This window comes from Bidens hawaiensis, unplaced genomic scaffold, assembly GCF_021521415.1.
Source record: "Bidens hawaiensis isolate Kalapana, Puna unplaced genomic scaffold, B.hawaiensis_p1.1 tig00030565_1, whole genome shotgun sequence".
NCBI classification, from domain to species: Eukaryota; Viridiplantae; Streptophyta; class Magnoliopsida; order Asterales; family Asteraceae; genus Bidens; species Bidens hawaiensis.
In genome coordinates, this window is record NW_027495106.1 from 93,918 (window position 1) to 166,006 (window position 72,089).

Sequence of the window (72,089 nt, forward strand, 5' to 3'; positions counted from 1 at the left end):
AAAGCATGCCCCAAAGATTGTTATCCGTTACCTGAAATTGATCTTAAGGTGGACTCGTTGGCACCATTCCGCCTTAAATGCTTCCTGGACGCGTATAAGGGGTACCATCAGATCCACATGGCCGTTGATGATCAGGACAAAACCGCTTTTCGGACGCCCGATGGCACATTTTGTTACCAAATGATGCCATTCGGACTTAAGAATGCCGGGTCCACATACCAACGCCTGATGGATAACCAGTTTCATACCCAAATTGGGAGGAACTTGGAAGTCTACATGGATGACTTGGTCATCAAAAGCCCTGACCCAGAAGCGATGTTGAAACACATCGAAGAAACTTTCAACACGCTCAGGAAGATAAACATGAAGCTCAACCCGAGCAAGTGTGCCTTTGGAATGGAAGAAGGGAAGTTCTTGGGGGTCATCGTCACTAAAGATGGCTTCAGAGCGAACCCTGAAAAGGTCGAAGCCATTATCAAAATGGAATCACCTACTACCATCAAACAGGCTCAGACACTGAATGGACGACTAGTGGCACTTAATCGCTTTTTGGCAAACCACGCGGATAAGTCGTTTCCCTTCGTGTCAACGTTGAGAAACTGTTTGAAGAAAACGCACTTCCGCTGGACACCGGAAGCGGAAGCAGCTTTTCAGGAGATTCGGTCACGCTTGATCGAACTCCCAACACTCACAGCACCAGAAGCGGGAGAGGAGTTAATCCTATACCTTTCCGCAACTGATAGAGCAACCGGGGCAGTCCTGCTAGTAGAGCGAAAAGGCATCCAGATGCCAATCTATTATGTCAGCCGTATCCTAACAGACGTAGAAACCCGGTACTCTACCCTCGAAAAATTAGTCTTAGCACTTATACACGCTTCACGCAGGTTAAGACGATATTTCCAGGGTCACCCAATCACCATTCTCTCCAACTTCAAACTTGCAAACGTTCTAGGCAAACCCGAGTTATCGGGACGCCTAGCCAAATGGGCAATTGAGTTTGGAGAATACGCGATAAAGTATAAGCCAAGACCAGCCATAAAAGGCCAGGTTCTGGCCGACTTTATTGCAGAAGTGCCTGCATCGCGGGAAAAAGAGTGCCAGGAAGAGGCTCAACCCTCTCCAGCACAAGACATCAATGATGTCTGGCGACTCTACACTGATGGGGCAGCCAATAACGAGGGTTCAGGCGCAGGGCTAAAGCTAACCAACCCAGCGGGCCAAGAATACACTTACGCTATTCGACTGAATTTTCCAAGTACGAATAACGAAGCCGAGTATGAGGCATTCTTGGCTGGGCTGAGAATTGCGCGTAAGATGGGAGTGAAAAACTTGGAAGCCCACGTGGATTCCATGTTAGTAGCCAATCAAATCAACGGGGCGTACACGGCCGTGAACGACACAATGGCCCTGTACCTCGCACAAGCAAAATCCCTTATGCGCGATTTCAATGACTGCAAAGTCATACACGTCAAGCGAAGTGAAAACAAATCTGCGGATGCGTTAAGCAAGCTTGCATCATTAGCCTTCACCCACTTAGGAAAGGATATCCGCATTGAACTCCTCGAGACACCTTCGGTCCCGCACAAGGAAATTTGTGTCATCCAAACCGGCACGGAAACGTGGATGACACCAATAATAAAATACCTTGCGGCAGGTACACTACCGGAGTCCAAAACACAGGCAAGAAAACTACGCTGTAAAGCACTGAATTATCAACTGATCGATGACATCCTTTACAGAAGTAACTTTCTTGGCCCACTCTTAAGATGCGTGGACAACCAAGATGCTGACTACCTCCTAAGGGAAGTACACGAAGGCATCTGTGGAGTACACGCAGGTCCCCGCGCTGTTGTAGCTAAGCTAAACAACGCGGGATACTTTTGGCCGGGGATGCATACGGATGCACCGGCATACATCAGAAAATGCAGGTCTTGCCAGCTTTACGCACCCAACACGCACCGCCCGAAGAATGAACTTGTTCCAGTCACTTCTTCATGGCCATTTCAGAAGTGGGCCATCGATGTGACAGGCCCATTTCCTACAGCAGCAGGAAATGTTCAGTTCCTAGTGGTAGCCATCGACTACTTCACCAAGTGGATAGAAGCAAAACCTTTAGCCCAAACAACCGCGAAACATATCAAAAAATCTATTTGGGAATTTATTATTTGTCGTTTTGGACTTCCACAGAATTTGGTGAGCGATAACGGCACCAACTTTGCTGACAAGAAGCTACAACAGTGGCTGAAAGAACTTCAAATCACCCACACCTTTACCTCAGTGGCACACCCGCAAGGTAATGGTGAGGTGGAAAGAGCAAATAAGAGCATCGTCGAAGGCATAAAGAAAAGACTCTTGGAACACAGATCCGGCTGGGTGGACGAGCTTCCGCACGTCCTTTGGGCAAACAGAACGCTGAAGAAGGCCAGTACGGGAGAAACCCCGTTCAGCCTCACTTATGGCACTGAAGCCATGGTCCCGGTCGAAATTGGTTTACCCTCACCAAGGGTCTTGATTCAGCCAGAAGACAATGATGCGGAAAGACGGTTGGACCTTATGCTAACCGAGGAACGCAGAGACTTAGCCGCAGTGCGTGAAGAGAACTACAAGCGACAAATGCAAAAGTACTACAACACGCGGGTAAAACTCTGCAACTTCAATGTAGGAGACTACATACTGCGTAACAACGAGGCTTCGAACCAAGAACGCCTAGGAAAGCTGGCCCCGGTCTGGAAAGGGCCATACATTATCAAAGAAGTCCTGGGAAAGGGCGCATACCGGCTCGAAAGGCTCGATGGCACTCCCATCCCAAGAACATGGAACGGAGCTCAATTACGCAAATGTTATATGTAGATCAATTCCAAACTTGTAAAGAAAAGGCCTAGAGCCACTTCTAATGGAAATGATTCTCCTTTCACAATGTGTTGATAGCCTTACCTTTATACTTATGAACTTCCCACACTGGTGCCGGTATTCACCGCATAAATGGGGGAAGAAGTAAGTCGTTACGTGTGGAAGGCGGCAAAACCCGCATAAACACAACGCTAAAAATAAGGAAAACCTACACGCAGGTCAGATGTAAGTAAAGTTTAGCCATCCTTGTATGTGCAAGTGACGGTCTTACCCGCACAATCACGAGCAAGGAAGCAAAACTTCAACCTATCTACCACGTTCAAAGGTTAACTTATCCTAAACACTTAGAAATTTCAAAAAAGGATGAGGAAAACCTACACGCAGGTCAGATATGGGTAAAGTTTAGCCATCCTACTAAGTGCAAGTGACGGTCCTACCCGCACAATCACGAAAGAGGAAGCAAAACTTCACACCTATTATCTACCACGTTCAAAGGTTAACTTATCCTCAGAAAAGATGAGGAAAACTTCCACGCAGGTCAGATATAAGTAAAGTTAAGCCATCCTACTAAGTGTAAGTGACGGTCATACCCGCACAATCATGAAAGAGGAAGCGAAACAAACTTATAATTTACCACGTTAAAAAGTTAACTTATCTAAGTACTAAAGAAATTACTAAGTTAGATCAAAACATGCGTAAAATAAACAAGGCAAAGAACAAACACAATCTTTATTTCATCAAATTCAAATATTACAAAGCTATACAAAAGCAAAAATCTATGCTAATGGTGGAAAGGGATCTTCAGAATCAAGCTTCAGGACCACTTCCACTTGGACCCGCTCCATCAGTAGAGCGTGGTGGTTCAAGGAAGGCTTTAAGAATAGCTAGCCCATCATCAGCAGCAGCGACTTCGTTCACCTTCTCCACCACAGGATGCGAGAAGGCGGCATACTGGTTCACTGCTTGGTCGTAAATAGCTTCAGTATCCACATCGTACAAAGGGAAGTTGGAAGGCGGGATGCCTTTCTCAACGAACCCTAGACCAAGCAGGAAGCCGGCCTTTTCCCCATCCTCATGAGAAGCGTTGAGGGCTGCGCTCATAGCATCGTCATAAGACGTCTCTGAGAAGACCCGATGCACAACCTACAAAGAAAAAATACAAGTATCAGAACCTTTTCTATTTATAAAGAAAAGCGTGAAGACATGAAGCTAGACTTACCCGAGACAACGCTTCTCGAAGAAGCCATTCCTTGGCAACCAGAGCTTCTTGGAGGGCGGCTTGAGCTTGGGTACAGGCGCGTTCGGCTTCACTTTTATTAAGGTTGGCAAGCAACACTTCCTTTGCAGCAGCCTCTTCGACGCCCTTTAGCTTCCGCTCAGTGTGGTCAAGCACGCCCCTCTGGTCCAGGATCTCTTGAAGCTTCTTCGCGTCCTCCATCGCCAAAGCATCATGAGCCTGCTGGAGAGCCTCTAATTTGGCTTTAAGCTCTTCATTCTCCACGCGTAGAGGCTCGGCAACAGCTTCAGCCTTGGTGGCCCTTTCAGTCGCGTTCCTAGCAGTCTCCTTAGCCAGCCGAAGCTGTTCATTAACAGCTTGGGCAGCCTTGGAGCGAGCCTCGAGACGGGCCTGAACCTCGACTTCAAGGGCCTTGAACGCCTTCTCCTTCTCCGCCGCCGCGGCGGAAAGCCTCCTATTCTCCTCCCGGACAGCCCGCGCCTGACCTACTTCCTGAAGGCGAGCTGCTTTTAACTTGTCGTTTTCACGACAAAGCAGCTCGACGCGCGGCTGCATCCGGGCCAGGAGAACCCGAAGCTCATTGCTTAGCCTACCCTCCTGGTAGCTAGCCATGGCTTCCCCCAACGCACCACTAGGAGCAGCGTGACGAGCCCACTCCACGCACTCCACAGGGGTGCGAAGGGTTGTTCCTCGGCGAATGTTCCATCGTGGAACATACACTTCATTGGAATCCGACACTGCAAAAAACATAAAGCAGTTAGGAAAAGATGATAAATATATATATATATATATATATATATATATATATATATATATAAATGGGCCAAAAGAACCCTACGCACCTGTAGGGTCAATTACAGGCCGATAGCCGCCGAACCCATCACCTGAACCCAACGGAAATCCATCCAAGAGGTCAGGCAGATGGGAAGGTGGCAGAGATTGGCGAGAAGCCCCATGCGTACCTGATGGATCGGCCGTCGTTGCCGATGGCGGGGGCATGGTAGCAGCCGCCGCGGTCGCCGCCGCGGAATCCGCAGCAAAAGTTACCGCCGGCTCGGTGAAAGATGCTGTAAAAATAGCACTCACAGCCGGCGGTGACGTCATCACAACTGGAACAGTCGGCTCAACGGAGTGAGCAACTGAACCAGTGGAAGCAGGCGCAGGCGCAGCCGTCTGGGTCGTCGCCTCAGGTAGGCTGACCGGGCCTACCGTCATTGGCGGGGAGGTACTCCTCTGCGCTCCACCCTGGAATGCGTCAACATCCACGCCTGCACAAAGAAAAGTGAAATGATATTAAGCTATAAAGATAAAAGCTAAAGGAAATTTGTACTTACGGGTTTTCTTGAGCCTGAAAGTACGGACGGGCGGGGATGAACCCGATGGAGCCGGCCTCTTCACGCCGGTCACCGTTGTCATCCTGGGCTCTTCGGTGATAGTTGTCACAGCCTCCGGAATGGTGATCTTGTCACCACCGGGATTCCCCGCCACCTCTTCGCTCTCGGTCTCCGAGTCAAACCGAGGCGCTGGATCGGCTGTGGAGGCCACCTTCTCCTTCCCCTTCCCGCCGGCAGCCTTCTTCTTCTGCACCAACGGAGGACCATCTGCGGATTCCTCATCAGAACATACGATTAGAGGAATTCCCGCAGAGGTTTCAACATTGAGGGGTCGAGGGTCGAAGAGCGCTTTACCTGGCCGACGGGCGCTAAGGATCTCATGGCCTAGCGGATAGACCTCCACGAACCGATCCGCCGTTTGTTCTAGGATGGGCAACTCGTTCTCATCTAGAGCGCGAGTACCCATCCGTGCGGGACCGTCAGCCTCCCGCGGGTTCAGGAGCGACTGCAAGTCGTTCCCCTCTGAAATAAACAGGAAAAAAGTTAGAAGAAATTCTACATCAACAAAAAGAAAGAAAGCATACCGTAAGGAACAGAGTTCGAACCGTATTCGAGGACGATTGGGATCTTATGCGCATCCGCAGCCTTCCACACCCGGCTCATCCCCAGCATCACCATCCCAGACTCCGCAAACCGGTAAACCGGAGATTGGACCCAAGATATCTTCGCAAACCATTCCGCCTCCTGGTAGTTGGAGGCGTGAAGGCTGGGAAGTGCTTGCCCATTCTTGAATTTCATGGCAATGGGGATGGCGCGAGCGGATATGAAGAAGAACTCCCGCTTCCACGAGCGAAGACTGCGCTCGGTCGCGCAGATCTTTAAACCCTTGATTCGGGTTGTCAGGGTATACCACCCCTGGATGCACCTCCAAGTGTAGAAGGTCATCAGGCGGTCAACATAGGGCTCAACGCCCAAAATCCGGCACACCCACTCGAAGTGGCGAATCTTGGCGATCGCCATGGGGTGCAACTCGGTCAAATGAACACCGTGCCTCTCAAGGACACGGTAAACAAACTTTGTCAATGGGAACTTAAGATTCCCATAGACAAAGAATGCAGCATATACCCCGATCTTGCCTCTGGGGGCATCGTACACCGTCTGGTGGGGTTCAGGAAACTCAGGCTCGAGAGACTCGAGCATGAACTTCCTGACGACGTACCGGTACAGATCGTCAGGCAGAGCACACTGGCACTCGCCAGCAGTACTCTTGTCATCGACTGCAGATTCGAGATCACGAGACATCTTGTAAAAGAAGAAGAAAACGATTTCGGGAGAATGCTTGCCTGAAAAGGTGAGTATTCGCCGGAAATCGCAAAGAAGATGAAGAGAAGAGTGAAAGTGTGGATTACAAAGAACCCTCTCCCCCTTTATATACCAATCGCAATTAATGCGATGAAATTAATGCGGAAGAGAGAGAAAACGAAGGTGCAATGAAACTATGACACGTAGCAAAAAGCAAGCTGGCAACAGCTGTTGACAGGACGCATACCATTAATTTCGCGGCCACGCGCCCGAAAAATCGCGCCCACGCGCCTGAAAAAGCGTCTGGAATGACCATGTACTGTCACGTCACCATAACTTCCTGCACGTCCTGACACAGTCAGAAGAAACCGTCGCACGACGTGTCAGAGGTTTGGACTGTTCTTATCCTTCCACCAACTCTTCGAATTTCAAAATTCAAAATTCAAAAAGATTCAAAAGTAAGCGGGAAAATACCCCTTACCTTGGCAACCAAGTAACTGTAAGACAGGTGCGGGTACAGTGTTAAGGCAAAACCCTTCACAAACTTAGCACCTGCAAGGAATTGAAGCCAAGAATTCCTCGGCAACCAAGTAACCGTAAGACGGATGCGGGTACAGTGTTAAGGCAAAACCCTTCACATACTTAGCACCCGCAGGGAATTGACGCCAGGAATACCTTGGAAGTAAAGTAACCGTAAGACAAGTGCGGGTACAGTGTCAAGGCAAAACCCTTCACATACTTAGCACTCTGCAGGGAATTCAAACCAAGAAGGATCTTCTGGGCCATGCTGGCGGGAACGGGAATAACATCCCCGCATGACGGGAACGTCGAGAACTATATTGTTCGAAACTCCATGATGGGATTGGTGGTTTTAGCATAATTGATCAGTATGTTGAAAACTACCAAAACCCCACGGAGAATCCACACAAGTAGGACTCAACGCTCCTGACGTACGAGGAGGTTACAAACCTACCCGCTTCACACCCAAAGATCAAGCAGAAAAGTCGGGAATTTCTGCGTGACATCAGGAAAACCGCGGGAAGAATCACCACGGAAAACCAAAAAACTAAACCCTTTTCAAAAACTCCTTGCTAAGTCCAAAAGTTCACCTCACTTATTAATAATTCATGAGAAGAACATTGGACTGGGGGGACTTGAAGAGGTAGGTCCCAGCAGAGCCCAGTTGGACCCGCAAGACTCACCTTGAATAGGGACGTCTGCGCAATAACCAACTGCTCCAGCAGGGCCCACCATGCTCAGAGAACCTTACGCGCAGTACGCCAGCTGTACCCGCAGGGAAAGCCTCCCAATGGCGAAGTACCCCGCCTGTTCCCGCAGCTGCGGATACAAGCCATTAGGGAAGGCTACCCGCACTAACAGCAAGGCTACACGCACAAGGCATTCGCTACTTCAGTAGTCACATGAAGGAATGAGCAAGGCGGGAATACTCCCGCCTAAATGAGCCAGTCCGTATGCTTCTGGAAGGTCTTTCGTACTATACCTACTAAGGTATGGGCGGAACAGACAATTTGACCAGAGCAGCCCATGAACCAATCACAGGGTGACAGCTCACCGACAACAATACGAGGAGGAGCACCCTCTAGTACTGTTTGTCACTATTAGCCGCTGCCTACTCACCAACCCTTACGATGGGACGCGCGCAGCCTACAGTTGGTGGAACAGTGCGCAGCCGGCAGTAAAGGAACAGTATACAGCCGACCTTTACTGTTGGCCGTAGCCTATCCACCAACCAGCATGGCCTGTGCGTAGTCCACTGTTGGTAGAACAGGAATACTATTCAGCCGGCTGTACCTTCTAGGAAACCTACCTTCGGCTATAAATACTCCAACACCTTGGAATGGTGAGGACATCATCTGATATCTCAATCTTATCTAGCAATCTCTTAATATACACTTATATTCAGAGCAATCTAGTCTGATTCTCACGCCGGAGGGTGGTCACAAGGAGGAACCCCCCCTTCTCAGTGACGAGCTTACGGTGTCTGTTTTGCAGGTCCCCTGAAGAACAACCTTCTCTGCTGGACCTCATCCTCGAGGGAAACATTACTTAACCCCCAGATTATCTATAATCTGCTCGTGGGTTCACCTAGTGTTTCTTCAAGATGTCTATAAAGATGAGGCAAAATGCATAGCAACACAGACAGGGAATTAATGAGTGATTAAAGACCAAGGCCCCAACAAATATACACAGGGATTCCTTAGAGTAGCATTTAACATCATCATCATCATCCTCATCAATATTATCATTGCATCAAATTCATATCTTATATTATCATGGAGTGTGGCTCTAAGATCATTATCATCTTCCTCACCACACTCATTGTTTATGCATTATACACTACCCAAAATCTTCATGTTACACCATTAAAAGCTCTAATTGGATTCAAGAACACCAAAAAACCATATTTCAACCTCTCCCAGCGCCAGCACCAGCATTGTTGCAACTATCACCATCACCACCACCGCGACTTCATCATGTCCACAGGCGGAACCACCACCATTTGCCACCGCTTGTCCCACCATATGACGAAACAGATGATGAAAGGAGACTTGTGGTGGTGGCAACTCTGGTGTCTGCCTGTGTGGCCACATGTATGATCTTTCTCATTATTCTCTTTGCGTGCTTCAAAGCGTTGAGAGCACGAAGAAAAACAAACTCCTCATCAAAGAGCATGAGCATGAACATGAACACAAACAAGCAGGATCAGTTGAATGATCTGGCAAACAACGAGGCAAAACATAAAGTGATTACTTTGAGGAACATATTATCAAATTCTGAGAATCTTGATGAACAATTTGGATCAGATTCATATGATGATTCTTTCAATTATTTTTATAATTCACATGATTCGTCTAATTCAATAACTTCTAATGTTTCAGTCAGTTGTGACATGTTGTTACCTTCAACATCAACACTTCCTTCATCTTCTTACTCAGGATCAAACCAAACAGTTACTATTTTGCAGCCATTGCCACCGACCGTTACGGGTAAAGTTCGAGCTGCGCCAGACCGATCCATGGTTTGGGATCAGCTCAAATCAAGCTCATTCGAGTAAGCAAATTATTTTTATTTATGTTTTTTTTCTGTAAGATTTCTAGAAGAAAAATTCACACAAAAATATATTTCTATTATTTAGTATTTTTTTTGGTTTTGACAAATGGACAAGAACACACTTTCTCCGACTTTATTTAAAGCAAAATAACAAATTTCAATTTTTTTAATCCAATAACCTAGTGCGTAATACGCTAGCGATGGTAGTCTTTGACGGATTACACACTTGATTGTTAGATTTAAAAAAGAATTTTAACTTTTCTTTTGTTTTAAAATAAAACTTTTTGACGCACATTTTTGGCTGAAGATGTCACATGCCATATTTCTAAGTTGTCTACATGACCAGCGTAGTATGCACTCAGTGCTCAACTATGTCGATGCAATTTTTACTAGTGAAAAGGTGAAAGTCAATCTTTTTTTAGGATGTTTGACCAAGCAAATTCTATTTTGATGAATTTGCCTACTTTAGGATGCAATATAAAATTGGTTTTATTAGGGGTTAGGCTAAACGTACCTCCTCCTTCACTTGCCATATCCATCCCCTGAACTTTGAATTCCTTCACTAATTTTATTTGACAAATTACTATCGTCTAACATTTTCTAAATATTATGGTCTCACTTTAAAAGTTTTATTTATATTTTTTTAATTTCTATAGAGTTTTATTTTTATTCTTTTTGTTTCTCCGTTTTTGTGTTTATTATTCTTGATCACAATAATAATATTTATTATTATCGTTGTTGATGCGTTATTATATTTATGAAAATATATATGAATACATGTGTGTGTGAGAGAGAACGATAATAATATTAATACTATTAAAAATAAATATATATATTAATAATATTTGCAATGATAATAATAATAATAATTAATAACAAAATAGTTTTTAATTTTTATATATTTGGTGGAGACTATTAAGTGAAACAAAATGTTGGAGGGACTAATATTGATGTAAATAAATGTTAAGGAAAAATAGTAATTGATTTAATAAGTTGGGGGGGGGGGTTATATTTAGTAAAAATCGTATGGAGGGATGTACGTTTAGCAACACCCTTGATTAGGATCTGATTGAGTCATTTTTTAGTTACAATATGCACAATGCTAATGAATCGGAAAACCAAAGCATGTCTCCTGGTAAACATGTTCTTGAGCCAAAAAGAATTCAGAACCTAGCCATACTCTTAAAATCTCTAAACGCCACGGCCGAACAAGCTTGTTGTGCGCTAATACGAGGTAACGATCCAACAACAGCATGACATGAATGTAACATTCAACTACTAATTTTATGTTATCTTGGGTATAGGAAGTGGATTGAATCAACAACAACTAGAAGTACTTATAAAGATGGAACCAACAAAGGAAGAAGAAGCTAAAATAACCGGCTACAAAGGCGACTTGGGTTCAGCCGAGACTTTCATTGCAACAATCCTTACGGTCCCATATGCATTCCAAAGAATCCAAGCATTGCTATATCGAGAAACGTTTGAAGATGAAGTGACTCATCTCCGAACTACATTCTTAGTGCTTGAGGTATGTGGAATTCCTATAGACTATGTTCGTAATATTTGACCCTCATTCTGTCAGTAGAGACTGTTTTTTTTTCCTACAAGAAGCTCATAGATTCGTTTTTTTTTTGTTTTTTTTTTGGTATGAGATGCTGAATGTTACAATATATCTAACTCGAATTTGTGCTGTGTCAGGAAGCATGCAAAGAACTCCGATCAAGCCGACTATTCCTAAAACTACTAGAGGCGGTTTTCAAAACGGGAAACCGAATGAATGTAAATACATCAAGAGGAGGAGCAAAATCATTTAATCTCGAAACGTTGCTTACCCTCGCAAATCTAAAAGGAACCGATGGAAATACCACATTACTTCACTTTGTAGTCCAAGAAATCGTTCGATCCGAAGGTGTTCGAGCGTCTGAAAGCATTATAGGAAAGATTAATCAAAAGAACAAGCGCAGAACCATCCAAGATAAAGAAGATGAATATAGAAACATGGGTTTGGAACTTGTGGGTGGTCTTAGTACCGAGCTATGCAATGTGAAGAAAATTGCCACCATAGACTTCAATGTAATTGTGAGCACGGTTTCTAATCTATCTCAAGGGATGGCTAGAATGCAAACATTGGTGAAGCAAGATTTGAGCTTTGGTGAATCTATGCAATCCTTTTTAAATTATGGTGCGAAAAATCTGAAAGAGTTGCATGACGATGAACACAAAATGCTTGAACTTGTGAAGCAAATGACTGAATACTTTCATGGAGGTATGAGTAAAGATGATGAAAATCCACTTCGAATATTTGTGATTGTGAGAGATTTTTTGGTGATGTTAGATCGTGTTTGTAAGGAGTTGAGGAGATCAAAAGTTTTTGTTCACCAAAGCCCTGTTGTGGCCTTTCAGTAGATTAGAAGTGTGTGATTGTAATTAAGCAATATATATGTAGGGTGGAGTTAGGGTGAAAAAATAAATTGCACTGCCTAAAAATGTAAATACGACATTAAGGAAGAATTTTTTACCAAACTAGTGTTGATGGAAAAAGTATTTACCATTTTAGTGCCCTATGAAAATTATTTACAAAACTAGTGTTTTTTTATTTGTTTTATATTCATCTTTATTTTTAAATTCTTTTATTGGAGTCTTTTAATTTTTTTATTTAGTTAATCGATTATTTATAACATAATGCTTATGTATATTTTATCCATCAATCCAGTATTTTCTTTTTTTTTATATATTTTCTTATCAGTCAGCTTTTTTTTTCACTAATTGTTATAATTCTTTTCTTCTTATTTTATTTTTTATATACTATTGTCAAATATAAAAACAAATAAATCATCTAAATAAATTCAAAATAAAATAAGAAACATAAAAAGATAATCAAATATTAAAACTTAACCTGCTACAAGCCACGAGTCTCCATATCAAATATAAACGAAAATATGAAATTCAAAGAACACAAACAAAAAGGCAAAAATGCCAAATGAAGTTGAGTCGCTACCGATCTCTACAACTATAAACAAATTTAAAAAAAATGTGTAAAATAAACTGAATATGCTACACTGAACATATTTAAAACGAAAAGAATCCAGAACATCAGTACCAGTTAGGTTCGTTACCGTACCGGAACTTAACCCGGCCAAAAATAAATTCGTAAATGAACATATTTAAAACAAAAAAAAATAACATAATTTGGTAAAACCCAGACGTTGCGGTGATTATTCGACGTGGATTTGATCGGTATCGGTTATGTTCGTCAAAGTCTCGAAACTAAACCTAAAAAATAAAATTCGTAAAATGAATATATTTAAATAAAAACAAAAAATAAATACATTTGAAAACAATAAAAAAAAAAGAAATAAAAAGAATAGCAACGAGAGAAAAAAAAGATAAGAAAAGTTTTGTTGATAAAATCTAAAAAAGGTTAACTAATATAAAAATAATAAAAAAGAAACTCTAATATGATGATTTAATAATAAAAGGTGAATAGAAAATAAAGGAAAACACTAGTTTGGTAAATAGTTTTCATGCAACACCAAAATGGTAAATACTTTTTCTACCAACACTAGTTTGGTAAAAAATTCAATTAAGGAATGATCTTTTAACTTCCATAGTGTTTTAATTTTTCACGTGTGTGTTGTTGTACAACACAATGCCTAATAAATTTACAAAACCACGTCTAAAAATCTTTACTTTTTACACTTTTTAGGGGAAAATACAATGCGGTTTGGTGATAGAGTTGAACGAATAGATGAACGATTTCCTCTCTAGTTTCTCCATTGTTATTTATATGTTATTAAAACAAATGTGCTCTTCCCAAATTTCTTCATGCCTATCTTTGAACAGAACTTCAATGCAATTTACAAAGGAACCCTAGAATGGTTTACATTGGTTCGTGAAATTTTAGAGATGGAAATTAGAAATATGGATAGTCAAAAACAATTGTTACATATATTTCTCACCATTTTTGTTCGAAATGGAATGTAGTCATCATTGCATCTTGTCAACATTGCGACAAACCTACACACGAGTTAACCCAACACATGTTCGATAACAATTCTCCGGCTAATTAACATAGACGTAACCATGAATCACCACAAGCAATTATGATTCTTGATATTAAAGTAAAATGATTAGGGTTCCTACTCAAGATTAATGGATGACATAGATCACTTCTCAATGTAAAGAATAAATGTGTGTGCCTATTCCTCGTGTAGTTTTTGGGGGTCCGTTGGATTGTCATTTGTGCCACAATTGTCGGGACACTGAACAAAGAATTCTAGCGACATGAACACAACGCCAATGTTAACAACATGACTATTGTTGGTAGTAACTAAACAAACCTAAACAAAAATGGGGAAAATGATGTGCGAGTCCATGTGTTTGAATATGCGCTTGTGTTTGGTGATAGCCATTAAAGTACCAATAACAACATATCCTAGAATATCTGTTAATTTAGTTCCCGAAAATATAAACAACATTATCTAGTAATATAATGATTTTGCTCTCTGAATTCTCATATATAATAACAAAATAAAGTAAACCAAACCATAAGTAGGGGTGTTTGGTGATAGCCATTAGGACCATATCGGAAATTCGGATCATATCGGAAATTCGACCTGAATCCATATCGGAAATTCGACCATATTGAATCCATATCGGAAATTCATATCGGAAATTCGGACCATATTGAATATGCGAGATCAATTCGGAAATTCGATAGCCATTAGGACCATATCGGAAATTCGGACCATATTGAATATGCGCTTGTGTTTGGTGATAGCCATTAGGACCATATCGGAAATTCGACCTGAATCCATCTATCCGAGATCAATTCTGATTTGATTTAGATAAAATCCGAAATTAACTGAATAACAAAAGTTTTATAACTTTTGGTTCTTAAGATATTACTAGTTTAGAATTTCAACAACCATACAAAACCAATAATACAAACTAGTCTTAAACACAAATTCAAAGTCCAAACTTCAAACAACGGTCTAAATAAACATACATAATCAGAAAATACCACTAAAAACATGTTATTTATTCGGACTAAACAGATAACCGAATAGTTCGAACAACTCGGATTTTTTAAAATTCCTTATCCGAAACCAAATTAGTCATCCAGATTCAAATCAATCCAATTCACTTACTCAAATTTTATTAGATGCGGCTAAACTTACTTACCTAAATTTTGTTAGATGCGGCTAAACGTACCCATTCTACCTTTTTTTTACTAAACATACCATATACCTTAACTTTTTACATTAATACAATTCAAACATTTTTGGTTTCTTTTTTGTCATCTTTATCTTTTATATTATTGTTTTTATTTAAACTTTTTGTTATATTTCAAAAACGATTTTTTAAATAACCAAAAACATTTTTCTCCTTGTTTAAATAAACATTTTTTTATTTAAAAACACGTATTTTTTTTTCTTTAATTGCTTTTCAAGAGGGTGTTGTTTTTAATAGTTTTTAGAGATACTTTGCAATTTTTAAACAAATTCCATATTGTTTGTTGATAAATAGAAAAAAAAATGTATTTACGTAATAAACTGCACAAATTTTATGATTTGAGATTCAAATGCCCAAGGCTATATGCTAATTAGTATTTTAACATGGATATAGTGTTTGTATTTGAAGAGGTGGTTTAATCGGCAAAAAAAAATTCACAAATGTGATAACTTGTATTCTTAAGTCATAATCATAACACAAAAACAGTTTTTATATTTCAAAAGGTGAAACATTAAAGGGAAAAATAAAATAGAAAAAAAATATTGGATGAGAGTAATAAGTCAAATAAAATTATTAAAGGAACCGAAAATTTAGAGGATTAGATATGACGAGGAGAGAATGGATGCACATTTAGCCTATCCCTTCGGTTTTTCAAACACCGTGTCATATCTGCTTGTTTTTAAACAATTAATTAATTAAGTGGCAGCTAAACTAAACATAACCACCTAAGGGGTGTTTAGGATTGCTTATTTTCACAAGCTTATAACTTATAAACTTTTTAAAATATAATAAAATATTTAAGATTGTTTATATTACAAGGAAAAGTTTCGTAATTTACGCTTTTGTAATTCATTAAATTATTAAGAACAGAAGACACCCCTCTGTCATCTACATAACCGTTAAAGCCAAACCCTAGAATCCATTCAGTCAGTCAATGGCTGAAACCAACATGAATCCTGACAACTCATGTTCCTCTCCACCCACATCTTCTTCTTCTTCTTCTTCCACTTCCTGGTTTTCCGGCATTGTCCGCACCCGCAAGTCAAACACCTCCGCAATCGCCTCCAACTCCGCCGTCTCCGGCGCCGGCACCGGCGGTCCTATCAACCGGAAGAATCAGTTCCGTGGTGTCATGTTCAAGTACGGACCTAAATCTATTCAGGTATATATATGAATCTGTAACCTAATTAGTTACAACTTATTATTATTATTATTATTATACGTGATCTGTGTTAGCTTTTAATTGATTTTTGATTAATGTAAGAGATTAATGGTTGTTGCAGTGATGATTAGATTTGAAATTTATTCAAATTTTATGTAAATTTTTAGGTCTTATATTTAGGGTTTGATATTTAGATTTTGATATTAATCCGAACTAGGTAACAAAATCACAGTAACGTGAATTCGGTCGGTAATAGTTACATTTGTTATGCTAAACCTAAAATAATAAATTAGTAAATGGCCAGATTAGTATTGACACTCGTATAGCTTGTGATAAGAAAAATGAATTATGTAAAATTTTGGATCTTATACTTATGGTTTGATATTTGAATTTTTATATTAATCTGAACTAGGTAACAAAACCTGTCATATTCGGTTGGTATCGGTAGGTTCATTATGGTAACGACAATAAACCTAAAAGATAGGTAAGCGTCCAGAATAGTATTGGTACTCGTATAGCTTGTGATAAAAAAACATATTTAAACCGCACGCTGTGATTACGAGTCGACGTGAATTCGACTGAAATCAGATTACGGCGAATTTGGTTGGTATTGGTTAGGTTTGCTGTGGTAACGATAATAAACCTAAAAAATAAATTAGTAAACGCCCATATAATAATATTGGCACTCGTATAGCTTGTGATAAAAAAATATATCTTTAAAATGATGTGTAGTCGTTTGGTAAAATTCGCGCGCTATCGCTGCGAGTTGATGCGAATTTGGTCAAAATTGGGTTACGACACAGGAATGTAACAAAAAATAATTATATCAACACCAAAATACAACAAAATAACGTACTAAATTGTAAACATAAATTAGTAAGCCCCCAAAATATTGTTAATCGTTTTGATCTTGAGGTCTTAATCGTTTTTTGATTATTGTAAGAGATCAATGATTGTTTCCGGTGATGATTTTATTTAAAGTTTATTAAATTTTCTGTTAAATTATCATGGTTAGTTAGTTAGTTAGCAATTTTTAGATCTTGTATTTAGGGTTTGGTATTTGAATTTGATATTAATCGCAACTTGCTAGCACAATGACACGAATTCGGTCGGTATCGGTTAGGCTTGTTATGGTAATGACATAAACTTAAAAGATAAATTAGTGAACGCCCGGAATAGTATTGGCACTCGTATAGCTTGTGATAATCAATTAGAAGTTATCCCTCTGTTTGATCCGTGTTAGTTTTGGATCTTAAAATCGGTTTGATCTTGAGGTTTTAATCAATTTTTGATTATTATAAGAGATCAATGATTGTTGCCAGTGATGATTAGTTAATGTGCAATTTTTGGATCTTATGTTTAGGGTCTGGTATTTGAATTTTGATATTAATCTGAACTAGGTAACAAAACCGCACAGTGAATTCATTTGTTATCGGTTAGGTTTGTTATGGTAACAACAATAGATTGGAGAAACAAATTAGCAAACGCCCAAAATAATATTGTCACTTATAGCTTACAAAAAAAATCGCTGTGGCTGCGAGCCGACACTGATTTGGGTGACAACACCGAACGAAACAGAAAATAAATCCATCAACACCAAAATACAACAAAATAGCATAGTAAATCGTAAACATAAATTAGTAAGCCCCCAAAATATATATTTAAAGAAAGTAACATTGTTTTTGAAAAGAAAACGTATTCAAAATAAAAAAAACAAGAACAACTGAGTTACGTGGCATCACAACAGGCTATCACGTGGACTAATCAAGCTTGGTTCTTCATTAGTGGCACCAACATCTGAATTCTGAAATTATGCAGATATATAAATATCAGTTAAGGTTGAACAAAGTTTATCATCAGAAAGAGAACATTTTGACTGTATGTTGACTACGCGTGTACATCAATATGTTATTCCTTTAATTCTGTTTTATCTTGAGGTTTTAATTGATTTTTGATTATTGTAAGAGATCAGTGATTGTTGCCAGAGAGGATTAGATTTGAAGTTTATTCAAATTCTTCTGCAACTGTCCTGGTTAATTATGCAATTTGGATCTTATAGTTACGGTTTGGTATTTGAATTATGAATTTAATCTGAAATTCTGAATTATCAGTTTATGTTCACATAATACTAGTTATAAAATTTGCTTATGATCTTATTTGCTAAATAAACCTTTTATCATCAGAAATAGAACATGTTGAGACTGTATGTTGACTCTGCCATTATTACATCCTGTAGCCTGGAAATCGATATGTTTTGATCTTTGATGCAGGTCGCGTTTAACACAGGGGATTATAAACAACATGTTGTGTTTATTGGTGGATTGACGGATGGATTTTTGGCTACAGGGTATGTATATTCTTGTCAATATAGTTTTGTTGAATTATAGTTTGAACAAGATTTGTTAACTGATTTTTTTCTTTAACATATGGATAATATGAAAGTAATTAGGTGAACCTGAATTCTAGAGTTTAATATCAAACCTAGTTATTCTTAGTTGGTAATAAGTTACTACATTTTTTTAGTATATTGCTTATTGTGTCTCTACATCCATAACATAATTTCTTCTCGTTCTTTAATATACTTGCCATTATAGTCACCCAAAATCATACATGATATTAAAGAGCTAACAAGTGAATGACTAGTCCTTACCTGATATAGTAGCGAGACAGTTGATTTGTAGGGATTAGGGCTTAATAGCAACATCCCAAAAGTATAATTTTTATTGGATACCTTATGTAAGTACAACGGCTTTTTATAAACGATAGGTGTTTGTTAAAGCAATGTTGGGTGAAATTGAGATATGCAGTAAGGAACCTTTTATAAATGATGGGGTGTTATCGGATCAGACAGGTTGGATTATGGGTCAAAATGGGTTAGGGTTGAAACATGTCTATTTAGGGACTGGTTGAATCGAGCCATGTTAGGTTGACCTGCTGACTTTCTTTTCTTCATTTTTTGAAAATTCTTATGCATATTAAAGTATTAGTTGTAAAGGTCTTAAGAAGTATTTGATTTGATTTGAACCAATAATTTGACAAGAAGCATATTGATTATTTCCACTATGATATGGAAGCTTACAAGTTTTGGTATTTGAATTTGGGAGATGCAAGAACTTGATACAGGAAACCATGAACACTGAGCTTTGAGTTTTCTTAGTGGAGGTCGTACTGTGAAACATAGTTATTAAACATAGTTTTCTTAGGCGAAGCGGTGTTTTCACGCTTTTTAATGATGAAGGCGCTTATCCAGGAGAAAATTTCTGATTTTTTTGATTTGTTTTTGATTTTTTCTATCTTTTCTGATTTTTCTGATCTCTTTTTACAAAAATTAATAAGGATCACCTAAAAATAGGTCAGATTACGTAATTTACTTCAATTATTTTAAAAGGTAACTTTTTTTTGTACTGGCTAGATGTTTTTAATTGCTAAATATATTAAAATTTTACTATTAATATATTTAATATATATTAATGTTTGTTTCCAGTGTTAATTTATTAAAAAAATTGTTTTATTATGTGCGCTTTTTTTTAAAAGCGGGGGCTCTTTTTGTGCTTGAGGCCTGGGCGCTAGGCACACCTTCATCGCTTTAGAGCGCTTCTTGCATTTGATAACTATGCTGTGAAAGGATAGCTTTTTATCACCTACGTCGAAACTTCCAACTGATCGTATTGTTATATTCAAATCTGATTATTCGGGTTAATTGGGTATACATGAATTCGAAATTCTGTACCCTATAAAAGAATCGAGGTTACTATGAGTAAACTGGATACCCAAATTTTCATCCCCCAAACCCTATATACCCGAACCGACCTACCCAAGTCGGAAACAGGTCCGTCATTTTATTTGGGTACCGGTTATTTTTTATTACTGCTGATATCTGAATAAACCAACTGACTCGTTTACGATTCAAGTAGATCAGTTTGAGTATGTCGTATTTCGGGTATGAAATTTCGGTATCCGGTTTACCCGTGGTAATGTCAGTTCGGTCATCAGGTACAAACTTTCAGAATCGGGTATACCCGATTAACCGGAATAAACTTAAGCTATATCAGTGATTTTCAAAATCGGGTTTCTATATAGCAATATGATCGGTTGAAAGTATCCATATCGGTTATAAAAATCTATCCTTTCACATTACTATCTCCCCTTTAGAAAACTCAAAAACATTGGTTCATGGAAACCTGTAGCAAACTTTATGCGTTTAGCAAAGTCATAATACCTGAACTCGTAAGTTTTCATAAAAAGTGGAAATAGTTAGTATGCCTCTTAGAGAATTTAAGAGTTTTTATGCCGCTATGTTTAATTTATAGATGTATATATTTTTTTTCTCAGTTATGGCAACTTTACCATGGAGGAATTATTTTGGGCTCAGAATTTAGTTCTTTATAACTTGATATTGCTAGTTCTTTTTCAAAATGACAAGTTATAGAACAATGAAACAAGTACTTCATTCGTATACGCATATTACAAGTGTATTTATTGAACATTTATTTTGTTTATTTGACTTAAATCTTGGATGACTTTGGAGCCGAGGGTTTTTCTGGAAGCAGCCTCTCTATCCTCATGGATAGAGGTAAGGCCTGCCTACATCACACCCTCCCCAGACCCTACGAATAGATTTTGCTATTTGTGGGATTTACTGGGTACGTTTGTTGTTGTTGTTGTTGACTTGAATCTTGGATGAATTTTGCAAGTCTGAATTATTTGAATTTTGTTAGATACTTGGAGCCACTTGCAATTGCTTTGGAAAAAGAAAAGTGGTCATTAGTTCAGTTTTTGTTTTCATCTTCTTACAGTGGATATGGCATATCAAGCTTGAAAGAGGTATAGTTATTTGTTTTATATTTTGAAATTGATTTCAAAATTATCATTTTAAAGTAAAATGACGGTAAACTTTGGTTTTGTTTATAATATTAAAGGATGCATTGGAGCTTGATCAGTTGATCAATCACTTAATAAACAAAGAAGACTCAGAGGGCACAGTACAGGCTGTCAAGTAACCGCTTTTGAATTTTGTTACTTGAAATTGCATTTAATTTCTAATTAGATGCATGTAATTATATAAATTAATTACATGCTTATTTCTTAACAGGATATTGTTCATTACATGCGTACCAATGCAGCATGCTCTAGAGCCGTTCGTGCTGCTATTTTACAGGTATTATTTTCTCCAATGCAGCATGTGAACAAACGACCGTACACGAAATAGTTTTCTTGTTTGTGATTGTTCGCTAAAAGACTGAACATGTTCACGCTCATTTATGTTCACGCGTTAACAGTATGGACGAACGAAATAAATGAAAATACATGAACAGACATAACCGAGCAAAAACCAGTGAAAAGTAATGTGAAGAACAATGTGTTGGGTCTCAAAAGAGTTTAAAACTAGACTAAGTACAAGCCAAACATTTTTAATCAAACTTATTAACGAATTTAAATGATTGGACATAAACAAAAATAAACAAACGATCATAACTGAATGAATATAAACGAATTTAAATGCACAAACATAAACGAATGTTTATGAACATAAATGAACGAAGGATACATGTGATCATGTTTGTTCGTTTAACTAAATGAACAAAACTTTATGTTCATGTTCGTTTGTTTGTTATATAAACAAACTTCTCGCCGAACCGAACTGTTCACTGAACGTTTGGTGTGTTTCCAGGCCTAAAGAAAACATGGATGTTGTTAATTTGTTAGTAATGGTGATTGTGTTGAATATTATATGTTATTTATTAATAACCAATAATATTGTAAACATATAGGAGATTGTGTAATCTCTAAGATTTGTATTTTTAAATAGATTATCGGTTCCTAATATAGGTAGGTTTAACCTTTTGTATAAAACTCCTTTGATTAATGAAAGACATGAACTTTATACCAAATAATATGGTATCCGTGTGTATCGTGCTTTGAATACCGAACCCTAGTTTCGCTCTCTTCACCTCTCACCGCAACCACTCACTTGCGCATCCTTCTCTCGTTCCTCTTAACCCCATATCTTCTGCTGATTTTACCTAGCCGCCAAGGAGAAGATTCACCCCGCTGTTACGCTAACATACATTAAGAATCTATTCCCTCCACCTTGGAGATGGAAATCAGCAATACAACTCTTGGGCTGAGTTGCTTTGTATTCACTGCCGCACATTCCAGGTGAGCACACACCTCTATTGCAACAAACCTGCTGCCACATCTTCCTCCTCAGACAAAGATGCTGATTCTGAGCTTTGGTCTCGTGTGGATGCTATCGTGCTCCAATGGATATACATCATGATCTCTAATGATTTGCTACACATGATTCTTAAAACATAAAATCACCGCACACAAAGCATGGAAGACTCTTGAAAATATTTCAAGACAATTAGGCATCTTGGGCTGTTCATCTCGAACACAGGTTTGTTGATACGAGACTTGATAAGTTTCCAAATTGCTCCTCCCACTATTAAGCTATGAAGATGTTAGCCGAACAACTTACTAATGTTAATTCCCTGGTTGATGATGAAGGGATATTACATGTTTGAACCAGAATTACGAGAGCGTGACCGTCCTACTACAACAAACAGAGCCGCTGCCAGACTTTTACACAGCCCGTTCCCAACTCTGCATTGAAGAAACTAGGAAAATTTATCAAGCAATAGTTACTGTTAGAGGGACCAGTTATTTAACCTAAACCGATTTGGGTTGAATCCGAAACCGATTTGCAACTATCATTATTAATGTCAGAAGCCGATTTCAGCTGTTTGTTGCCGATTTCAATGTTTTGAATGTTCAAAATCGATTTGGGACCAATTTCCCCCCATAAATCTAGTATAAGTAGATCATCTAGTTAAAATTTGCTTACACCAACTTCAATTCTCCAAATTTCAACGTTCAAGCTACAAATTCCGAGTGCCCAACCACGACAATATTGTTATGATAATCGAAACCAACCGAGCTTCGACGATTTTTAAACACTATGACTTTTGTTTAATGTCGGACAACACCCAATATGCACATTGCAAGTATTGCAAATCGATCTGCCACTTTATTAACGTCAACATTCCAAATATTTACATCACGGGCTATTGATGCTTGACCTTGAGCGGAAGTGATTTTCACCACGTTGCATGCTTTCTGTTGATCAGTTCTTCACGTTGGTAATAGAAAACATGAATGTTATGATAAACCTATAACTAAAACATACCTGTTACAGCAGAGAGAGTAGCCACAGCTGACGAGAATGCTCTAGAAGACATGATAGTCAGCTTTGTCGAGTTCCCCTTTAGGATGTATATTAGTGATGGGGATTATGGTTCTTAAGAATCTGAAAATATGGAGAGTCAAGGGGTCGTGAATTTATGTGTGAGGTTTAGGGTTATGTTGTTATGATGTTCTCCATATATTTGTATACACCCAAGGGGAAACTCTTAATTAGCAAGAAAGGGTAATATGATCCACCAACAATTACCTAGCTAATATAATGATAAGGTATAATTTAATTATTTTGATCTATTATTATATAAATGATAATGATGGCCATATATAAATATACATATCCATATATTTATTCTTACATTTTCCCACTTGGCCGAATAATAATTTATTATGAGCATTAGATTAGTCTGCAGATTTTAACACTCATTTTAGCTTTAAACTCAAACTGGAGCAGAGAAATACAATCATTGAATTGAACATCAGCTCAAGACCCCCATTAATCATACTGTAGTCCTTATTAAAACCTAAGTAGTTATGATAAAAATTTTCAAGTATACTAATTTATCTATATGCATTACGCATGCAGAACATATTAAGAGACATACAAAATCAAAACTGATGAGGAAAATTAATAATTAGTCACTTAAAATTAATCATTCATGTAACGATATACTATTATGCATGATCATTAATAATCACGTCTTTATTATTAGCCCTTTCATAAGACTTGTGGGTAATAAACCTTTAGTTATAGGATCCTTAAGCATATCATGAATGTATTCGATGTGAGAATTTAGTTTCCACAGTTCGTTCATAAACGAATAATTTATTTCATATCGAAATTTAATGCAGCACCTCTCGAACTGTTATTGTTTGAGAAAACGTGGTAGCTGACTTTATCACAATAAGTCTTCAATATATAATTTATATGGAGTTAATAAACTTATGAGTCCAATGATAAATTTTCAACAACATTTATTGATAATTCTGTTGAGATTTAATCAACATATTATGTCATTAAAAATTAGAATGTTGTTATCTGTTCATTATAACTCCTGCATGAGATAGATTATCTTCTGGCGTAAAAATATATTCCGAAAATTACATTTTCTTATTTTTGAATATGACGGAGTTTAGAGTAATCAACCGGTTTGAATTCTCACTTATTCTTTTAAATTATAGTCTCTCATTTTCTTTAAAGATATTTAAATACTCTTTTAGATGCTTCGCATTAATCTAGACATATCTAGTGTGTTGCAATTCGAGTAATATCTAGAGGAGTATAGACTTGAACCCACATAAGGCTTCTACTTAATGAAGCACAAGGAAATAATCTCAGTGATCCTATTATCCTCTAAAGTAGAGCAATATTGTTTGTTACATATATAAAGACCCTTTTAATTTAACAGTTATAGAACAAAACTAATGCCTCTTTAGGTCTATCTCGGTATGTTATGATATCTATCACGTAAGGGATATCTCTTAGAGATCTATCATATCAAAGTATGTATAAACAATACTTAGACTTATGTAGCATATACTTGTCAACATAATGTCATCTATATAAGGATAAGTTTGTTTTTAGTTGCTCCCACTCATCTTGAGATAGGTACATTGATCCACTTAGTTGATGAAAAATATTGTATAAAGGTTTCATCACATTTTGATGTTTGCATTAACCCATACATGGATTATATTGACTGACAAACTAAGTGTTCTTTGACTTTCAGTTTAGAACTTTCAAGTTACTTTATGAACATGTAAATATGCAAGTCAGTTGTTTGGGAAAGTTGTTTAAATGTTCATGTAATGTAGCTCTTAAATCTTATAAGCTACTTGAACAATGATGATCCTCAAAGAAATCTTTTGTAATATGGGTAAGAAGATTCTTTGATGATTTATTCCCTCTTGAATATAACCTTTAATAATTAATCGTGCTTCTTAGTATCTTAACGTTTGTATTGGGATTTAGTTTAGTTATGAACACTCTTAGGTGATTCAACCAAATCCCAAACGTTATTCTGACTTATAGAACTAATTTAGATTGCTAATAATAGCTTTATTCTATTAAGAAGATTGATTGATATTAATGGTTTAATTAGAAGATGTAGGATCAGTAAACTTTTCATCATCCATTTCAACTTTAGTTAAGGAAGTTATATAATCATCAAAGTCAGTAGGTTTTAAAACCCAGATGTGCTCCTGAGTTGATTATTGGGTAATTATTGTTAGAAGTTTCAGTTTTACATATTAGCTTTTGGTTAGGTTGCTATCATTTTCAGGATTCTAAGTGTGTAAGAGTTGGTGCCATATGGTGTACAAGAGGTGTATCGGAGTTAAATTTGGAGTAAAATTTAATGAAATTTAATGACCCTCTTCCCCCCGCCTCTTGTACTTCTGGCAAGTCATTATAAGGACTCTTACTGCTCCCATTGACCTTAGAAACTTTAGGAATTTAGCATGCTTAGGGTCAATATTTAAAGACCAATAGATTCTAATAAAGAAACAAGTTAATGGCATTTGTCGTCGTAGTTTCTTTTGTTTTGAGGATTACTTTAGTTTTGATAAGAAATCTGATTATGCCCACATTTAAGTACTAATGAAACTTTTGTAAGAGTAATATTAGATTCTAAGGAGATAAGTTTTGATGAAACAGTGTCGTGATGGAGCGGTGTCTTGTACAAGAGGTGCAAATTAAGATGATATCAAGTTTTCACACCCCGCCTCTTGCAAATCTTGCAAGTTATGATTAAGACACTTAATGCTCCCACTGATCTTCGAATCTTTTGGAAAGCTACATGAGAAGTTTCAATGATGTACGTGACGTAGGAACCTTTCATTCATACGATAGACTTGATTTGATTTCCTTAACGTCCATATGTCTTAAGAAACTTAGTGACATACTTAGAAGAAATCATATTAAATTAAGTATATGTGAATGGATCTCTTTAAGACCGTGGACCATAGAAGTCATATTAGATACAAGTTAATAGTCGTTAAATGATAAATTATGTCTGAATATTCCATTTGGAATAAGTTCCACGAATGTCAATGAAATATAACTTCGGGTGGACCCATACTTATTCCTTAAGTCTAGTAATGTTTATGGCATCTAACACATGATTTTAAAGTCACTTAGAATGAGATTAGATGAAAAATTATCCTCATCAACCATGTTATGATTTCTCATGAAATTTCGGTTTCAGTAGACGACATTTATAGGTTTCATTTGTCTTTTGTTAAGTTCACATTTGCATGATAACAAAAGTTGTGAAAGTGTTAGTATCATCTAGTTCTATCCAAATATTGATAACAAATAATATGAGAGTTTAAAATAAGGGTGACCTTTTGTTAACTATGCAAATCTCACAACTGTCATAATTTTAGTTTAAGTATAGATACTGAATATTGAATAATCTCCAGAATTTTGTAAGGTATCATAAACCGTAAGTAGAAGATAATTTATATTGGGTGTAATAGTCTTAACATTTAAATTTGTCACTAACACTCATGTTTGTTGATTGTTGATTTTGGTAAGGAAAACGTATAAACTAGACTCAATTTCACATGTGTTAATCGGAATATTAGGATTAGCAGATTTAAATATCATGAATATGTGACTACTGATTTTAGCCAGCAGTTCTTTTTAAATTATGGAAAATTTTGTTGCTTATGCCTAGTATAATGGCATATATTTGCAGCGAGGTTTCTCTTTAGAGAACTTAAAGCTAGAAGTTATACTTGTATTTTGTCTATGAACCTTAGAATTATCCTCTTTTAGGTTTTAGTGGTAGTGAGTTGAATAACATATTATTTTTCAGTACTAGATATTTCTCTTCTTGTACATATGTTGCTGATCAACACACTCATTTTCCTTTGGTACTTCTGAGTGTTATAGTTGATTCTTAAGGCATCAAATTGCACATTGAAAAATTTAGTATTTAATGTACTGGAAAATTGTACTTATTTTTTTATGTGTGAGCCCTTAATTTTATGGGTCATATATTGTACATTATGATGTATTCAGTAATGCCATTTAACTTTATAGTTAGAATTTTAAAGAGTGCATGTATCTTAGGAGTTATTTTGATTATTTCAAAGAAAATGGATTAGTCTTAGGAAAAACCAAATCTAAAATAACTCTAGTGATAGCTTTTATTTAAATACGTTATTGATAATCATAAAAGACATTATGTTTCACTCATTATATGTGTTATGCTCTAGTTTTCAATAGAATAATTTGTTATTAGAAAGAGCAGTAGGTTAGTCATATCATGTCTTGAGAGAGAGAGAGTTAAAACTGAGAAGAGCTAAATGTTAATGAAACTCTTTATGAGACAAAACATATTGGGTTTTAGATAAAGTGGATGATTTGAATGAGATAGTAATTTCTAGGAAGAAAATTATAGTGAGTGGCGTAATGGGATATTAAAGTAAGGCAATTAAAATATGTTTGTAAGATTAATGAAGGATCATTAATGTGAAGATTATTATATTTTAATAAAGATGTGATATGTCTATTATTAACATCAAATAATAGACTACTTTAATTAAAAAAAAATTCTACTTAAATAAAAAAATAAATCACCTTTGGGTAGAACTAAATTTTATTTAAGTATATGTGCAAAACAATTGTAACACATCACCTTTGGCAAAAGTGAACCAATCATTTTAATTATGCACGAGTTAGTTTTGCTTGATTTAAATGTAACACATCACCTTTGGGCAGAAGCGATACATTTAAATCATGTTAGGCTAAACTAACACGGCTTGTATTAAGACTTGAATGACATGTTAGATGTAATGCATCACCTTTGGGCAGAAGTTTATATCAACAATTTATTCAAGTTTGAGCCTTTCTATGTTTTGTAAAATTAATTAATATATATTTATATTGTAAGTGTCTTACAAAACATTAATTAATTAATAGCAAACCAACTGTTACCGCGGATCGAAAATTATGTTTATATAATTAATTAATTAATTATATATTTATATTTTTCGTGTTTTCGGTTTTATGAGATCTCGAAAATTATGAGTTCTCGGTTAACACTTGAGTTTTCGGTTTTTATGAGATCTCGAAAATTATGAGTTCTCGGTTAACACTTGAGTTTTCAGTTTTTATTGGGTTTTCGGTTTTTAATGAGATCTCGGTTTTAATGAGATTTTGGTTTTAGGAGATCTTGGTTTGGCCAAGATTTTGGTGGGCACTCAAATCCAAATTATTTAGGGTAATAATATTTTGGTTTAAATTCTTTAGAGATTAATTTTATTTCCAAGATTTGTTTAATTTTGAAATTTATATTCTCAATAATTATTCAGAATTTAAAAATCTTTGAAGATTTGTTTATTCAATTATTTTAGGAAAAACACAATCATAATCCGAATTTTAACCATAATATGTAATATTTTCGAAAAACCCATGATGAACACGAAGAACATCACGAAAAACCATAAAGTTTTTAACAGGTTTTTAATGTGAAATTGGTTATAAGATTTTTAAACAGTTTATATACAACTAGATTTCAATAAGTTCAAAATTTAATGATAATAAAAAACAGAATTAGGGTTTATCAGATTTTAGTTCATGTCTTCCAGTTTAGATCCAGATTTATGGAAAACATAAAGAACTGATTAATCAACATCGCTCTGATACCACATGTTGATCAGTTCTTCACGTTGGTAATGGAAAACATGAATGTTGTGATAAACCTATAACTAAAACATACCGTACAGCAGAGAGAGTAGCCACGGCTGATGAGGATGCTCTAGACGACATGATAGTCAGATTTGTCGAGTTCCCCTTTAGGATGTATATTAGTGATGGGGATTATGGTTCTTGAGAAATCGAAAATATGGAGAGTCAAGGGGTCACGAATTTATATGTGAGGTTGATAAGATCCCAAATCTTGGTCAAAGATGTTATTGATAAAGGTGGAAAATGAGATGCTGAAGATTTGGGCCCGTTATTATCTATTATCTTAATTTTAGGGCCAGTTATTGTTCCGTTGATGCTTATTTATATCTTCTGTTCTAGTTTTAGGAGAAGTCAATGTTTATTATTATCTAAGTATTAGGTTTTCTTTAACCTTGTATTGGAGACTTCCATCTCGAATTGGGTAATCCGAGACCTCTCATCTTGAATTGGGTTATTATGTTTTAGTAATTGAATTGTTTGTTTGAGTCTAGATTCTAGACTCTTATCATTTGTGTTGATGCTTATTTATATCTTCTGTTCTAGTTTTAGGAGAAGTCAATGTTTATTATTATCTAAGTATTAGGTTTTCTTTAACCTTGTATTGGAGACTTCCATCTCGAATTGGGTAATCGGAGACCTCTCATCTTGAATTGGGTTATTATGTTTTAGTAATTGAATCGTTTGTTTGAGTCTAGATTCTAGACTCTTATCATTTGTGTTGATGCTTATTTATATCTTCTGTTCTAGTTTTAGGAGAAGTCAATGTTTATTATTATCTAAGTATTAGGTTTTCTTTAACCTTGTATTGGAGACTTCCCATCTTGAATTGGGTAATCGGAGACCTCCCATCTCGAATTGGGTTATTATGTTTCAGTAATTGATCGTTTGTTTGAGTCTAGATTCTAGACTCTATCAGAGAGGTTTAGGGTTATGTTGTTATGATGTTAATAAGTTTCTCCATATATTTATATACACCCAAGGGGAAACCCTTGATTAGCAAGAAAGGGTAATATGGTCCATCAACAATTACCTAGCTAATATAATAATAAGGTATAATTTAATTATTTTGATCTATTATTATATAAATGATAATGATGGCCATATATAAATATACATATCCATATATTTATTCTTACACTTTCGTCATATGATTTTTCAAAGATGAGTTGAATAGGCTTTTAAAAACTTCACATTTTTTGCACCGAGCACGGCATGATTTGTCGGACATCAATCACATATTATAAGTTGTCCAAAGTTCTTGGAGCCGGTTTGTGGCAATGATTTCTTGTACGATGAGGTCGTTAATAGATGCTTGGGACCGTTTGGGTGCGGTTTTTGAGGGTTTAGAGGTAGTGAGAAAATGAAAATGTAAGTTATAGTGTTAAAACAAGTGCTGGTTTTCGTTTTGAGAGTGTTTTTGAGTTGTTGTGACTTGTGACTAACCAAAACAATAACTATAAATATATAAAAGTTGTAAAAAGTAATAATATAGATATACGCATTAAATTGATTTGATTTCAACGGATATATTATTTACAGTTAAATCGAAATGGTTTGCAATGGACATATGTAGTCAAACCGTTTTTTATAATCAGTCCCAAACCGGTTTTCGCTGAAATTCTAAACTGTCCTAACCCGATGATTTTAATGGCTCAAAACCGGTTTCTGCAGAATCAGTTTCAAACCTGTTTTCGGGTCGGTTTGGTAAACCGGTTTTTATGGCCCCCCTCTTGTTACTGTTAGTTCATCTGTCAGAACTTTGTTTCATGCTACTAGTCAACAGCCCCATCCGTTCCAACGCCCCAATTCAACCGACTACTCAGATCCCAACTTTAGCCAAAGCTTTAGAGGCCGAGGCTGAAGACTCGGTGGTGTAGGGTGTTGCCGGTCATCCGGCGGCCAGGGTCGCGGGCCATTTTCACAGCAACAAACTCTTTCATAGCACCCATATGGAATGTCAGGTTCTAAACCCACCAACAGCCAATTAGAGGTGGGCATAAAAACCGGTTAACCGAACCGACCCAAAAACCGAACCAAAACCAAATCGGTTTGAAACTGCAGAAACCAGTTTTGAATTGTTAGAAACTGTCGACTTAGGGCCTGTTTGGAGTATTTCAGCTAAAACCAGTTTAAAACCGACTGTTTGGAACCGACTAGAAACCAATTTGACTACATATGTCCGTTGCAATTCATTTAATGAAGTTTGCCGTTGCAAATCGATTTAATTGTAAATCATATATCATTTGAAATCGATTTAATTTTAAATCACCTATATATTTTTTTTACGTTTTACCCTCTTTTACTACTGTTATAAATGATAGTTATTGTTTTGGTTAGACACAATAACTCAAAAACACTTATAAAACGAAAGCCCACTCTCGTTTACTGCACGTTTTCATTTTTCACTGCCTCCATACCCTAAAACATGGCACCCAAACAATTTCAAACATCCATTAACGACCTTATTGTACAAGAAGTCGTTACCACAAACCGAAAACAAGAAATTTGGATAGATTACAACAAATCATCCCATGCTCGGTGCAAGAGATGTAGAGAGTTTACAAAAGCCGATTCAAACCCAGCTTTGAAAAATCATATGATGAAAGCATGCAAGTGAAAAAGACTCTCGCTCAAGGTCAAGCATCAATAGCCTGCTATGGAAATATTTGGAAATTTGACATTAATATGATGATTGATCGATTTTCAATACTTGCAACGCGCGTATTTGGTGATGTGCGACATTAAACACAAGTCGTAGTGTTTAAAAATCGCCGGGGCTCGGTTGTTTTTGATTATCATAACAATATCTCCATGGCTGGCCATCAGGAATCGTAGCTTGAAAGTTGAAATCTGGAGAACTGAACTTGGTGATTTGTATAAAAGATTTGTGTATATTTCTAGGAGATTTGTATTTTAGATTATCGGTTCCTAATATAGATAGGTTTAACCTTTTGTATAAAATCCATTTGATTGATTAACGGAAGGCATAACTCTATACCAAATAATAATTATTATAAATAAAAGTTGAAGGGATGTTATTAAAAGCCTTTTAATAAACTGATTTAAGAGGTTGCATACTATAATATAATTTGAACCACCTTCAACGTGTTTACTTTTTTAGCTAATTTTTTCAATGATTTGTAGTGTCTTCTATTACTTATTCTTGTTGACTTTCAAAGTGTCTTGTTAAAACTTTTGACCACAATAGTTTTCTAAACTTCTTTTTGAAACAAATTATTGTGACTGCTAATCAAATTGTTTAGGCTCCTGTTAGTGATCGGGAATTCAGAGCAACACTCCCCGAGACTGCTACAATGATTGATTTGGCTTCAAAATTAATAAGTGAAGGTCGGGGATCCGAGTTAATGCCTCGGGAAGCGAATCAGGATTCCCCAATAACTGCTTATAGGTGAGTTTTAAAACCTATTTATAATTTGAAAAGTGGATGAATGTATTGCAAACTGTTAAACTTTTAAAATTGCAGAATAACCCAAAGGTCACCAAACTAATTTTTGTATCAAAGTCCCTAAACTTGTCTAAGATGCACGTACTTGTGATTCTTTTTAATGACTTATTAACTCCAAAATTGGTCAAACTTTAATCAAGTGAATATGCAAAAAAAAAAAAAAACTTGTAGTTGTACCGTATTTTTTTTGGGACCAATTTAAGAGTTAACAAGTCAGTATTTTAAAAATAATTCAAAAGTGCGTGCGTTTGAACAAGTTTAGGGACTTTTATATATAAGATTCAGTTTCATTTTTTTTGTGTTTTTTACAAGTTGAAGGACTTTAATATACCAAAAAAATTGGCATAGGGACCTTTTCATAATACAACCCTTTAAAATATGCCTGAACTTGAGAAAATTTCGTGAAGATTCTTTAAGAGGAATATTGGATCGTGTATCAAGTTACTAGATGGTAACATTGAGTTTTATCTGATTAAAGTATGGTTTTAGTCCATGTGGTCGGGCCAAAATAACCTTTTTAGTTCTAAACTACCATATTTGCTGTTATATTTTTATGAAATGACTAAACTACCCATGTGTTAACAAAACTAGTCAGGTGCCCGCACGATGTAGCGGGGAACAATACTCTAGCTCAACTCGAACTTTATACCCAGCCTGACTCACGTTCGTTTAATTATTTTAAATATTTATATAACTTGAATACTTTTAATCACATTTTTATAAAACACATAAGAAGGGAAAAAAATTAAAGTTGAGTAATATTTGGATAAAACTGAGGGTTGAAAGTTGTAAGTATTACTTATATTTTGAATTGAAACAAGTTAAAAAGATAAATGGTTAGATATGTAATTATATGAAAACATGAGATTGTAAACATTTGTCCTTTTAAGAAACTTGTACATTCATGCAGTAATGACTTGTACATTTTAAACCGTCGATCTGTTTTGAAAAAAATTTATATTGAAACGTCGACAAAAATAAGCTCGTTTAAATAGGTATGTTCGGATTTTTGTTAACCGTATTTTTGTAAAACATATATGAAGAAAACCAAAAAGAATAAAGTTAAGAGTAAAAAATGGGTAATCATGAGGGATTAAAGTTGTAACTAATTCTTAAATTTACAAAATCTAAGTAAAGTTGAGGTACTATACTTGTAATTATTTTTATAGAAATCAAATGAACGTGGATGATATGTGTGTAAAAGACAAACTTATCCCTACTTAAACATATACCATGTGCATCATAACTTGTAAAACTCCTAAATTCTATCGTCTTAATTTGCCCATCACTTACATATTATATATAGTATAGATCAAAAATAAAGAAATTTAATAAAAGATATTGTGGCCTTGTGGGTCCCACGGTATCTTTTTTAAAATTTATTAATATTTTTTAGTTTTGCTAACACATTGGTAGTATAGTCAATTCATAGAAATTTAACAGCAGAGGTGGATGGTGGTAAAAGTGTGGAGTTAATTGAAACTAGGGCTGCCAATTTATGACACGGACCAGGTAACACGACATGACACGGGTTTTAACAGCTTTCGTGTCTTAAACAGGTCAACCTGTTAACTTGTTTGTAACCTGTGTATATTTTTAATTTAATAAATAAATAAATATATACTCCTAAAGTCCTAAACCTAAAGTCATTCTTACGTACAACATTTCACTCATGCCCGCCAAAACCGGATATTAATTTTTAATGGATATTATGATTTTCTTCTATGGTTTTTTGTTTCAAGTATGCTATAGATTGGTGGTTTTTTGCTTCAAGTATGTTATTGATTTGGGGTTTTTTTGTTTCAAATATGCTATGGATTATGTATTAATTAAGACTATTATGCTCGTTTTAAAAATTTTGTGTTTCATTACACATGTATTATTCATTGTCTTTAAACAGGTCTATTAGCAGGTCTAACAGGTTAACCTGTTACTAAACAGGTTCGTGTTCGTGTTTGGAAAAAATGACACGATTGGTTATCGTGTCGTTTTCGTGTTTAGTATCACAGGTCATCGTGTTTTATCGTGTCGTGTCCGACATGTTATGACAACCCTAATTGAAACTAGAACGAAACCATAATGACTCGAAAAGGCCAAATTTGAACTTTTGCACTATATGTTATTTTGGCCAAACGACGGAGACTAAAACCGTATATTACTAATTATTTTAACAGAGTATTTTTGTAGCTGATGAACTTATGAACCTGCAGATTTCACTCCCTGTGTGCATACATGGGTGATGATGACATGTTCAGTTCTGATCTCAGTGATGACCAACTCAAACAGAGACTTGGTCACATATGTAACACACCATGCCAGGTATAATGTGCATTTGAAGTATTACAGACCCCCAGCCAATTCTGTACATGATATTATAATGAAGTTTGCATTCTGCAGGTAATATTTTCTATGGCTGATGAATACGTGCCAGATTATGTTGACAAGAAAGCATTGGTGCAAAGGCAAGTGCAGTTACTTCTTTTCACTTGCTCAAATATATAGATGCTTAGGTTTAGATGTGGCAAATTAAGCAGGTCCGGTGGGTTGTGTAACGGGTCAAAATGGGATTTTTATAAAGGAAACTTCACCCAATAGCAAATTAGCAACCAAGTTTCTAAGTGTTATATTAGATTAGAGTCTAAGTCAGTTTTTTTGCTCTAGAGTCGCTCAACTTTCATTAAGTGTTTCAATCCTTTAAATTTTTTTTACAAATATGTAAATTTCTTTAAGAGTTAATTACTCGAATGGTTCTTGTGGTTTGCCCAAATTCCAAGTTTGGTCCTTAATTATGAAAATTACATGTTTGCTTCGCATAGTTTCTGAAATGTAACACGAATGGTCCTTGGGATGGATGAGTGTTAGTTATTCCGGTTAATGACTAAAATACCCTTTAGTCATTTCATATGCACTTAACTGGAATAATATCGCTCATCCATTCCAAGGACCATCTGTGTTACCATTACGTTTCAAAAACAGTGCGAAGTGTACATGTAATTTCTTAAAACTTAAAGGCCAAACTAGCAATTTGCGCAAACCAGAAGGACCATCCGAGTAGTTACTTTTTTATTTTTATTTCGAAGTGTCCTAAATGGAACATATATGAATCCTAGTTATTACTTTTTTCAAGTTAGCTTGAAGTAGGATGTAAACAGTGAAGAAATAAATTCACTTAATAACCAAGTTACATGTTAAGTTTAAGTCAAACCGAAAAAAAAACAATCACTAAATAGTAACCAGGATTCATAAAAGGGATTGTGAGGTCTTGGGTTCAAGTCTGCCCGATGACAGAAATTCACCGTACAAAAAAACATGTATGTTTCATTTGTCTCGCTTAACTTTATTATTATTATTTTTTTTAATAAAGTGGTTTAACAAGGTTAGAATGCCTAAGGAAAGTAGAGCGACTTTAGAGGAATTAAAGTTACACTTTCGATGATCTTTTACTTCTTTAAGTTCATTATATTTAGGCTTTGCCGTGTGACCCAATAGAGATAAATAACCGAAATTGATCCGACCCACTAATAAGTAAACAAATTGAAATTGTCTCATGTATATTATTGTAACTACAGACTGTGTAGAGCAATGGGGGGTGCAGAGAAAGTTGAGATAGAATGGGGAAACCATTCTCTATCTAACCGAGTTGCTGAAGCGGTTGAAGCGATTATGGGTTTTGTAAAGAGTGGGGGCCCTAATGGCTGGGATGATCCTTGGAGTTGACCTAACTGCTGCTTATATCTTCTTTTTCTTGTTATTTTACTGTTACATATTATCCATTTTCTTGATTTTATAGTTTTTAAGTGTTTTATACATTTTCATGTTATATTGTTCTTTTACCTGATTCTTGGTTTTATGACCTAATTTGTGTAAAAAGATACGTACATTTTGGAAGATATGATTCGGTGTTTTGGTTTGAATCCGAACCCATTTGAGTCCGATTTAAGTTTTATTACAAAGAAATGTGAGCATAACAAGAGAGCCGTGGTTGAATTGACTAAGAAGCTTATTTATTTAAGATAAATAATCTTGTTGGTTTCGGAACAAAAAGGGAGCAATCACAAATGCTAATGTTGAGAACATAGAAGATTTGTTCATAAGAAAGAAGATGATAATGTTGAGACTTAATTAAGAACCATGATATGTTATTAATCATGAACCTGTTCAAACATGATCTCTTATAAGACTTCGGATATATCATCATGATCAAGACGTGCATGATATCATGATATGTGCATACTGGATTTGATAATCAACAGTGCATGCTAATTCCTCAAAAAAATCTATTTGAATTGCCATTTGAGCTCTTAGAAGATCGATCTTATATAAGAGGTGTAGGATATCGCCTAGTGCTCAAGGATGGGAGACAAGCAATTGCAGGAGACCCAGGAGTTCATGTTAATGTTTATCTCAAAAAAATCTCTTTGAATTGCCATTCATGCTAACAAATTTTCCGACAAAAAAATGGTAGTGTCACCATTTTGTTGCAATGCTGTAGCAAAAATAGGGTTAGTTTTTATTTTTGTTGTAAATTTGTTAGAATCACATATCCGAGAAAATTTATAGTAATTTTTTTAAATGAAAAATGAGCAGTTTTCTAGTAGTGATGGAACATGGAACGTTGTTAACTGAGTAGCAAACTATCACTTCAATCAAATTTATCAATTGATTTATGGTATTAGCGAAGTTAGGCCATCTGTAATGAGGCTTAACCACCAAGTAGCCATCCAAGATGACACTTGGTCACACCATCATCAAACCCCTTCACCATGTGAAAATAGGTTTTAGAGCATTGTGATTCAAAATTTAATTAATGTAATGGACCGTTTCATATATAAATAGAAGTATTTCTTTTATACAAGCTTGTAGAAGTTGTTAGACGGACCCTAGACGGCTGACTGGGGAGTTGGGTGTATTCGAAGTACTCGGAAAGTACTCGGGAAGTACTCGGACATGGTAAATATAAAGAAAATTAATTTTTGAATATATATATATATATATGTCAAATATCATAAGTTTACTAATATTTATAACAAAATTGGTGAACATTTGTTATTTAATATTACATAAATATGAATTATGTTTTATTTTTTAAGTCAAAATTGGTCCAAGTTCATCGACTAGATGTGATTCTGGTTGAAGTTGACCACCGATAATCGATTCCTAATAACTAGGCCGACTTAAAGAAACTTACCTCGACAAAATACCTTGTAGCATACTCGGTCTTGTAAACCTACTTTTACAACATTACTTTTCAATGAAAGTAATTAAAGTAAGCTAAAAGTACTCTATAGAATAGTAACCAAGTTTTGAAATCGTTCAAATCAGGTTACTCAATAAATATTTTGTTCCAATCAGGTTACTAAAGTTTCATTTGTGTTCCCATCTCAGATATTTTACCTGGATAGCAGGTTATGTATGTTTTTTTAAACAGTTTGACATTGCAAAATAGTTTTTTTTTAAATTGAAAAAATTAGTAACAATTGAGAAGAAAAAAATCAAAATTTCGATAAATTGCAAAAAAAAAAAAACTGAAAATTTGCAAAATAAAATCTGAAAAATTATGAAAATTTACAACATAATTAATATGTTCATTTTTTTTGTATGGAAGCAAATAATAATTCTATTATTAAATATTTTAATATCACTTAACTATCTTTTTGAAAATTGTTTAAAAAAATTATGGTTTCTTATAAAAAATTCGTAACTTAGAAAAAGGTGATTTCTTACTACTTTCTTTCTTTCTTTTTATTTTATTATTTTTTTGTTGCAATATTCCGTATTCTTTTTGCAATTTTAAAATTTATTTTTTTCAAATTTTACTGATTTTTCCATTTTTTTAAAAAATATTTTGCAATGTCAAATGTCTAAAAATAAAAAAACCTACATAACCTGATATCCAGGTAAAATATATGAGATTAGAACAGAAATAAAACTTTAATGACTTAATTGGAACAAAATATTTTATAAGTGACCTGATTTAAACAATTTTCAAAACTTCGTTATTACTCTATATAAAAACATAAAATTAAAAATAATAATTACACAATAATTATGGTCCCCTTTCTAATGTGGTGTGGTGGTAGGGAGTTTGGGTTCCTTAATGGAGACCCAAGTTCAATTCTCACTTACAATACCGTGCGGGGGGGGGGGGGGGGGGGACATGGATGGCTCAATGAAGGAAATGGATGGCTCAATGAAGGAAGACTGGGATTTTTGTGATCTCCAGTTCGATCCTGAAGGCATTCGTGTTTTGCCACATGTGGGCCTTCGGGCAGGTAGGTTTTCTCCGGAACTAGAGATAACTTGGAGGCGCCTAAGGCCACACCGCCAGCTGGTGGGTCTCCGTATGGCTGGGTTGGCCAGCTGGCGGTGGCCTTTAACCATTGTGTCACCCTGTACGGAGTACCTAGGCATTAGATGTTTGTTGGCCGTTAAAAAAACACAATAATTATTGTCAAGCCCATTTGTCAAAGATGGCTACGGTCTTACGGATATTCAAGTGTGTCATAGGTGAGATTGATCGCCTCTCTCCATGTAAGGGTGTGTTTGGGATTGCTTATTTAAGAGAAAAATGACTTTTTGTTAAAAGGACTTATTAACTTATGAATATTTTAAAAGAAGTTTTGAAAAAAATGTTTGGATTAGCTTATGTGTTAGGGAAAGCCAAAATGACTAAAAAGGACACTATTTTTTAAAAGGAGTGTAATGGGTTTGAGGGTTAGAGGGGTGTAATAGGTAAATCAAACCCATTAAGTTAATAAGTTACAAATTCCTAATTTTTCAAAACCCCTTTATTTTCCTTCTCCATAAGTTAAAATCCATAAGGCCGTATGGTTTGCCAAACACCTTATACACCTTATTAACTTTTCAAAAAGTTTATAAGTTATAAGTTGATGAAAATAAGGAATCCCAAACACCCCCTAAGTATGGTCAAGCCCCTTTCAAATTAACATTACACATAGCCCAAGACATGAAGCGTAAGAGCATTCATAATCCGTCCATCAAATTTAGTGAGTGAGGTTTTTACAATACAAAGAGTGGTTAGGGTGTTGTGAGCGGAGTAGAGAGACAAACAATGATTTTTCTGTATATTTGAAAAGTTCTTGTACCACCCTATAAATTTTTTAATATATTTTGAAAGTGATTGTGGATGAATGAGAGAGAAAATGTAATGATCAAGGTATAAAAATATTATTTAATTGAAAACGAGAAAGTAAATAGAGTGTGCTTTTATATAATTTTGAATTTAAAGATACAAGAACAGACAAGAAATTCATACACCACCATCACCACCGCCTAATAATAATAATAATAATAATAATAATAATAACAAACATCAAATCCCCGGTATTTAACCGCCACTCCGGCATTGGAATTCATTCATTTGTGTGTTGTTTATAATAACAATGATTTTGTATCATATATAATGATATAAATAAGAAACATCAAATAATAACGGTATTTAACCGCCACTCCTTTCGCGCCTTTCCATTTGATTGTGCGCTCTCAAATCACCACGCCTTCTTTCCCCTTATATCCTTCTCCTTCCCACCGTCTTAACCCCTTTGCCGCCATGGCCGAAACCCACGCAATTCTCCCTTACGCCGTAGAACCATTAGTCCCCTCTCTCCAAGCACTCGAACACTTCCTTATGAACGATGACAACAACAACTTTCCGATTCATGATCAACCACCGGTGGAAGAAGCCTCCAAATTCATTCATCATCCCAATAATCCAATTATTGAAGAGGGTTTTGGTTTTCAAACCAATGATAAACCGAGCGAGTTTGGAAAACCGATTAAACTTTGGCCTTTGAAAGTGCCTCCATATACTTGCAGTTGTTGTCAAGTATTAAGAGAAATCACACATACTAATGGTGCGTTTCTTGTTTAATAACATCAATGGTATTATTATAATCAAATTTTATTTTTCAAATAATGCTGTTTTTTAATTTATAAGTGTGTTTAACTTTTGGGTTTTTCTGATAGGTGTTGAGATTACCAAGCTTGAGATTCATGGAAGACTTGGTGTCATTTGTCATGCTGTTCTTGATAAATATAATGCCGATCGAACGAAGAATCAAAGCCATGAGTATAAGATGTTTGAGTAAGCTTTATTTATTAGAACAAAAGTTTTATACTATTTTTTTGTATTAGAGTTTGATATATTAATTGTTTGTTTTGTGATAAAGTTTTTGCAAGGAGAGTATAAGAAGAGTGAAACCGTTTCTTGTTGAATATTGCATGGAGCGAAAACATAAAGCTTACAAAATGCTTCAAGATCCACTTTCTTCATTTTATGAAGCTATATGTGTTGGGTTGGATTGGGAGGATGGTAAGGTGGTTACCGATGATCATGTTCGCGAAGATTCAGGTTCAATCTCTTTTTCTAAACAATCAAGATCAATGATTTTAGGGCTTGATAATATAAGCTAGCTATGCATGATTTTTATAAGATTGCTTAGAAACAAGACCGGTGCTTATTATCATTTTAGGAAACTTTTGTACTTCTAGGCGGTACGCTACAAGTATAAGCGAACACTTGGGTGACAAGCGAACTCAACAGAGATTTTTCATTTACCACCCAAGCGTACGCTTATAAGGGTAGTGAACTTAATAAAATTACAAGAAGTTCCAATAATACATTTAGAACTGCTATCTTAATCGTTTCTAAACTACCTCTATTAATACAAAAAAGTTCAACCATGCATGGCATGCCCATGCCTCAATTAACTAAATCTTCAAGATCTATAAATTTAGAAGATTTCAAAAGTGTTGAGAGATGAAAATAAAAATTTTCTGATATTAGCAACATAACTTGTTATATACTTCATCTTCACCAAATGTTATTTCAACAGGGAAATAAGTTAAGACCTGCGTATTTTCTTTCTTTAGTAATTTTCTTTTTTCATATTAAAGGTTCAAACTAATACTAAAACCATTCCTACCTAACATATAACTTTTTTAGTCAAATTTTAAGCACAAGTTTTAAACATACCTTTTAAGCTCTCATCTCATTTCATCGCTAGCTAGCAAGAAGAAGGAACATGAGCAAAGCTACATAAGAATATAAATTTAAACGTTAAAAAAAAAAATAAATAAACATAAAAATAAAACTTGTTTGTAAACGTAAGCACAATATTTTTTACCTTTAAGCTACTCTCATGTGTCACTCACGGTAGAACGAAGAGCTTAAAATTAGACCAACAATTGGAGGGGTGAGTTGATTGAATAAAAGAAAGAATTGATGACGACTAACAGGGGGTGAGTTGATAACCACGCACCTAGCGGGTGTAATGTGTCAGGAATTTGGAGACTGATTAATTTATGTTGTTTATAATGTGTGACACACACAATGCTTTATTAAACATGCCCAATAGTATCTACAGGTCAGATAAAGCAATGTGTGTGTCACCCGTTATAAACAACATAAATCAATCATTCTTCAAATTCTTGACACACTACACTCGCTAGGCGTGTGTTATCAACTCCCCCCCCCCTCTTGTTGGTCTTCATTAATTCTTTCTTTTATTCAATCAACTCACCCTTCCAATTGTTGGTCTAATTTTAAGCTCTTCGTTCTACCGTGAGTGACGCATGAAAGTCGCTTAAAGGTAAAACATAATGTATGTACATTTACAAACAAGTTTATTTTTTTTTAACGTTTAAATTTATATTCTTATGCAGCTTTGCTCATGTTCCTTCTTCTTGCTAGCTAGTGATTAAATAAGAGAGCTTAAAAGGCATGTTTAAAACTTGTGCTTAAAATTTGACTAAAGTTATATATTAGGTAGGAAGGGTTTTAGTATTAGTTTGAACCTTTAACATGAGAAAACAAAATACGCCGGACTTGACTTATTTAATTTCCGGTTGAAATAGCATTTGGTGAAGATGAAGTATTCAGTAACAATACAATTATGTTGCTATATATATATGGTGGTTTGCTCATATTCAAGATTCATAATTTTAAAGAGTTTCAGGGTTCATACATGGCTGGCTTATGTTAAACATATTTTCAAGATTCACTATTTACAAGAAATTTGGTGTTACATTTTCAAGGTCATGAACAATATGCTTTAAACACATATTTGAGAATTGAGATGCAAATATTATTCACTTATGAACATGGTTTCTTTAAATAGGTGATCATCGCATGAGCCATTTACCAAATGGAGAGAGCAGTAGATCAGCAAGATCTGTTAAGAAGACTACCCTTTCGATCCAGGTTCATCATCTTAAATAAATCCTTTTCTTTTAAACTTACAAATATTTATAGGCAAATTGGATATTAATAACTCAAACAATAACCTATTGGGCGATAATAACTCAAACTATAACCTATAAGCCTATTCTGACAATTTATTGTGGCACGCTTTAACTTTTATTTTTGTTGTCATAGATTACCCCACTCACATAATCACCGATCATAGATTTATACATGATTTACACTTGATTTCCACTTGATTTCTTCACAATGAATGTACATATCCCTATTACGTGAATAATTGTCCATAAGTACTAAAATTAAGTATAAATATATTATATATACAGTATACAGTATAGAATATTATCAGGTACTAGATCATAGATAAAATTATCAAAATCAAAATTGCAATTTATATGAATTTATATTTATTAAATTTTATGATGTTTTTGGGCAGAGGGACCGAACGCGAAAACTTACCGTACGAGATTTTGTTAGATACTTTCATCTTCCCATTGAAGTAGCTGGGAAGAAGATACATCTTACAAGTCAGCCCAACTGCCATAAAGAAAATTTGTCGTAAACATGGATTGTCACGGTGGCCATGCAGAAAGGTCCGGATCATCCCAAAATAGCATCCTCACATTTTTACAAAATTACTGACAACCAACAAAACATGTTTTGTTTGTTAAAATGCAGATAAAATCTGTTCAGAAGAAGATATCTAAAAGAACACGAAAATTAACTTCTTTGGAAGCTGAAGAAAGAGGTCATGCTCAGGCTGAAATTGACAGGCTTCAGCAAGTAATTTGTGATATTTGTTCAAGATTTCAAGGATCAGTGTTTAGTTGATAAGATTTCAAATCAAATTAAAGACTGATCTTTTCCTGTTAAACAACTAAAAGAAATGTATAATATAACTTGGTATAGTTATGATGGAATTTACATCATAACTATACCAAGTTATGATGGAATATTACAACTTTAATAATTAAACCATGTAATTTTTTCTGATGGTGATTAGTATCTAAAATGATTATACATATCTATATATCTACATTCATGTGACGGATCCAAAATTTTTTGTTACGGGACAAAAAGTGTGTCGGTAAAAGCGGCTTGGGTCAAATAGAACAATATTAATCTAAAGATAATTTTTCAATAGCTTGCAATACAAAATACAGAATAAAAATTTACATAAACCATTTAGCATAAACAAAATGACTTTATACATATATTTACATAATGAGTCACTTTAAATTTTATATAATGTCCATTGCCTCACGTAGTCACGTCCTTGAGTTTAAACATATAATTACTAGTAGGTTGCATCCGCCATGGTTATTCATAGTATCTTTTGGTACCTAAAAAAAATAATGTAGAGAAAAGATTTAAAAAATTCAGAATCCTGATGAATATATACAACTGAAGAAACACTAGACCGAACTGGATAGTCTGATCGGGTATTTCTCCCAGATGTGGGTATACTGAAGTAATGAATGCCTGCAAAACAGAACACCGTTGAGTCTCGTTACGGGAAGGTGATTGGTGGAGTTGTCACTATCAAGTTATTCCCTTTCTACCTGAACGGACACGTGTCAGACGTTTATTGGATGTGACAGCCTGGAACCGTTTATGGCGTAGCCATTATTTGTGCCCGTCGTGGGGTGGCCATTACGTGTCCAGGTGTCCTCTTTCCATTGGTCGATGTCGCTCTCATGAGGTTTTGAGGGAATCTTCTAGAAGTAGTTTGTTACAACTGCTCTTCCATATCACGTGGGGGATCATACGTGTGATGAGTCCCTTGAGTTTGTTTGTGGATTCCTTCCGCGGACGCTTGCGTGACCGTCCGCGGGCGCTTGCGTGACCGTCCGCGGGTTATGACGGAGTTCCACTAAGTGTCTTGGATTGTGGATGGTTTCACAAGTCCACTTATTCCTTGCACGGATGTCTTTTGGCGATCCGCGGGTTGGTTGATGGATCCGTGTGATGCGGACGTCTTTGACGATCCGCGGGTTGGATAAGGGGTCCGTGGGTAGCTTTGCTACCCTCCCTCTATAAGTCCCCCAGTCCATTGTTGCTTCAGTGAGTCGATGTCGCGGGTGGAATTATGGACTTCTGTCTTTTGTCGCGGGTTGCAACTAGTAGTCCTTTAGTATTCCTGTTGCCGAACTGGGGTCCTATTTAAGTGTCTGTGATGTGACGTCCCCTGTCTGAGTCTTGTCAGGAGTGGTGCTCGAGGTTGGTGCACGAGCTTTTAGGCGTTTGATTCAAAATTGTTTTGTTGTCAGTTCCCGCCTAACGTGTCGTCTTCTGGTTGGGTGGTTTTGACGTATGAGCTGGATCCCTCTCTCCTCGCATTAATTGCAATATGTATATATTGGGGAGGTCGCTTCAGTTTCCAATTTACTTGCAAAAATTTTCTTTCAATCCTCTTCTTCCTTCATTTTCTTCAAGTTTTCCGATCAATCATGGCCGGCGGTAAGAAGGGTACCAAGAAGGAAGGCAAAAAGGATTCGTCGAAGGGGCTCGTTAAGAGCATCTGCATCAACTGGAAGGCATCTGACTTCCAAGATATCGTCAACCTTTATGGGTTGGCGCCGGAGTGGGAGCTGAAGCTTCCCTCTCCGGGATCTACGGCAGATCAGCCGCCGACCGGAAAGATTGCTCTGTATGGTGAGTCTTTCGCCACAGGCAATTTCCGGTTGCCTATCACCAAGTTCTTTGGTGACTTCTTGGATGTCACCGGAATTCATATCTCCCGGTTGCATCCGTTCGGGGTCATGAGGCTCCGTCATTTTGGGTTCTGCTGTGGGGCTCTTGAGGTGGAGCCTACTGTAGATCGCTTTCTTGCGATATACAAGATTCAGACCCGAGGAAGTTGGTTCAGCTTCCAGGTGCAGCGGAAAGCAATAGGTACTGAGCCTCCGCGAAGCGCCCACGAGTTGAAGAATAAATTTTTGTGGGTTAACGCCGATGTTATCCCACTGGTTATGACCCGTCGTTCACTTACCAATTTTCTCACCTTCCGGTTGCTGCCACGGAAGGTGAAGAGTGGTATGCGAAGCTTACACGGACCCCAACTCCTATGGGTCTCATTCCGGAGTCAGCTCTGGTGCAGGTGGGGATGAGCCGCCAGTGGCCGTATCTGGATGAGCACCCTTATTTCTCTCGAGATGATGACAACAAGTTTTCAGATTCATGTTCATTTCCGGTGTTTGTACTTTATTATGTCATATCTTTCTTCCGCCTTTATTTCAGGAAAGAGCTCGCTGTTTTAAGTTCTCATCCCCACTGTTGTGGGGAACATGTACCAGAAGATGCTGGAGATGTACCAGAAGCCCGTTCTTGAGCAGACCCGAGAAAACTTCCTTTTCCCGACCCGCGGTCGTACCGAGCCTGTGGTCAATGAGTTCGTCGTGGCTCAAGGTGTGTACATTCTGAACCCTAAACCTCTTACCGTTATGCATCCGGACGGGACGATAGTTCTCTCTTCTAGCGATGAATCTTCCAGTGAAGATTCAGCTAGTGAGGATTCCCCGTCCGGTACCCCGAAGAGTTTTCATGCTGGCGTGTTGCGTGCTATTGCAGATATGATCCGCCGCAAGAAGAGGGCGGATATGGCCGGTGTATCTGGCCTGAACAAGGATTCTGATGCCGATGATCCCGTTGGCGGGGAGGCTGATGTGGATTAGGATCCTGTTGACCAGGGGACTTCCAGAACTGCCGATGATCCCTCCGGTGGAGAGGCGCCTAGGAATGCCGATGATCCTGTCAGTGGGGAGGCATCCAAAACTGAAGGGGAAGGCCCTCCCCTTAAGAAGATCAAGTTGACCCGGCTCCAAGACCGATTCCGGACGAGGACCACTGCCCACACGCAGGCTTATCCGTACAGGAATAACCATATTAAGAGTTTGAAAATCGGTAACTATGCATAACCGTGTTTGCATTAATTGTTAGTTCGAGAGAAACCAAATTTGGTACGCAGACCGAAATAAACAAGGCACACAGGCCAATGTATAGGCACGCAGGCCTAAGAAAAGATTGCGTAGTTTAGATGTTGCACCTTCGCAATTGTGCAACGTTCCAAGTTCTTGGAATGGGCGCCCCATCTAACTTTTTAAGCTTGTAGGCACCCTTCCCCAGAATTTCGTCCACTTCGTAGGGACCTTCCCATGTGGGAGCTAATTTTTCGGGTAACTCGGCATTTGATGCCTCATTATTCCGGAAGACGTAATCTCCTTTGTGGAATGCGCAAATTTTGACCCGCGCGTCATATTATTTCTGGAGCTGGCTCTTGTGTTTACTTTCACGTATAGCTGCCAGCTCACGCCTTTCCTCTAAGAGGTCTAAGTTTATCCTGAGTTCTCTTTCGTTGTCCTCTATTAAGAGGATTCTTGCGGATGGGAGGCCAATTTCGGCAGGAATCATTGCTTCCGTGCCATATGTCAAGCTGAACGGTGTTTCCAAGTTGCTGGTTTTTTTACTGGTGCGATGCGCCCATAGTACATGAGGCAACTCATCGACCCATCCTGTTCTTTTGGTTCCCAGTCTGGCTTTGATGCCTTCTTTGATGCTGCTATTGGCTCGCTCCACCTGCCCATTAGCTTGGGGGTGGGCAACCGATATGAACACCTGTTTGATTTGTAACTCGGATAACCACTCCTGGAGGTGTTTGTCAGCGAACTGAGTACCGTTGTCGCTAATCAATGTCTGGGGGAGGCCGAACCGGCAAATGATGTATTCCCACAGGAATTTCTTCATATTCGTTGCTGTTATACTGGCCAACGGCTTGGCCTCCACCCACTTTGTGAAGTAATCTATAGCGATTAATAAGAACTTTACTCGTCCTGGAGCTTCGGGGAATGGTCCCATGATGTCTATGGCCCACTTTTGGAAAGGCCATGCTACAGTGACTGGGATGAGTTTGTTCTGGGGTCGCAATGTTCGTGGTGCATGTCTTTGACAGGCATCGCATTTTTGGATCACTTTGAGTGCGTCCATATGCATGCCTGGCCAGTAGTACCCCGCGTTCATAATTTTTGCCACTACCATCCTTGGCCCGGCGTGCAATCCGCAGATGCCTTCGTGGATTTCTTTGATTACATAATTGGCATCTTCGGCGTCTACACACCTGAGTAGCGGACCAAGGAAAGATTTTCGGAAAAGGATTCCATCATGAACTTGGTAGCATAGTGCTTTGTGGCGGATCTTTCGGGCCTCTATCTTATCTTTCGGGAGGATGCCGGAGGACAGGTAAGTCCGGATTGGTTCCATCCAGGATGTTGTTCCGGCTTGGATGACCAAATCTTGATGTTGAGGAACGGATGGAGCGTCCAGAACTTCAATTCTGACGTCTCTGCCCATGTGTTCGAAGCTGGTGGATGCCAGTTTGCTGAAGGCATCCGCAAGTCGATTCTCGCTTCTTTTGATGTGCACCACTTTACATGAAGTGAATTGTTGCATAAGGTCCTTGGCTTGGGACAGATACGAGGCCATGACATCATTCTTTGCCTCGTAAGTCCCTGAGACCTGTCCTGTAATAAGCATAGAGTCGACCCGGGCTTCTAGAAATTTCACGCCCAGCTTCTTTGCAATTCGCAACCCGGCCAAGAATGCCTCATACTCAGCTTCATTGTTTGTGCTCTTGAAGTTTAGCTTGATGGCATAAGTGAACTCTTGGCCGTCTAGGTTAATTAATTTCGGACCCTCACCTGATCCCTCTTCGCTTGATGCTCCGTCTATAAACAGAGTCCATTGCCGACTTTCATCGGAGGGGACCGGGGGTTGCTGTTCGAACAAGCATTCTTGGACTTTGCTCGTAGGTACCTCTGTGAAGAAGTCTGCCAAGACTTGGCCTTTGACCGCGGGTTTAGGTTTGTACTCGATGGAATGCTCACCTAGCTCGATTGCCCATTTGGCTAATCTCCTGGACAATTCAGGTTTGGCCAACACGCTCTTCAGCTTGTAATCTGTCAAAGCTTGTATTGGGTGGCCCTGGAAGTACCTTTTTAACCTCCGCGCCGTGTAAACCAACGTTAGCACCAGCTTTTCAAGCATCGAATACCGGGTTTCAGCATTCGCCAGTGTTCTGCTGACGTAATATCGGCGTTTAAATGGTTTTACGATCTGTCAGGAGAACTGCCCCAATTGCAATATCCGAAGCGGATAGATACAATATGATAGGCTCTCCTTCTCGGGGTGCAGTTAATGTTGGGAGTTCCATAAGGCATTTTTTCACCTCTAGGAATGCTGCCTCTGCTTCCGGTGTCCATTTAAAATGTGCCTTTTTCAGACAATTTCGTAACGTTGATATGAACGGGTAAGATTTAGCCGCATGATTTGCCAGGATTCTGTTTAGGGCCACCAATCTTCCATTCAACATTTGGACCTCTTTCAATGAAGACGGGGAGGGCATTCGGGCGATGGCTTGTACCTTCTCCGGGTTTGCTTTGAAACCCTCCCGGTGATGATTACACCCAGAAACTTTCCTTCCTCCATGCCGAAAGAGCATTTCGAAGGGTTGAGTTTCATGTTTATCTTTCTGAGTGTGGAGAAGACGTCTTCAATGTCTCGAAGCATTTGATCTTCCTCCACACTCTTGGTGACAAGATCATCCATGTGTGCCTCCAGGTTTTTCCTGATCTGACCCCGGAAGGTGTTGTCCATCAAACGCTGATACGTGACTCCCGTGTTTTTTAGTCCGAATGGCATCATCTTGTAGCAGAATGTGCCCTGGTCGGTTCGGAAAGCAGTTTTGTCTTCGTCGCGGGCCGCCATATGTATCTGGTGGTAACCCTTGTAAGCATCTAGAAAACACTTGAATTTGAAGGGTGCCACTGCATCTACTTTGAGGTCAATCTCTGGAAGCGGGTAACAGTCTTTGGGACAGGCCTTGTTCAAGTCCTTAAAGTCAATGCACATCCGCCATGAACCGTTGCTTTTAGGAAGGGTTTGCAACCCAAGTTTGGTACTGAATTTCGCGGATAATCCCCGCATGCAACAAATCCTGCAAATGCTCATTCATGGCTTTTGTTTGTTCGGGACCGATCTTCCTTTTTTTTTCTGAACGATCGGTGTATATGCCGGGTTGACCCGCAGCCAATGTTCTGAGATATCCCGCGAAACGCCAGTCATATCTGAAGGCTTCCAGGTAAAGATATCTGTGTTTTTGACCAGCAATTGCTTCAGAAAGACACGTACTATTTCTAAGATAGTTTCCCCAATTGTGACAGTTTGTTCCGGTTTTCTGGGTTGACAACACATTTCTCAGGTTCAATCCGCAGTGCTTTCTTGGGTATCTTCGCAGGCTTCGATCCCTCTGTTGCGTAACAATGTTTGTTGACTCGGATGATTGCTACCCCTGTTCGTGTGGGAACACCCACTGCGCCGTGTGCTGTGGAAGGATTAGCATTGAAGTCACCAATTGCTTCCCGCCCCAGGATTATGTCATGTTTGGATCTTGCGGGTAGGACGAGAAATTCGACGTCCTTGGTCCTCGAGTGGATCCCGTCACTCAGTGTGACTAGAAATGTTATGACCCCCTTGGGGTGCATAACCTCGTACCCAAATCCGGAAACTAGGGCATGCACAGGTTACAACTTTGCCTTGTCTTCTTCATCTAGCTGTTCGAAACATTGCTCGTACATTATGTCAGATGTACTTCCAGTATTGAAGAAGACGTACTGAGACTGATAGTGACCGAACAAGGCCATGACGATTAGAGGCTGCTTCATGCATGGTCCTCCTTTCACCCTTGGAAAAACTACGGGTTCACTTTTCCACTTATCTTCATCTGCTTCGCTTCGTTTGAACTTCCGAGGGGGTCCCCCTTGGATCATGTGTACGTTCAGATCTTTGATTTGTTTTTGCGGGGGGCCCTTGTCTGCAGGGGCTGCGTTCTTCCGCGGACCTTGTCGCACGTTTTTAAGCAGATGATCAAGTTTTCCAGATTTGATGGCGGACTCGATCTCATTTTTCAAACTTATGCACTCATTCGTATCATGTCTGATGTCCTCGTGGAACATGCAATGCTTTTTCGGATTCAGGTTTACTCGTTTGACCAGCGGTTGAGGTTTCCTGAATTCGATATTTTCTGTTGTTAAGATTTCGGACGGAGTCTTCTTTAAGGGTGTCCAATGTTGTCGGTCGGATTTGCCCGCTGCTCTGTCCTTTTGTTTCTGCCCGATCAGTGACCTATCATCAAACTGTTTGGAAGAGCTTTCCGGGGGTTGTATCCTTGACCATATTGAACCCTTATCTTCTTTTTTCGACTGAGTGTTCCGCGGTTCAGTTCTTGTTTGCTGTTTGGGTGCCTCTCGCCCTAGCAACTTTTCTGTGGCTGTGAAGACCTTAGCCGCGGACATGATGGCGTCCCAAGTCTGGGGCATGCCATCCCGGCCTGTTAAGCATCTAACCATCTCGGGGCTTCTTGCATTCACTCGGAACGCTCCCCGCAGCATGTCTTCGCTAATTCCACCAATGTTCAAGCTCTCATTGTTGAACCTGGTGATAAAGTTTTCCACTAACTCATTATCTCGTCGGATGACACTCAGGATTTCCGACGCATCTCTGGTATGTTTACGTTGCTGATTGAAATGCTGCGAGAATTTTGCTACTAGGTCATCCAAGCTGCTAATTTGACCGTCTGGAAGTTTCTCAAACCATTCTCTGGCTGCTTCTATTAGTGTCAACGCGAACATATGACACCAATAGGGCAGGGTCCATCCGCTTACTCCCCTAACCGCTGTAAAGTTCAACAGGTGATCCCTTGGATCAGTCATCCCATTATATTTTCCCAGATTGCTTGGGATCTTGATGTTAGTCGGGAAGGGGGCGGTTTCTATCCGCGGAATGAATTTTGATTTTTCCGCGAATGCAGCGGGGCAGTATGGTTTGGTGAAGTCTTCTTCCGCGTCACTAAAGTACTCAGCCTGCTTGACTAACGGCTTAGGACGGCTGGAGGTTTCCCTACCATAGTCCCAACTACCATCACTCGCGTAATCTTCCTCCGGAAATGTTTCTTTCTGTCGAGTATCCCGTGGGGTTCTGTGGGATAGGTACGCTGGGTGTGATAACTTCTTTCACGGCTCTTAGCCAGTGAACGACCAGCTGACCGGGAGTTGTCTTCCAACTCTAGATCCTGAGTGCGTTGTACTGGGGGTGGAGACGGAGATGGCGAGTCGTACGTCAGCGTCCTGGATTGGACCTGATCACGCCTCACTCTTCGCTCGTACTCTTCTTTTAGCCGATGCTTCTCTTGTTGGTACCACTCTTCTGGGGTGAGAATACTTTTACCAGATCTGGCCTGGTAAGTTCTCGTTTCGTCCCCGTCAAATCTGGGAAACTCTCCGATTCCGTCTTCCAGAGCCGGGGTTTGAGTGGTCCGTTGGATCTTAATGACTTTGTGCCTCGAGAATTCTCCGGCTCGGTCTTCCCGGACCGGAGTTCTAGCGTTTCTACGAGGTGCAACGTCTTCAAACCTTGGAACTTCTCCGGTCCTATTCTCGAAGACTGGAGTTCTGGTGCTCCGGCAAGGTTCCTCCGACACCTGTCCTTCGTGGACTGATTCGTCCAGAATTTCAGTACGACCGGGCCTTGCCGGAACAGCAAATAACTGTTGGTTCTGGCTCATCTTCAGATTGCTGTGAATAAAAAAAACCGTAAAAAAACCGTGTATCTAGCTAAAACCGGAAGGCGCCAATGAAGAAACACTAGACCGAACTGGATAGTCCGATTGGGTATTTCTCCCAGATGTGGGTATACTAAAGTAATGAGAACAGATCCAAGCTAATGACTGCAAAACAGAACACCGTTGAGTCTCGTTACGGGAAGGACAGAGTGGGGGGTCTTCTCGTAACCACCCTCCGCCGTGAGAATAAGTATCGTACTTTGATCGGAATAAAGTATGACACAGTATGTACTTGCTTAAGGCTTGAGAGAGTGAATGGATACCTTGAAGAGATGGTCTTCGTATTTATAGCCGAAGGGGAAGGGAAGGTGATTGGTGGAGTTGTCATTATCAAGTTATTCCCTTTCTACCTGAACGGACACGTGTCGGGCGTTCATTGTGGAGGCGTTGGCAATGTGTGAGTAAGAGCATTGTCATCCGGTTCTCTATCCATATCTTTATAATTACACTAAAAAACACTACATTTCTCTCTTCTGTTTAATTAAATAATAATTTTTTTTATACTTTAATCATTACAGTTTTCTCTCTCCTCTCTGTAATTTACCAAAAATCACTACATTTTCCCTAAATTTACAAAAAATCACTACATTTTCTCTCTCCACCCTATAATTTACATTCACAACCACTCAAAACCCCACCCTATAATTTACAAACTCCCCTCACAAACATTTAGGAAACTAGATGAGAATGCTCTAAATCGCTCAATTGTGCCATTGAGGTGATATATAGAACAAATCCCAATTCCCATAACATTAAAGGATGTGGGACGAGAAACAAGAAGTCAACTGCCATTGGTTTGTAAGAATGTCATTTTCTCATTCATAGCTAATAACCATTGCATAAATATGGAGATAGAGTTAACCTTTGTGGGCCCTCTTATGAAAACAACACAAAATCAAATTGTTTAGCGAGGTGAGCAAGATCAACAATATGACAAGGCTTAAAAGTTCATGCGCGTGCATGTGTAGTCGTAGGATAAACAAAAAAAAATAGCCGGGGGGGGGGGGGGGGGAGTAAAAGGTGGCAAAGGGAGTTTGGAATAGCCGTTGGTAGAATAATGGGGTTGCACCAACGCGGATAATACTGGACTGTTTGAGGCAACATTGTTGCTGGAAGGTGATGTTCGACACCGGTAGGTTCAATGGACATTTAGGAATGAAGATAGCAAAGGGAGTCAAGTCTAAAGAAGCATGCAGGGTATATATGTTGTATTTCGTGTTATTTTTATTTAGATTTGTATATGGTATGTGTACTACGATTTTTCAAATGCATAAAGAGAGTATCTTTATTTATTTTGCTAACATTGTTTAATAAAATTGTTACTTAATTCCTAAAAAACAACCCGCAAGCAAGCCAAGCTTACTAATATCTTTTTATAGCGTTTCATATATACTGATTCCAAATCTCTAAGCCCCCTTCTTGTCTTGTTTTGTAGGTTTTGTAAGTTTATTTTTGTTTTGTTTTTTTTCCTTTCTATATTCTTTAACTAGGTTAGGTACCCATGTATAACACGGATTGAAAAAAAATTAATTTTATAAAGTCAAAGATTTGTGTGTCCAACATGGGTTGAAAAAAATTACTTTCTCTGTCACTCGGTGAGCAGAAAACCTAACCAAAACCGAATTAACAAAAAAACCAAACCTAAGCATTAACTGTTGGTTAACATATAGAACATTTAATTTTTGATATGCTGTATGTTGCGGAATTGAACACAAAATCAACTAATCTTGATGGATTAATATAACAGCAAAATACATATTAAATTAATGTTTGATAGAAAAATAAGATAATAACATTAGTAGAAATTACAAAACCAACAATCTCTCTCTACCAATATGACAAAAAAGTAGCATACCCATTAGCTAGCTTACAAGTTTAACATCAGGAGTTGTATTGGTAACATTGCTATTAAATTGAATGTAATTCTTAAACTTCAGCAGATGAATGTTCAGCATGCTCCGCAACATTTTATTTCTAAAGCTCATCTTCGAGGCAGCGTTTAAACTACTTGTAGTTAGTTCTCTCCTAATTAAACAGATAATGCACATCCATTTTGTAGTATAACCAAGCTTTTTATGCCATCCAAAACAGACTGATAATCTTGTCTTGTGATCGGATCCACCTCCACCTGACATTGGAGATGGTATACGGAAATAGAGATTATAGTTAGAGATAATATAAAGAAGTTTAATTGTGACGGGGTGCTCAAAATGGTTAAATAAATGATGAAGAGAGCAAATCAATCCCAAAATAAATAGTTTAAAATTAAAAAAATTGAGATTTGTTTAAAAATGGTAATTAGTCAACTGCATATATTATGGTAAAATATAAACTGCGCATGTTATAGTAATTCTAGTTATACATGAAAGCCAATAAGCAAAGATGTAACCTTTCCGTGATTGTTTCTTACATTTATGATAAGATTTTTGGTAAATGTTAATTATTATTATTATTATTATTATTATTATTATTAAGATATAATAAAGTAATAATCAAAACTCTATTATTTTTAAATTAAAAAAAAGAAACAAAAACCGGGATATATCAATGACCTAATATAAAAACATATAAGCGTAAGAAGCTTACAGTGTCATGCTCAGCAGATTCAAGTTGTGGGACCTGATTTAGGATTCCATGCTTAAGCAGAAGCATGCTTGGATATGCACTAATTAAACTGTAAAGCTAAAGTGGTCATTTCTGATTGACTATTAAACAAAATGTGTTTAGAAGCATGACAGATCACTAAAAGTCTAAAAGTATAACCTAAAAAACTAAGCATCAAACAAAATAAAAAAAGATTTCAGATGTCTTACTGGGGATCAAACACCAGCTTTTGAACTTCCTTCACAGATGAACTTTCTACATACATAAAAAACTTTGCCAACCTACAAATATTTAGAACAATAATGATGGTAAATTAGATCTATGAAAAATAAATGAAAAATGATACTAAAAGCACAAGGCAATATTGGAAAGAAAACTTGACCTTTAAACATCTGAGTTATTAATACGCAGGTATTTAAAGATAATGTAATTTTCATAGAATAAACTTCAAATCTTATCGCTTAACCTAATAATGAATAACATAATCAAATCCCAATCAACCAATAGAATTGAACAAAAATTGTGCGTGGTCAAAATCTCATAATCTATTAAACAGATGCAGAGGTTAAAAAAATATATCTCCTATCCATAAATCCATCACACAAACTCTCAGTTTCAACAACATCACTCATCCTAACCTTAATATAAAACTCATCCACAATATTACCAAAGTAGAATATCTATAAATTTCAACATGCGTTCATGTAATGACCTATATGAGATGCAATTTTGTCATAGTAGAAAATATGCATTTCCTAATTAATAAAATAAACCTAAATTACAACACATCAATCGGTAAAAAAAAAGGCAAAATAATGAAAACCAAACCCGTAACAAACCAACAATTATTAAAGCCCTAATCCAAACAAAAAACAAAATCCCTAACAGCTGGATTGAAACAACGAAAATCACCAGACAAATTGAAATATTAAAACCAAAATCAAGTATGACCCATAGTGAAATAATGAAACTATAGACATCTAATAGTACGTAAAACACATAGAAAGAAACAATTAAGAAGAAATCATATACCTAAGTAGCCGAATCGCCGGAGCAAGGTATAGGAAATTGGTTTCTGATCGGAATAAAGATTCGGTCAGCAGATCGATGAGACATGGATGATGATGATGATGATGATGATGATGATGATAAGAAGGGTTGATAAAGATTAAAGGATAGAAGAGAAGAAATATTGATTTTGGTTATTGATCTTTGAGGGACCTTAATCGTTAGGAAAGGGGGAATAATGATTTAGCGTTTATCGCCAATATTGTGGTGCAGGTTAATAAATGACAAGAACCCGGTTTGTAAAAAACTTGTGTGGGAGGCGGGAATTTGAGAGGAGGGATGGAGTAAAAACAGGACACGTGGCATTAGGGAAGTTTTATTTATTAATTAGTATAGATGTTTTTCTTTTATTTCCCTTTTTTTTTTCAATTTAATTGTAATTCTATGATTCCTTTAGGGTTGTTATTTTTGTTTTGGTTTTAGTTTTTTAGAACGGCTACTTTGTTTTATTTAGGCTTTCGTACTCTTTAAATTTGAAGAGACCTGATGCTTCACTCTGGCTAGACTATATTATCTTAACAGGGCCTACCCTGGCTTCAGAGTTTGCCCGACTGCCACTTGACAATCATTGTGCCACCACAAAAGTAGAACTCTCTGGCGTAACACACAGTGGGATGAAAACCCGGGTGGGCTCAGGGTTCGAACTGACAACCTTTGCATAAGGCCTAGCTCAAATCCTTCATTGCCAATATCCACCAAAAAGTGACACAAGTAAGATTTGAACTTGAGTCTTCATTGTAGAACCCAACCCTCTTACCACTACGCCACGACCACATGTGGGGGATTGTTTTGGTTTTAGTTTGTTGATTGTTTTTTTTTTTTGGCAAATTTTAATTTATTTTTATATAATTTTCTTTACTTTTTTAAATCACGATCATACCTTGTGACTTAAAACAACCCGCACTACTTATATCTTTTTATAATGTTTTATATTTACTAGTTATTTTGTTTTTATAATGTTTCATACTAAAAACCATTTTAGAAAGTTGACCGAATAGTAATGTGTTTAGGTTACCTATAACAATAAAAAAATATAAAAGACGTCAAAAAGTATCAAATTTATATTATACCACCATCCTATGACATCATCATCATTTTGCCTTCTGATTTATCTCGAAAATATCAACAAAAAAACATGGTACCCACAAGATATGTCATATATTGATGAAGCTCCCTACGAGACGCCCACCGTTTACCACCCATCTTGATGTTTTTTTTGTATTTGCAATTTGCTACTTCAACTTTGCTCTAAGTACCAAAGTACCTTCAAAGTAGTATGTATATATACATCGTTGTCGTCATCGTACTCAGTATATCCCATCAATAGCAAAGCTATGGTAGGGTCTGAGGAGGGCAAAATGTAAACAGCCTTACCTCTACTTCGTAGGAATAGAGAGTGCTTCAGACGAGACCCCCGACTCGATAATAGTTTTGCATCAAGCCTTGGATGTAAGACACATTACACTCAACCATCAGCAAAAAAAAAAAAAAAAAATTGTATTACAATATAATGATTCATTTGAGTAGTTCTTAACTAGTCAGCATAAAATTTTATAAAGTTATGCATAATATATAAAAGAAAACATATGGTCGAGAATTTAAACACGTACACGAATACACGACACGAACCTACACGATCTTAACATGTATCATGTATGGTCTTAATAGGTTTTGTGTACTAAACAGATAGACACGAATCGGCTTTTTAATTTTTGTGTCTAAATAGGTAAAATACTTGTTTACCCGTTAAGTACCTACCTGCTAGTACCTGATTAGATTTTTCTTAGAACTAAAAATATATATAATAATATATTATGTATTGTACCCTAACTATTTAGCCCTAATTCTTTTACACCCATACCATAAAATCATTCGTCCATCGACAACTGCAGCGGCACTAGGGGTGTTCACGGCCTGGTTTTGACGGTTTTTGGGTCAAACCGTAAGCCAAACCGTTAGTACGGTTTTTGCTAATCAAAAACCGAAGCCAAACCATTAAAAATAAAAACCAAACCGAACCGTTACTAACGGTTTGGCTCCGGCCGGTTTCACAGTTTTGGCATTAATATGCTATTGTCAAAAACTTAAACTGTAATTCACAAGTTCAGATTTCAAGCTACCCAAAAATAAAATAACCAAAATGCAAGTTCCCCATAATTAATCATATTGTCCAGAATTTAAGCCTAGAACATGACGGGATACTGGATTTTTAGTAAAGTTGGGCTAAATTACACACTAGCATCTTATAGTGGGCTAAGACAAGAAGCCTAATTTTTAAAACATATGATGTATTAAAAATAATTATATAAATCTAATATCAAAAAATAAAATTTATATATAAATAAATCCTACGGTCCGGTCCGGTTTTTTACGGCTGGTTTTTAATAAAAACCGCAAGCCAAACCGTTCATTACGGTTTGAAAATTTTGAAGCCGACCGACCAAATGTAAAAAAAAAAACCGACCGCGAAGCCAAACCGATGACCGGCTTGGGCGGTTTCGCGGTTTTAAACCGATCGCTGAACACCCCTAAGCGGCACACCCACTGCCTGATCATGTGCACCTCGTATTAGCAGGTTCGTGTTCGTGTTTGACAAACATTTACGATAAGTTTTCGTGTTATGCACATGTATACATGTTTTGTATTTGTGTCGTATCGTGTATAGTACACGATATGCCAGCCCTACTCATGGTAAATATGTACATATATTGTGCCCATACACAGAAGTGCACAAAAACCCCAAAGTGGACTTGGAAAGAAAATCCGGAATCTGGTTTTTTTTTTATACTCGGGTTTTTACTACCTGAACACGTACCCGACCATACACCTAGGATACAAATAGGGTATGCATTTCAATACCAAAACCTGTACCCGGAATCAGATCCAATTTGTACCCGAAAACGGGAACCGGGCGTTTTTTCAATACCCGAAACCGGGTTTTTTTAAATACCCAAAATTACCTGAAAAATAACTTCAAAAAAGTGCAGCTCCTTAAAAACCGAATCTGTACCCTAAGAAAATAATGTATTTAAATACCCAGTCTATAGCCGACTTTCCAATACTCGACTTTCCAATACTCGAACCAGATTTCATACCTAGAACCGGGTATTTAGAAAAATCCGATTTGCATACACTTTAACCGGCCTCATTCTGACTCCCATCCGAATGTTAACCAAAAACACGTGTTAATAGAAAAAACCTCGTCCTGAAAATAAATCCATCAACTCCTAACCCCACACACACACACACAAAGACAGTGTTCCACCATTTTCTGTTACTATTACTATTAATATTAATATTAATATTAATATTAATATCCCAATCTCAATCCAATTCGATTCCATCCAATCCAATCCAATCCATTTCCTCTCTCTATCCTTCGATCAAATTGTCCTTCCAATTACCCATCTCACTATCTTACCCACCACCAAATTTGTTGTTGGTAACTCACAAAGATCATTGTGTATTACGTCAAAGATTATGCTTGCTTAATTAATTTCATTATTTCAATCACTAATTCACTGAGTTGGCTCGCACACCAGGTGTTTGTTAAAATTCCTCAAATACAAAAATTTCAGGGTTTTGAGTTAATTAGTAATTCACTGATTGGGTTATTTCATTTCATCAATTCAATCAGTAACTCACTGATTTTGTTGTTCGACTCACTCGCACACCAGGTGTTTGTTGAAACTCCTCAACGAAATTTTTTTATCTTTTATTAATATTTTTAGGGTTTTGAGTTAATTAGTCGCACGAATATGAGTTTGGGGATGGCGGAGAATGAATCCCGAACCGAAATCCACCTCCCGGGTGATGTTAATTGGGAGATGCTTGACAAATCCAAGTTTTTCTTCCTCGGTGCCGCCTTGTTTTCGGGTGTATCCGGCACGTTATACCCGACCGTCGTGTTGAAAACACGACAACAAGTGGTGGTTAAAGAGACCCCGTGTTTGAAAATGGCGGTATTGATTTTGAAACATGATGGTTTTAGAGGGTTTTATAGAGGGTTTGGGACTTCATTAATGGGCACCATTCCGGCTAGATCGCTTTACATGGGTGCTCTTGAGATAACCAAGAGTAGTGTCGGTTATGCGACGGTTAATCTGGGGTTTTCTGAGGCGAAAGCGGCTGCAGTTGCGAATGCTGCAGCGGGCGTGAGTGCGGCCATGGCTGCACAAGTCGTGTGGACGCCTATTGATGTCGTGAGCCAGCGGTTAATGGTTCAAGGTGTGAAAGATGGGTTTAAATACAATGGTGGCATTGATGCTTTTAGACAAATTGTTTGTAAAGACGGGTTTCGTGGGTTGTACCGAGGGTTTGGGCTTTCGATTGTCACGTACGCCCCGTCGAATGCGGTTTGGTGGGCGTCTTATTCGTTGGCTCATCGGGCCATTTGGGATCGTGTTAGTTCACATTTGAAGAAATATGAACATGGTGGTGGGGGTGGGGGTGGGTTTAAGCCGGATTTGAAGGCGGTGGTGGGGGTGCAGGCCGCCAGTGCCGCCATGGCGAGTGGGGTTTCGGTGATAGTGACAATGCCATTGGATACAATTAAGACAAGGCTTCAAGTTTTAGATGGTGAAGGGTATAATGGGAAGGTGGGTTTAAGGCAAACATTAAGGAAGTTGATCAATGAAGGTGGATTGAGTGCATGTTATAGAGGATTGGGTCCTAGATGGGTTTCAGTGTCAATGTCTACAACTATCATGGTTACTACTTATGAGTTCCTCAAGAAATTGTCTACTAAAAATCAAGATTCTTGTGGGTCTCTTCAATGATTTGGGGATGGTGTTGTTAAATATAGAGTTAATCAATGTTAATGACCAAGATTGATGATAAATATTTAGGTGGTCATGTTGCTATTAACACTTTGGGGTGATTTAGTGTAGGATGTTGTACATATCTTTATTTAATCTCTTACAATCAAGTGCAATATTATTAATCTTAAAAGTTTTTTTTAATTTTCTCTTTATTTCTTATTTGCATTAGAGTGAGTTGATTTGGGTTATAGTGGATTAAAACAAAAATACTATTTATCAAAGACACGGAAAATATTCAAGAAAATAAAAAGATCGGATCTCCAGCATAAATGATTTGGAAGAACCAAATAATGGTATTTGCTAGCAACAACGGAGGCGGTAACTAAAAAGGTATGGGAGAATATAATGGAGATTTGTTAATTAATATTAGGGAAATAGAAATCAAATGTTAATACTTTTGTGACTTCTATAAAACATTCTTAACTTTAAAACAATGTCAAATAGTAAGCTATAATGCAAAATAGATTGGTACATTTTATTCATGAATTGGACCGCCTTAACATATCTTTGAAGGTGTATCTAAAAACTATACATTGTAACATTTAGTATATTTTAAGATAACTATATGATAAAGCATGTTCTAAGAATCTAATGATTTACGACATAGTAATATACTAGTTTAAGGTTAACTCAAAGGTCAAAAATGGGAAATCAATCATCGGTTTCTGGACAAAAAATCTTAACTATTAACATATCGTGAAAAAAAAATATATATATAAATTAAGCATAGATGATAGAACTCAACACACACATTAAGGATTTAAGGGTATGCACTTATATAATGTTAAAGCAAATTAAGTGCCACATAAGCGTACACACTTATGTACTGTTTGGTTTCAGACAAAAAAACATCTGAATATTTAAAATTAAGTCTGAATTATTCAGACTTATGATGTTGCTGGATAGGACAAAGGCTTATTCAGATCTGATTCATTCAGATCTGAATGAACCAAACAACCTCTTATTTCTAAAGTAAATTACACAAATAGTTTATCTAGTATAGAGTCAGTGATTACCATTTGTATGATTTATTTTCTTTATTCTTTTAAAAAGTTTAAACTACTATTTAAAGCAATTGAGTTATATAAACTAATAAAAGAATAAACTTATGTGTTATATATATAATAATCTCAATACATAGTTCATATCTCAATCATGACAAGACTGATAGCTCAACAAATTTATATTAATGAACCAATTGTAATAAATAAATATGTTCTTTTTTTATTATCATTCCTATTTTATAATTTACGGGTATTTTAGGTTGTGTTTGTTTTCTGTGAGAAGATCTTCAGGACCTTTTATGTCTACGTCGTGCAGATCACGCGCAGATCTTTAGCCTTGAAGACTGTTTGTTTTTCTGAAGACATTTCATTAAAAAAACGTCTGCGTGCCATCTTCTTGGTGTAGACATGGTTCTTCCACTTCTTATCTCTTTGAACCTCTTCTCACACCATTCACTATTATATTTTCTTTTCTTCAAACCCTAATCTCCCACCTTCACTCTTCCCTCTCCTCCACCACACCTCAGCCACCACCACTCCATAGTCGCCGCCCAATCGACTGTCCCCCCTCACAACAACCGCGCCGCCAGCCAGCTGCCTAGCCTCCGCTACGACAATCCGGCCACCGCTGCTTCGACCACGACTCCAGCCCTCGCCACCACCTCCAACCCCACCTCCGACAGCCTCTTATCCACCTCCTGTTCCCTTTACTTCTTCTCCACCAGCCGGTTTAGTCCATCTCCGACGATCTCTCCACCGGTGTCGGAAACTCCATCTCTGTCAATCTCCCCATCTCCGGAATCACTAAGTCGGTCGTCAGAAGGCTGGCCATGAGAGGCCGAGTAAAGAGAATCAACTATTAATATAATTATGGTTTGATAGTTATAGTTGTGGTATTTTTTTATATTAATTGTTGTTCTTGATTAGTGATTTTCTAAGGAATTTGATTTTAAAGTTTGTTTACCGGAGTATGATAATGTTATAAAATATATATATACACCCTCTTTGAATTGTTCAATATATTTAATAAGTTTAAAAAAATCAGTTTATTTAAATTTATGTTTATTTTACAAGTCTGCAGATGTTAAAAAACAAACAGTCTTCTTATTGCAGACTGCAGAGGTTTGGTCCATCTCTTCTGTTGCAGATGTCTGCAGATATGATCCGCAGACCGCAGACATTTTACCTCTTAAAAAACAAACAACACCTTAATCCACTTGGGATTAAGAGTTTAAACTTGAAAAAATAAAGAATATTAATATCCGACATGTTGTCTTTACTCTTCGAGTCTTGAGTCAAGTGGCTTTCGCAAATTATATTATGATGACTTGTTAATTACTTCCTCATACTTGATAAATGGATTTGAAAATAAAATACGTTGACTTATCTAAGATGACAGTTTGTTGTTTGTATTGGACGATTAAAAATTACCAATAACGTTAACTATTAGATAATATGTATCTCAAAATCTAGAATAAATACATATATACGATTTTAGATATTTTTATCAATATTTTAATTCCAATGGACTATTTAAAAAGTGTAAAATTTTATATGGGTCCATATTTTTCAAGTGGTTAGGACTTAGGTGGGAAGTCATATTCACCATTTCTATGTTGCAGTTTGGGATCGTGTTATTCATCATTAAAAGAAAGATGAAGACGGTGGTCGGTGAAGGCGTTGCAGGCCGCCAGTGCCGCTATGGCAAGTGGGGTATTGTTGTTGGTTACAATGTCGTTGGATACAATCAAAACAAGGCTTCAAGTTTTAGAATGAGAAAGTGGGTATCATGGATAATTTGATAAAAAAACAAAGAAAGTATAAGTAATATCTAACATCTCATATAGAAAAACTGATATGCGTTAATATTTCAGAAATCATATTACAAATATCAAATGTTAAATGATGTTAATACTTTTAAGTTCAATAAAGCATTCTTAATTTTAGAATGAAAACCCATGGATAAAACATGTCTATCTGTCATATCTTGCACTTTTCATTTACCTAAGGAACACCTAAAGGTTTCCCAATTGTATCATGAAATGAATGAATAGATTGAATAACATATCCATGATGAGACGGGTAGTAAAATACTTAAATTCAATACACTTCTCATAAGTCTTCATTATACAAAAGATTAAGAGCACCCCTAACGCCTGGGTGTCCCATCCAAATCTATGTGAAGATAGTCAGACTTGAGGAGGCAAAAAGTCCATGAGCAAGATTTGTGGCTGCATACCAGAGCCAAACAAGGTATGGTGGGCCACCACCAGGGACAAATTTATTGTGTCTTCAAGGGGGCGGCCGCCCACCTTAAATGTGTTTTAGTATCATATATATATTAAAATCTCGAGGCCCCCCACCCCTGACATAAAAATTTTCAATCGCCCCGCATTAAAATTTTTAAGCCAGTGCTGGCCTTTAATGAAATTTAGAAACCGACCCCTAAAAAAGCCATATATATTTATATAAAATCAAATTTAATATAATTCAGTAATTTTGACCGTAACTCATTCATTCATGTGCAAGTGTCAAAGTCATTAGCCCATTACCCATGACTTCTGATATAATGCTAGTATAGTTTATATAATATTTTATTAGTCTTTGATTGGTTTTTATTAAAATTTGTATATTACTAACATATTTATATATCATAGGTCCCGGAACTTGATCGTAGCGAAAAACAAGAAAAAACAAGCCAAACCGGACCGAACCAGGATTGAACCGGACTAGACCGGCCCCGCACCCACCCTTCTACACGCCGCGCCGCACGACGGGGGATAGCCCTTGTCGCTGTGCGGCGCCTCGGGCTTCCTGTTCCAGAATCTTCTACGATTATTGTATGTTTTGGGCCTTGAAAGTCTATATAAATACAGTAATGATACCTTGAAGGAGCCAGATGAATTTGGAGTTTTCCAACGCTTAGGATTGTCAATTTTGGTGGCTTTGAAGGTGGAGAATCATCCGGTGAAGTGCTTGTTGTTTGAAGACGAAGATCACGGGTTTTATCTTTTCTTTTCTTTCGTCTTCCATTATTTTCACCATGAATTCTTCCAAGTTTGTTTTGTTTAATTTTGCAATGTTTGGCTAGAGTTTATAAACTACTTGGGCATATGATGAAGCTATGTTGACGTTGTGATTGATTTGGGATTTATTTATCGTTATGGTACAATTGGGAAACCACAGGTTTCTTCTTGAGAAGGGTCAGGGGTCCTGTTCAGGTTTTCTTTTAAGCGTCTATTTTGTGATCCCATTTCCATAACTAAATATTTTTTCAGTTAATTAACAACTGAAACTTAGGGGATTCTAGCCTAGGTAGTTTTTCATTATCATCTGATTAAAATCAACAAACTTGTCTTTCGTTTAAATTACTTATTTTTATTAATTAGTTTTTAATAATAGTTTAAAATTAGTATTTTAATAAAAACCCCCTTAAACAAATAAACATATAGTCGTGTCAGTATTAGTTGAGTCTAAATTAGTTAGTTTACGTAATTAAAAGTGTCTTGTGGGTTCGATAACCGGACTTACTTAGCTGTACTAGAGTCGACCGATTCACTTACCAGTTAGTAGTTTTAGTTAAGTTAGGAGTCTAGAATTATCACTTAGTGTCTGGATTAACGTTTATTTATTTAATAAACTAATAATTACTTTTAGCACATCAACTTCATGTGTAAACAAGCCCAAGTACCCAACTCATATAGATGACAACTTTGTAGAATAGTAACCAAGTTTCAAGTCTGTTCCAATTAAGTCACCCATATTTTATTTTGTATAAATTAGGTCACTCAACTTTCAATTTTGTCTCAATTAGGTCACTCAATTTTCAATGTGTCTCAATTAGGTCACTCAACTTTCAATTTTAGCTCAATTAGGTCACTCAACTTTCAATAAATGTTCTAGTGCCATCTTTTTACCTTCATATTATATGTTCATAAATGTAACATTTGTCAATTTTTGGACCCAAAATGTGACATTCGACGATTTTGTTCGTGTTTGTATTTGTATTTGGATTCGTAACTCGACCCATTGGGTCATTTCGATGTATTATTTTTATTAATTATCAATATAAAAGTTTTTCCCGACATTTGAATTATGCTTACTTTCGTTAAATTATTAAAGCTCAAGGCTTTACGCTTAAGCAAATCGCATTTCTAATCGATTTAAACTCGAAAATTATTCAAGTATAATAATTCTCATTCAATCATAAAATATTCAAAGTTAAAGGTTCATTTTGTAATTATAGTTTAATATATATTTAATATAAATTCAAAGTTGAGGGACCAAAAGTGAAATTTGAATTTAAAATATAATATTTTATTAAAAATATAAACCAACCCATCCACCATGCCCCGTCTTTCTGAACAGTACTCCGGCCGCCGGATTCGGCGCCGGAAAACCGCAAACACCCCCTAAATATTGTCCATTGACCCAATCGTTTAGCATAACAAACTTTGACGACATTATCAGTCAATATTCAAGTTATTAATGGCTCCAAAACGTTAAACGAATCCCGTAACCATCACCGGATTTTCGGTCAACACGTGTTATACTCGTTCAACGCTTACACGCTCCAATTACAACTATAAATAGGACCCTAACATACGACTAAACTCGCTCACACCTCTCTCTCACTCTCAAACTCTCTAACTAATAATAATTTTAAGGTTTAAAGTTTTGTATTCCGGTGAAGTGGGTTTCGGTCACAACACATCGTCAATAGGTAATTGATATATCATTATTAATGTTTTTAGCATGTCAAACAAAACCCCCATGTTCATTGCGTCATACATGGAACGAATTCTTCAATTGAAAAACTAGGGTTTCCAAAGAAAGAAGATGAAGTTAACAAGTTATTATATATATTTTTCTTATATCCAAATTGAATTTTTCTCATAGTCCAACCGGTTAACACGTTAATACAACAAACAACAGTTATTATATTTAAATATTTATAACCAAACATAAAACGAATATACAGTCTAGCTCAGCTGGTTAACACATGATCTAACATCACCAAGACCCGGGTTCGAAACCCTTGTCAGACATGTTTGTTTTATTGTTATTTAATTCAGCCTATTAATAATTAATTAACCTTTTTAATCAATTAAAAATCAAAATAATTTTATAAAAACCTTTTTAAGTTAAATAAAAATTATGTAAATTAACTATAAAATATATCTCACCATTTCATACTTAAAAACCAAGTTTCTTGTTTTTGTAGACCGTAACTAAAAATCGTTAATAATCTTAAGCGTAAACTATAATTTCCTAAAAAAATCGTTTCGTTAATGCAATAATTATGTTTTCGACATATAAACAAAAGTTCAAGTATTTTGAACGTTCGAACTTCATATTCTCGCCGTTAAACTACTTATATTAATAAACAAGTTACAGTTAAACATAAATAATAATATAATAATCAAAGAACCATAAAATTTGTAATAAATTATAATAAAATAATAACTAACTTCTAAAATTATTCATAAAATTACTCAACCTTAAAATCCCGTTAGAATAGTCGTTAAAATTCGTGCTTATTCTTATTTATAGTTCGTACGGATTGACCGCTTCGTTTTTCTTTGACGCCTTCGAGTTATTCTTATTCCTTTTTACTTCAATTACTAAGGTGAGTTTTCATAACCCCTTTTTAAATGTTTTATTGTTTTGGGGTAGTATATGTATCCATTATAAAATTCAAGTATTAGTACGTCGATTAGTTACAAACTACAATTCAATCATGGACTTGTGTGCTTATTTGTTTAAATGTTATATACGTGGAATTCAAGTGGTTGTCTCATTAAGTATGATCATACGCCCCCTTTGCACTCAGGTCCATTTTTATCGAGTGGAAAATGGACCTCATCATCCGAGTACGTTGGTAGCCCCAACTGGAAAGGACCTTCGTTTGTTCTTTACACTCAGGTCCATTGCATTGAGTGTAAAGAACCTTTATGTGCTTTTAACAAGTTTTCATGGAATTGTATGGATTTTACGTAGTATTTAAACTGTGAAAATCTCACCAGCTATATTTATAGCTGACCGTATTTTATACATATGTTACAGGTACCGAGATTAGAGGATGAATGACTAGAAGACGCTTAGAATACCTAGGATATTCAATAAACGAGACATTTGTTTTTGTATTCTTATTTGAACTTGTGTTATTTGGCTTATTAATGAAATAATATTATTATGGTCACCAAACAGTGTCACGTGTGTTTGAACAATTTGTACGTCACACTCGGGCGTTTCCGCTTAAGCCGGGGTGTTACAGATTGGTATCAGAGCCGTGGCTATAAGATAGGGCATTAGACGTAGCGTTCTAGTTTAGTTATAGCTTAATTGTTTAAATTGTTTAGGTTGCATGATTAGAAAATTATGTGGGCCTTTATTTGATTGTTTGAACGCACTTACTATTATAACCTTATTGCTTAATTCGTTTCCGCCGCATGAACACAAACGCACCCACAAGTCCAAGGCTTAGGCCTAAAAATCAAAATATTCAAAGGATTTACAAACAAGTTTCGTTTGGGTGTTCCGATAATTCTTCTGCATAAAGATGATTCGTCGTGGCAGGTATGTAGTAACTGGAAGGGGGACGTGCTTGTTTCCCGAAATCTTGACACCAAGGTTCATGAAACCTAAGGATAAGCAATGCGCATATATCCAATCAGACGTTGGACTCGGTTTTTTACCTAGAGAGTTCGGGAAGGGCATGAAACTTATTAGGCCAAAATGTACCACTCAAACGCCATACGAGTCACCACTTTATGTTTTCAACCGTGATCATGTCCTCTTTGTGATAAGGATATGGTTGCATCCCTTAGGATGTTACACAAGTCATGGTGGTTCATGCAACGTGTGACTCCGACCCTCTATGTTTTACAATGTGTTTTAACCGAAAGTCTGTCAAGTCGTGGTGATACACGAATACCCAGCTTTTGGTTCGATTTATTTTTGAAATTTTTGGAACATAAGAGTCCTACAAAATATTTATTTTCTTTATATATATCATGCACTATTCCGAGTCTCATGATTTTCGTCACCTTGTTCGCAGAATGTCTTCCCGACACCCTAAGCGTCGTTCATCTGGAACTTCCAGGCGTAAGATGACTGCTCAGATCACCAAACAACTAACTGCGGTCCTACCAAATATCATGACCCAGATGCACCAGAACATCATGGCTAATGCTAACCCTGCTCCTCCCATGCCTTCAGCTCCCGTTGTGACCTATAAGAACTTTACCGATGCCAAGCCTACCAACTTTGATGGAACTCAAGGTGCCACTGCCCTATTTCAGTGGTACGAAAAGATGGAAAGCGTGTTTTACCAAATTGAATGTCTTGATGATAAGCGAACCCGATTCGCTACAGGTATGTTTGAGAAAGGCGCTCTTACATGGTGGGTAAAGGAAAAGTCAACCCGCGGTGCTGAAGCTGCCATGGCCTTGCCATGGAACGAATTGAAGGATCTCATGACTCAACAGTTTTGTCCTCCGAATGAGCTAATGAATTTGCAGGCTGAGTTTTGGAACCTTAAGTAAAAAGGTGGTGAACACTCCGCTTACACCGCTCGTTTCAACGAGCTGAGTGTGTTGGTACCACATCTCGTTACCCCTGATTCGCGTGCCATCGAAAAGTACATTAGGGGACTACCGAGACAAATCCAAGGCAGTGTTTTCAGTAGTTCGCCTAAAGAACTTGGCGATGCGATCAATCTAGCCGCAACATTAACCAACAACCATGTCAAAGCCGGGACTTTGGCAGTGTAATCATCCAAGAAACCGATCGATAAACCTGTTGCTGAACCAAAAGAAACCAAGCCCGGACCATCCAAACCCGCTTACTCTTCCACCCATCACCGCGAAAGAAAGCGCAAGAACTACGCGCTAACCCAACAAGCCGCACCTCAACCCTAAGCCAACCCTGCACCACCTTTCAAGAAACCTTATAATGGACTCCATCCTCTTTGCAACACTTGCCTTCGACACCACCCAGCTAATTCCTCTTGCCGTCAATGTAACTGTTGTCACCGTTTCAGACATTTTAGTACCACTTGTCGCAAAACCACCATAGCGGCTTCCCCACGGGCTGCTCAACCGAATCGTTGACCCGTGCCGTATGTCTAACCCGTTAAACAAATGCGGGCTTGCTATAATTGTGGTGACCCTGGCCATTTCTGTAACACCCCGACCGATGGCGGATTATACATCGGGGCGCCACGTATTGTTTCATTACTCATGACACTATTTGGGTGTCAATATTTAATAAATACATTTTCATTGCGCACGCGCAGAACACGAAACGTAAAGTAACATAAATCATAACATAACTCAAAATATTCAAATAACATAATTTGTCTTGTTACATTTTAATCTAGGTCCAAAGAAAAAGAAAACATCCTACGTGTCCTTGAGATTCCCAAAAGCAGCTACAGCAAACCTGAACATGTGTTAAAATAAAACGTCAACACTTGCGTGTCGGTGAGAAATCAAGTTTAATAGATATAAATAGATAACAACAAACACTGCGCGCAACATGTGCTTAACTGGGGTTTAACATAGGGTGTAATCAGATTGTGATCAAGCCTAAATAGATCATAGCTCATAGTTCAATCCGTGCTCCCAATCGAGCACAAAAACGATAATCATACGTGCATGTGTAAATAAAACAAGAAAACCGTAAACGATAGGTCTCCCGTGTTCATCTAATGGATCCATGAAAACTTCGGAATAGGCCGAACAAAGCGGTTAATGATTCACACATACAAATAAACAGCCAAGTAAACGTCCATAACACATGGGGTTTTGCGCACATAAATTTGTAACATCCCGAAATTTCAAAGGTAATATTAATTATATTACTTATTAATAGATGGGAAGTTTACTCGGGTTATCAGGAAATAAATAAAAGAATAGGAGTTGGTATGGGTCGGGCTAGTGTCGGGTAATGGAAGTGGGTTATGGACTTGGGTTAATTGAGATAGGTTAAATGAGAATGGGATTTCAGGGATATAAATACCCCCAAAATCCCAAAATATCTCATTTCTCACCAAACTCCCTAACACACACTCCTTACACCCTCAAAACACACACATTCTAACCGATCTAGATTCGAAGCCGAGACCCGAGATTTGCTGATAGATCTGAGTTGGTAAGGTAAGAACTAATCTAACAAAGCTATTATTACTGAAAATGGTTAGGATTGGATGGGTTAACCGGACCCGAAACCCAACTGCCCAAATCGGACCCCTAAAACGTCGATTTTAGGCCGATTTGATGGTTGGGGTTTGTAGGCGCCGATCATACGGTTCCGTGGGTACCAAAATCGAGTTATTTGGCTAAGAAACGAAGGAGTTATGGGCAAACAGATCTGCAGCGCGACAACTTCGCCTGCAAGATCAAGTTCGCCTGATGAACTTCGCCTTCAAGCGTAACTTCGCCTAAGGTATAACTTCGCCTACGGCCAAGTTCGCCTAAGGTATAACTTCGCCTGAAGCCAAGTTCGCCTAAGGTATAACTTCGCCTGAAGCCAAGTTCGCCTAAGGTTTAACTTCGCCTGAAGCCAAGTTCGCCTAAGGTATAACTTCGCCTGAAGCCAAGTTCGCCTAAGGTTTAACTTCGCCTGAAGCCAAGTTCGCCTAAGGTATAACTTCGCCTGAAGCCAAGTTCGCCTAAGGTTTAACTTCGCCTGAAGCCAAGTTCGCCTAAGGTATAACTTCGCCTGAAGCCAAGTTCGCCTAAGGTTTAACTTCGCCTGAAGCCAAGTTCGCCTAAGGTATAACTTCGCCTGAAGCCAAGTTCGCCTAAGGTTTAACTTCGCCTGAAGCCAAGTTCGCCTAAGGTTTAACTTCGCCTGAAGCCAAGTTCGCCTAAGGTATAACTTCGCCTGAAGCCAAGTTCGCCTAAGGTTTAACTTCGCCTGAAGCCAAGTTCGCCTAAGGTATAACTTCGCCTGAAGCCAAGTTCGCCTAAGGTTTAACTTCGCCTGAAGCCAAGTTCGCCTAAGGTATAACTTCGCCTGAAGCCAAGTTCGCCTAAGGTTTAACTTCGCCTGAAGTGAAGTTCGTTTATAAAATAAATTAAAAACCTAATGGAAAATGTGTTAAGGCAGTTATCGAAAATAAAATTTTTCCAAGC

General features: G+C 37.3%; 2 protein-coding genes and 2 pseudogenes across 3 annotated transcripts; 3 read left to right on the forward strand and 1 right to left on the reverse strand.

Annotated features, from left to right (window-relative positions):
• The first annotated feature begins 9,415 nt into the window (after positions 1-9,415).
• On the forward strand, positions 9,416-12,255 carry LOC143580721 (formin-like protein 11; annotated as a pseudogene).
• Positions 12,256-15,967: 3,712 nt separating this feature from the next.
• Positions 15,968-36,357, forward strand: LOC143580727 (UPF0613 protein PB24D3.06c-like; annotated as a pseudogene). The gene is made up of 9 exons (XR_013143708.1): positions 15,968-16,195; positions 18,466-18,542; positions 20,914-21,019; positions 21,115-21,191; positions 21,288-21,353; positions 32,357-32,502; positions 34,770-34,878; positions 34,957-35,021; positions 36,129-36,357. The product of XR_013143708.1 is annotated as a UPF0613 protein PB24D3.06c-like (transcript).
• Positions 36,358-47,038: 10,681 nt separating this feature from the next.
• LOC143580722 (uncharacterized) lies at positions 47,039-48,820 on the reverse strand. The gene has a single exon (XM_077063668.1). It carries the CDS (start codon positions 48,818-48,820, stop codon positions 47,039-47,041), a length of 1,782 nt encoding a protein of 593 aa, XP_076919783.1.
• Positions 48,821-59,688: 10,868 nt separating this feature from the next.
• On the forward strand, positions 59,689-60,921 carry LOC143580728 (uncharacterized). Its single transcript, XM_077063673.1, has one exon. It carries the CDS (start codon positions 59,882-59,884, stop codon positions 60,899-60,901), a length of 1,020 nt encoding a protein of 339 aa, XP_076919788.1. The 5' UTR covers positions 59,689-59,881; the 3' UTR covers positions 60,902-60,921.
• Positions 60,922-72,089: the final 11,168 nt, after the last annotated feature.

Bases quoted from the DNA above. Each gene is read 5' to 3' on its own strand.
- LOC143580722 (XM_077063668.1), bottom strand. From the start codon at position 48,820: ATGCTTGAAAAGCTGGTGCTAACGTTGGTTTACACGGCGCGGAGGTTA.
- LOC143580728 (XM_077063673.1), top strand. From the start codon at position 59,882: ATGAGTTTGGGGATGGCGGAGAATGAATCCCGAACCGAAATCCACCTC.